Source organism: Chrysemys picta, chromosome 1, assembly GCF_011386835.1.
Source record: "Chrysemys picta bellii isolate R12L10 chromosome 1, ASM1138683v2, whole genome shotgun sequence".
Classification (NCBI taxonomy): Eukaryota; Metazoa; Chordata; order Testudines; family Emydidae; genus Chrysemys; species Chrysemys picta.
The window spans coordinates 239285363-239350387 of record NC_088791.1 but is presented as its reverse complement, the minus strand read 5'-3'; the positions used below and the strand labels follow the sequence as shown (position 1 = coordinate 239350387).

The 65025-nt window shown below is 44.1% G+C and overlaps 2 protein-coding genes across 7 annotated transcripts; both read right to left on the bottom strand.

Annotated features, from left to right (window-relative positions):
* Positions 1–11308: 11308 nt before the first annotated feature.
* On the bottom strand, positions 11309–46329 carry IL18R1 (interleukin 18 receptor 1). 6 transcript variants are annotated; one of them, XM_008166958.3, is made up of 11 exons: positions 46189–46329; positions 39993–40072; positions 38159–38399; positions 33723–33900; positions 31590–31743; positions 30586–30651; positions 26796–26946; positions 21254–21390; positions 18329–18490; positions 15594–15752; positions 11309–13587 (listed from the first exon to the last, which is right to left on the bottom strand). In XM_008166958.3, the coding sequence occupies exons 2-11, from the start codon at positions 40048–40050 to the stop codon at positions 13199–13201; spliced, it is 1695 nt and encodes a 564-aa protein (XP_008165180.1). In that variant the 5' UTR covers positions 40051–40072; positions 46189–46329; the 3' UTR covers positions 11309–13198. The 6 variants fall into 6 exon arrangements, with proteins under 6 accessions (XP_008165180.1, XP_065436980.1, XP_042710562.1 ...); XM_065580908.1 differs by having other exon boundaries at positions 38159–38396; XM_042854628.2 differs by lacking the exon at positions 46189–46329 and adding an exon at positions 45397–45535.
* Positions 46330–55956: 9627 nt separating this feature from the next.
* Positions 55957–59064, bottom strand: LOC135980780 (uncharacterized). Its single transcript, XM_065580907.1, has 2 exons — positions 57436–59064; positions 55957–56611 (listed from the first exon to the last, which is right to left on the bottom strand). The coding sequence occupies exons 1-2, from the start codon at positions 57971–57973 to the stop codon at positions 56109–56111; spliced, it is 1041 nt and encodes a 346-aa protein (XP_065436979.1). The 5' UTR covers positions 57974–59064; the 3' UTR covers positions 55957–56108.
* Between the last annotated feature and the right edge of the window lie 5961 nt (positions 59065–65025).

Below are 65025 nucleotides of genomic sequence, written 5' to 3'. Positions count from 1 at the left end.
TCCCACCAAGATCAGAGCCCCATTGTGCTAGGCACTGTACATACAAATAGTAAGAAGAGACAGTCCCTGCCCAATGTGCTTGCAATCTAAAAAGACATGACAGACGTAGGTTGGGGGAAAGGAAGGCAATAGTTATCCTCCTTTAACAAATGGAGAACTGAGGCATGGAAAATTCAAGTGACTTGCCCTAGCTCACAACAGAACTCTGAACAGGAACTGAAGCCAGGTATTGTTAGCCTGAAGCTAGCACCTTGACCACAAGGCCATTCTTCCTCTCTAGCACTTGGTTCTAGCTCTGGGCTCTTTCATTCCTTTATTTTATGGTCATTCACACTTGTCAGAAAAGTGTACATTGAAACGCTTCTCTGCGACGACTCCCCAAACCTTCCTCTTTACCAGCCGACACACAGGTCAGGTCAACAAACACCATCTAAGAGCATAGCCATGTCTCACTCCCCTCTTGGGGCATGAATTCCTGAGGAACTCACGGAGCACAACATGGACAAGAGCAGTCAAGCCATGGCTGATACCATCGCATGCAGTGGATATCTCCCCCTTCCCCCCCCCTCCACACACCATAATACTTACTACACACTTTTAGACAGTAAGTGTAATAATCTCCAAATAACATATCTGTTACATTCAAATGTATAGAAGGAACAGTCCAAAATTCAAACCCTGACCCCTTTGAATATCAGACATGAAGGTCACATTTGAGCTGCACCAGGCCCTAGAGGTTTGATTCTAGAACAGATCTAAGGCTGGAAACAGGGCCGGATTTACACCTTAGGTGCCCCTAGGCACAGCATCTTCAGTGCCCCCCATGCCTACAGCCGACCTTCATGTTTTCCATAAACAATGAAACTTTTAATCGATTTTTAACTTTTAGGCACCCCTAGAACACTGGCACCCTTAGGCACATGCCTACTATGCCTAATCAGAAATCCAGCCCCAGCTGGAAAGGGCCTGTTTTTTTATGGTACCAGTTCAGACACAGTGGAAGTCTTGGGAGGACAGGTCTCGTAAGGTTCTGGATCAAAGCTTATCACAAGATCAGCTGATCTAATGAGATTTCCATCATTTTACCTCAAAATCTTATCAGATTTCAATAATGTCAAATCCAAACCCGAGCCTTAGCTTCTATCCATGTTTTAAAAGTAAGCTGGATACTAAAACCACTGTCTCCTCCCATCTCTATTTTATAGGATCAGATTAGCTGTATCTCTAAAGCAAGTACACAGGAGGAAGGAAAAAGGCGAGTTCAAGGAGTCTTCCCCTCTCTCCCCTTCTGCCCACCACATCTTGCATACCTAGTGCAATGGCCAAAGGTAATTACAGTCCCTCTGCTCAGGAAAGCACAGTGATTGCTTCCTGTATGAATAACAGGGCAAAAGATGGGCCCGTGGCTCCACCACCTCTGCCCCACATTGGCTTATGAAGTTGACCAAGGCGAGGGGAAAAGAGTGCACACTTACCAAGCAGTGCCTAGAGCGCTGGGAGGGATTGTGCCTCCATAGGTTTGTGAGGCCCCACTGGGGTGATGTAGTTGCACATCACTCCCATCCTGGGTTCTGGTTAATGCCACACTCTCACAGAGTAGGTAAAGAATTTTCCAACCCTTAAGTCTGTTTCCTAGCATGAGTCAGAGCTGCTAGTGCTGCTCTAGTAGTAGGTACCAGAACTTGAGGAGGTTGAGAGGAAAAGTCACACCTAGCAGACTGTGAAGTCAGGGAGGTTACATGCATATAACAGAGCGGAATTTAGCCCAGTGAACTAAACGCCCTTTGCTACTTTGTATGATAGTAGAAGGGACTTTATTCAGTGCAGATTGTTCTAATTTGCTGCAGCAAAGTACAATCTGCCACGGAGTTAGGGAATTTCCCAGTCATCTTTGCTCCATGCGTCGTAAGCACTGACATAAAAGGCCATCAGTGCCACATAAGTACCTAGATATAGTAATGTACAGATAGAAAGTCTGTGGGTGGGGACACTCAGTTTTTAAAAGTCTTAAGCCCCAGCTACAGGGTGGCAAGTACTGTTTTGTGCCAGCCTCCCACAGCATGGTAGTCCCTCGATGCAGCTGAAGCACAGAGTTGTCTTGCAATGTATAGTAAAGTGAACCTTGTTATAACCATCTTTTGACATTTTGCCACAGACCTGCCAAAGTCTCCTCCACAAGAGTGACACAAAGTTTTAAGCATGTCAGTGGACTTGAGAATTACAGAATACGCTGAGCCATGAGTCTATTATATTCTGTGCTATGGTGGGAATCCTTTTTCATTAATTAATATGGCAGTAACATTTTGAATGGTGCTTATATTCTCTTCCCACTAGAGGCCAGACACCAGAGCAACCAGTGGAATTCCCTAGTTGAAGACTTCATCCATGCATCTAACCTATATTGAAGCTGATATGCAAACATAGGACCCTCATGGTCTATCTGCAGCCACTTTCAGTCAAGCTGAAGAAGCAGCTCCCCTGGCTGACCCACAGGCAGCTGTGCTAGGTTTGTCACAACTGGAATTTCTAGTTTTGAACTCTTGCAGCTCAGTATCTTGCAGCTGTTGTTTGTAGTCATCAGAATGCTAGTGACACACTGCTCCACTCCTATGCTTGCCATGGCTCTGAGGGGGTGCCATGTATAAAGATACTGAATTTTAGGGCTGGTCAATACATGCAGGTACATTTTTGTAAAAAATGTTGAAAATTTTTCATTTCAATTTCAAATTTTCCAAACATTGTGACCACTCTACAAGCTGGTTGAAAAACAGCCAACAGCAGAGGATTGTGCTGATTCAGCTACCACTTCTATGTCAATTACTTTCAAATCTCTCTCCCATCTCTGGACCTCCACCTGCTACCTGTTCTCACATCTCCAATTGTTTTATAGACGTCACCTCTCAGATGACTCAATGGCATCTGAAAGTCATTCTCTCCAAAAGTAAACATCCCATCCTTCTCTCTAATCTGTCTACACCACTTCCTTCTGTATCACCATTGCCAGTTTCATTACCCTTCCCATGACGCAGGCTAACAACTTCAGGTTCATCTCTGAATTTTCTCACTTCTTCTCCCCGACACCAACTCTCTAAATCCTTTAAATAACCCAGATCCACCAATTGATCACTTTGCCCACTGATAAATTCCTTGTCCACATTTTAGTCTAATCTTTCCTTGGTATCTTTCTCAGCTCCAGCTTCCCACCTATATCCCTTCCAGGCTGTTCAAAATGCTGCTCCCAAATGCTCTGACCCCATCATTCCTCTCCTGGATCCCATCCCTGGCTTCTCTGTTTTGGTGCATCAAATTCAATTTTCTTATTATCAGATTTCATCTTTCAACTTTCCTTCTTTTTCAATCTCTGCTATACTGTAATCTCTTTGGTGCAGGAAATGGATGTTACCCTACAGACACCAATGTTGCCATCACTAAAGCCAAGAGGAATTTTGACCCTACGTTTATAAAGTGTTACATGAATGTATGGTGCTATAATAAAGAATAAAACAGGCATTGTACATTGAAAGGTAACTACTTATATAGCTGTAGAAGAGACACAAACATTGGATCTAAATCATATATGTATTTCATAGCAAGCAACAGTCATTTACTTAATAAGTTCAGTATAACAGGGAAAGAAAGGGAAATAACTATACAACACCAAAACATATGCCATATCTTCTGGCATGCTGCTAACATTAAGTTATTATGAACATGATCAGGAATTACATCATGTATTCATATTTAAAACTTTTAAAAATAATTCAAAATTCAAAAAGTCCCAGGTGATTACAATAAGCTTTATTTTGAACAGATTCCATCCATAAGAAGTGCAGATCTTATTTTCACTTAATTTTGACAGACGACAAGCAGAATATTCCCTTTCACCAAAAGTAATTGTAACTTCAAAATGTAGCCCCTTGCACTACAGCCACACTTCAGCTTCCATTTCTGCTATCTGAGAGGTCTGGTGGTAGGAAAAACAAGAAGGGCTTTTACAAAGGTATCAAGGGGGAATGGAAAAGACTAGTGAGAAAGTACTGTCATTAATAAATGAGGGATGGAATTAAATAGGGTGACCAGACGTCCCGATTTTATTGGGACTGTCCCAATATTTGCTTGTTTGTCCCGCGTCCCAACAAATGTTAGATCGGGACACTGGACAAACAAGCAAAGGCTCCGGAGGTCGGAAGGGCTCGCGCTCCCCCCCCCCCCGCCCCGACTCCGCCCCCTCCTTCCCCCATTGGCTCCCCTCCCCAAATCCCTGCCTCTTCCCCAAGCACGCCATTCCTCCTCCCTCCACAAGCGCTGGAGGGAGGCCCCAGAGACGCAGGGGGAGTGCGGGGCCAGGGTGAGTTAGAGTCTGGCCTGGCCCTGAGCGCAGGGAGGACTCAGTCAGATGGTACCTGGAGGGAGAGTAGGGGGGTGGCCCGGGGGGCCAGGTGGTGGCTGTTCTTCCCACCTGGGCAGCGGGACTCAGGAGCAGCCGCTGCTGCAGCTCCTACTGCAGCGGCTGGAGGAAGCGGCCATGGTGCTGCCCAGAGCGGTCACAATGGTGCACTGTGAGATAGGTCCCGGAGGCCAATACCTTCAAATTGTGGCCACACTAACCCTAATTTGAAATGGCAATGTCGATTTTGGCGCTACTCCCCTCGTCGGGGAGGAGTATAGAAATTGATTTTAAGAGCCCTCTCTGTTGAAGTAAATGGCTTCGTTGTGTGGATGGGTGCAGGGTTAATTTGATTTAAAGCTGCTAAATTCGACCTAAACTCATAGTGTAGACCAGGCCTTTAATGCAGGATTTGAAGGGTTTGGGGACAGGGAGAGAGTAACACTTTGTGGGGATCCAGCAGCTCGCACGCTGTGCCCAGCCCCTGGCCAGTCGCATCTGGGCTGGCTGCACAGCTGATGCAATCCCACGGCGGCCCCGGGGCGGAGGCATTGACAGCCCAGCCCCGTTCGTTCCCCTGCGGGATGAGGCAGACTCTCACTCACCCTGGCCCCGCGCTCCCCCAGCGTCTCCGAGGCCTCCCTCCAGCGCTGGAGGAGGGACGGGGGGGGTGCTCTGCCGCGGTTTTTTTTTTTTTTTGCTCCCTTCCCCCTCCCGCCCCCCCCCCCGCGTCCCGATATTTGACCTGGGTGATCTGGTCACCCTAGAATTAAATAAATGATGTTTCCAATATGACTGAGGTATTGAATTCCATTTAGAAATCTGCCTTTAAACAGATGTAGTTTGGACATTTAGGAAGTCAGAAATGCCTTGTAAACACAGATACAAATAAAGCGGATGTAACAGAAAGTTTGCACATGTACAAAACAGCATGGGCAGGTGATACAACTCCAACGGTATCAAAGTGTTACTCTCTCCCTGTCCCCAAACCCTTCAAATCCTGCATTAAAGGCCTGGTCTACACTATGAGTTTGAACTAGGATGCACTGGCCGGGTAGACAGGAAAAGCCCTGGGAACTTTTGAATTTCATTTCCTGTTTGCCCAGCGTGGAAAGCACAGGTGACCACGCAGCGCTCATCAGCACAGGTAACCATGCAGTCCGAGAATCGAAAAAGAGCACCAGCATGGACTGTACGGGAGGTACTGGATCTGATCGCTAATATGGGGAGAGGATTCCGTGCTAGCAGAACTATGTTCCAAAAGACGAAATGCCAAAATATTTGAAAAAATCTCTAAGAGCATGATGGAGAGAGGCCACAACAGGGACTCACTACAGTGCCACGTGAAAGTTAAGGAGCTCAGACAAGCCTACCAGAAAACCAAAGAAGCAAACGGAAGGTCCGGGTCAGAGCCGCAGACATGCCGCTTCTACGCTGAGCTGCATGCAATTCTAGGGGGGGCCGCCACCACTACCCCACCTCTGACCATGGATTCAAAGGCGGGGGTAACCTCAGCCATGCCTGAAGATTCTGCGGACGGGGAAGATGATGATGAGGAGGAGGAGGACGAGCTTTCGGAGAGCACACAGCACTCCGTTCTCCCCAATAGCCAGGATCTTTTTCTCAGCCTGACTGAAGTACCCTCCCAACCCTCCTAAGGCATTACCCCAGACAATGAAGCCATGGAAGGGACCTCTGGTGAGTGTACCGTTGTAAATATAAAACATGGTTTAAAAGCAAGCTTTTTTAATGATTAATTTGCCAAGGACTTGGGATGCATTCGTGGCCAGTACAGCTACTGGAAAAGTCTGTTAACGTGTCTGGGGATGGAGCGGAAATCCTCCAGGGACGTCTCCATGAAGCTCTCCTGGAGGTACTCCAAAAGCCTTTGCAGAAGGTTTCTGGGCAGTGCAGCCTTATTCCGTCCTCCATGGTAGGACACATGACCATGCCATGCTAGTAGCAAGTAATCTGGTATCATTGCATGACAAAGCCTGGCAGTGTATGGTCCCAGTGTTTGCTGGCATTCAAGCAACATCCGTTCTTTATCTCGCTGTGTTCTCCTCAGGAGAGTGATATTGTTCATGGCAACCTGGATGAAATATGGGAATTTAATTAAGGGGACAGAGGTGGCCATTCCTACTGGGCTGTTTGCCTGTGGCTGAAAATAAATCCTTCCCTGCAGTTAGCCAAGTGGGGCAGAGGGGGATCATTGGCACTGAGCTTTTCGCGTCTGGCTAGCAGGGATCTTCCCTCATATCAGCCACACGGTGGGTGGAGGGGTAAAACGATCATCCCAGAGAATTGGATGGGGGATTGGATGGGGCGGGGGGGTTAGTTTGGTTTCTGCTGCTGCACATTAACAGGAAAACCGCAGTACTCAACGGGCTTTGCTTGGTATGTGGGAAAGGAGGGCGCTGCTTTTATGAAGGCTGCAGAAGCTGAAAGACAACGGCTTACCATGGCCGCATGCAAGCTGAATTCTGTTGCCCGGACCTGCGTCTGTGATCTCTAATACCAAAGCCGCAGGCACTCAATATTAAGAGGCAAATTCGACCTTGTACCGAAATCACATGTGCTATGTAATGTGAATAGTGGTGTTCACCGTGAAAGAGTATAAGCATTGTTCTGTAAAATGTATCTTTTTAAATACTTCTCTCCCTTTTTTCTCCTCCCTCCCGCAGCTGCAAATTTTTCAAGCCTCCCTCCTCTGTCCCAAAGGCTATCTCAGATAAGGCAGCGAAAAAAACAGACGTGAGATGAAATGTTCTCTGAAATCATGGAATCAACCCACAATGAAAGAGCTCATCTGAATGAGTGGAAGGACACAGTATCAAAGTTCAGGAAACAGGCCAGTGAACATGAGGGCAGGAGGGACCAATGTCAGGACATGAGGGACCAACGTGAGGAGAGGAGAGACGCTCGAGATGAGAGGTGGCAGCAGGAAGATCAGAGGAGGCAGGATGCAAGGCTGGGGCTGCTGTGTGAGCAAACCAAAGCTCCGGCATCTGGTGGAGCTTCAGGAATGGCAGCAGGATCACAGAGTGCCCCTGCAGCCCCTGTATAACTGCCCTCCCCCTTCACCATGTTCCATAGCCTCCTCACCCAGACATGTAAGAATGCGGGGGGGGGGGGAAGACTCCGTGCATCCTCCCACTCCACCCCAGTGGACAGCTCAAGCAAAAGCTGTCATTATTTTGAACTTTTTTAGTGGCCTTTTCCTTCCCTCCTATCCTCCTCCCAAACCCCACCCGGGCTACCTTGTCAGTTCTCTCCCTCTTTTTATAATTAATTAATAAAGAATACATGATTTTTAAATGATAGTGACTTTATTTCCTTTGAAAGCAAGCTGTGATTGAAGGGGGCGGGTGGGTTGCTTACAGAGAATGAGTCAATCAAGTGGACGGGTTTTCATCAAGGAGAAACAAACAGAACTTTCACACCGTAGCCTGGCCAGTCATGAAACTGGTTTTCAAAGCTTCTCTGATGCGCAGTGCTTCCTGGTGTGCTTTTCTAATCGCCCTGGTGTCTGGCTGCACAAAATCAGCGGTCAGGCGATTTGCCTCAGCCTCCGCCCCGCCATAAAGGTCTCCCCCTTACTCTCACAGAGATTGTGGAGCACACAGCAAGCAGCAATAACAATGGGAATATTGGTCTGGCTGAATTCTGAGCGAGTCAGTAACATGCACCAGTGACCCTTTAAACGTCCAAATGCACATTCTACCACCATTCTGCACGTGCTCAGCCTGTAGTTGAACAGCTCCTGACTACTGTCCAGGCTGCCTGTGTATGGCTTCATGAGCCATGGCATTAAGGGGTAGGCTGGGTCCCCAAGGATAACCATAGGCATTTCAACATCCCCAATGGTTATTTTCTGGTCTGGGAAGTAAATCCCTTGGTGCAGCCGTTTAAACAGATTAGTGTTCCTGAAGACGCGAGCGTCATGAACCCTTCCCGGCCATCCCACGTTGATGTTGGTGAAATGTCCCTTGTGATCCACCAGTGCTTGCAGCACCATTGAAAAGTACCCCTTGCGGTTTATGTACTGGCTGCCCTGGTGCTCCGGTGCCAAGATAGGGGTATGGGTTCTATCTATCATCCCACCAGAGTTAGAGAATCCCATTGCAGCAAAGCCATCCACTATGACCAGCACATTTCCCAGAGTCACTACCTTTGGTAGCAGCAGCTCAGTGATTGCTTTGGCTACTTGCATCACAGCAGCCCCCACACTAGATTTGCCCACTCCAAATTGATTCCCGACTGACTGGTAGCTATCTGGCATTGCAAGCTTCCAGAGGGCTATCGCCACTCGCTTCTCAACTGTGAGGGCTGCTCTCATCTTGTTATTCTGGTGCTTCAGGGCAGGGGAAAGCAAGTCACAAAGTTCCATGAAAGTGCCCTTACGCATGCGAAAGTTTTGCAGCCACTGGGAATCATCCCAGACCTGCACCACTATGCGGTCCCACCAGTCTGTGCTTGTTTCCCGGGCCCAGAATCGGCATTCCACAGCTATAACCTGCCCCATTAACAGCATGATCTCCAAAGCACCAGGGCCCGTGGTTTGAGAGAATTCTGTGTCTATGTCCATGTCCTCATCACTCTTGTGGCCACGCTGCCGTGGCCACCTCCTTCTCGCCTGGTTTTTCAGGTCCTGGTTCAGCATAAACTGCACGATAATGCGTGAGGTGTTTACAATGTTCATGACTGCTGTCTTGAGCTGAGCGGGCTCCATGCTTGCTGTGGTATGGTGTCTGCAGTGTTCACCCAGGAAAAAAGGCGCGAAACGGTTGTCTGCCATTGCTTTCATGGAGGGTGGAGTGAGGCTGTACCCAGAACCACTAGCGACAATGTTTTTTGCCCCATCAGGCATTGGGATCTCAACCTAGAATTCCAATGGGCGGGGGAGACTGTGGAAACTATGGGATAGCTATCCACAGTGCAATGCTCCAGAAGTCAATGCTAGCCTCGGTACATGGACGCACACCGCCGAATTAATGTGCTTAGTGTGGCCGCATGCACTCGACTTTATACAATCGGTTGCCAAAAATCAAATTCTGTAAATTCGGAGTAATCCCATAGTGTAGACATACCCAAAGATAGGGGACAGAAGAGGTATTAGCAATCCCCCACACCTTCCAGAGAATACAAGGATTCCATTGGGTTATGGTTGTTCCTGACACTGGCTTCCACAAAGGGAGTGGTCAATGAATGGGGAGATGATGAGGCCAGTAGAGATAGCTGGGTAGAGAGAAAAGCAGATGGAGCAATTTCTCCGAAGGTAATGCAATGACTGTGCTCCCTTTGTGCCCCGGGAAGAATTTTACAAACAGAAAAAATAATTCCTGGAATTCCTGCTGGGATGAGGAAACTATGTATCATCCCTTAAACAGTGCTGTGGCTATATGCTCTTAGACTCTCTATACAGTGCTGCATGCAGCCAACAATCCAGAGTCTCATTAACAGCAATGGGCATTAATGAGATAACACACTTCCTATAATGAATTACTCTTGAACAATTTCTCCCACGCTTTGGGCATAAGTAAGGTTTATTTCATCATCAGTGAGGCCTCTCTTACTTACTATTTTATATTGGACTTCTGCAGTATTCGTAATGGAAGTACAGTTGAGAATTCAACCCTTCACTTTTGTTTGATTTTTCCCCCCTTTGTTCCCTGGTGTACAAGATTGCATTCCAAGGGCTAAATTAACCCTTTTGTAATTCCATGGAGTCAATATAGCTACAGATGGAATGAATTTTGTACCGTTTGTTTTTGGGGGGCTTTTTAAAAAATATGACCCCCCTTTTTAGGTGCCCATACCAGAGATGTAATCTTGAATCATAGCACCAGCATGGATTTCTTAGGGCATATTTATTTTTCCTCAGCTTAGTCTCTGGAGATCGAGTGGGATATCTGACTAGAGCTGGCTGAAAAATGGAAATCCCTTCCTATGAAAATGTTTTTGAAAACATTTTCACCCCAATTTGGGACAAAATGTCAAAAAATGAGAGGACCAAAAGAGATTTTTTTGTCTCGCCAGCTACCTGCCTAGAAGCCTCTTGCCAATTTTGTTTTCTCCCTGCACGTTCCTCTGTAGCCATGAAACAAATCACACTGACTGAAAATTCCCAACCAGTTCCACATTTGACCTAAGGCTGGGCAAAAACATTCTAGTAGCAGCAGGATTTAGGAACATCAGGTTGAACAAAGTCAAGGAAATTCACCCTATGCCATGAAACCAGCTATTGCGAGTTACTATCAACTATGCACTTGATTCGGGCTCTTCATAATGTTCAGCATCAGTTTAAAGACTTACCTAAAAGTCCTCATGTGCTTAAAGAAGAAATAATCGTGTGCATATCTGAAAGCCATGTTCAAAAACACAATCTTAGAAACCCTGACCAAGTGCAACTACACAACTTTGTACTTTGGATCTTGTAAATACTGAATAAGCTTGGAAGATCTGCTACTCTAGAACCCAAAATAGAGGCCTAGATTCACCACTGGCTGGCACCTTATTGTGACGGGTTGGGTCACAGAGACCAACTTGGGACTGCCACCTGATGTGCTGAGCCCATCTCTGAGCCCATTTTCCCTGGGAGCTTGGGATTTCAGTACCCTGCCTTGTTGAGCCAGACACACTAGCCTGCTACAAACACAGACCCAGGTCTAAACCACATCCCCCAAAAGCTGCAGATTTAACTGAAAACAGCTTAGAAAGTGCTCCTGTTTCTAGCACCCAAATACCCAGTTCCCAATGGGATCGAAACACCAAATAAATCCGTTTTACTCTGTATAAAGCTTATACAGGGTAAACTCATAAATGGTTCACCCTCTATAACACAGAGAGAGAGAGAGAGAGAGAGAGAGAGAGAGAGATGCACAGTTGTTTGCTCCACCAGGTATTAATACTTGCTCTGGGTTAATTAATAAGCAAAAAGTGATTTTATTAAATATAAAAAATAGGATTTAAGTGGTTCCAAGTAATAACAGGCAGAACAAAGTAAATTACCAAGCAAAATAAAACAATAACATGCAAGTCTAATCCTAATACAGTAGGGAACTAAATGCAAGTAATTTTCACCCTCAGAGATGTTCCAATAAGCTTCTTTCGCAGACTAGACTCCTTCCTAGTCTGGGTCCAGGAATCACTCACATCACAGTAGTTACTGTCCTTTGTTCCAGTTTCTTTCAGGCATCTCTTTGGGGTGGAGAGGGTATCTTTTGAGCCCTCTGAAGACAAAATGGAGGGGTTTCCAGGGCCTTTTATATTCTCTCTCTTGTGCAACATCACAGCCACAAGATGGAGTCTCTAGCTGCCTGGGCAAGTCACATGTCTATGAATGATTCTGCTTTTTGCAGGCAGATGCCATTGTTTACATGTTAGTTTGAACGTTCTCAGGAAAGCTCAGATGTGGATTGGGGTCTCCCAAAGTCCATTGTTAGTTAAATACTCCCAATTACTTGAATAACCCCTTCACACTATGTTGACCAAATCTGCCTTATGTGCTTCCTACAGCAAACACTTTAAATACAAGCATAGAGCCAACGCTCATAACTTCAGATATAAAAATGATACATGCCTACAAATAGGATGAATATATTCAGTAGATCATAACCTTTGCAAGGATATGGTACATGGCATATCTAGCATAAAACATATTCCAGTTATGTCATATTTACACTCATAAGTATATTTCTATAAAGCACTATGGGGTGCAACATCACACTTATGTCACCATTTATATCTGTGAAAATCTGTATAAAATGCTACCAGTTTGACCTGGTGTAAATAACTACTCACAATGCCAAGGCACTGGCGAACCAAGGCTGGTATCTTAGATTTTGGCAATTATTTTTCCCTCTGTTTATCAAAGTACCAACCTCTATCACCTCAAGCCCCTCGCCTGGAAGCAGCTCAGATACAAGTCGTACCTACTGGCCTCTCTGGAGAAAGCATTGTTTCCCACTCCCCTCACCTAAACAGTTATTTAGAGTACTCTGAGCTGAATAACACTAATCCAGGGACTAAAATATTGCTTTGCCATGATGCCTAAAAAAACACAATCTGGCATTGGTCGTGGCAGTAACCACCTATAACTACTGAGACTACTATTAGGATTGATATATACAAATACACCATATTTCTACTATTACCGTGTCCTCCCCATCCCCTTCTTCCAACCCATCACTCCCCTCCTCCCATTTGTCACTTTATTTACTTGTGTTATATTGTCTAAATCCTAGATGTTGAGCTTCCTAGGGCAGAAACTGTCTTTGTGTTATATGTTTGTATAGTGCTTAGTACAATGTGGCTCTGATCCTGACTGGAGTCCTTACATGCTATCACAAAAGAAATCATAAATAACAATAGTAATCACATTTCTAAATAATAATACTTTGAAAATATAGACTATTCACAGGGCTCAAATTGCTTTACAAAAGTGTGCAAGCAGAATTAATGTTTTTCTATGAGAAATGAAGAAACTGTGACATAGAAAGGTTTTGATCTGCCCCCATGTCACACAATGAATCCAAGGCAGAGTCAGGTTAGATTCCTTGGGACAGTTCCTCAGTTTGTGTAAACTGTCAGAGCCTCAAGGATGAGGGGCAGGATTAACCTAGCCCTCTGAGCTATGACAATTTATACAAGCTGAGGATTTGTCTCATCTCTCAAGTCCCAGCCGGTGCTCTATTCACTGGACCATGTTGCCTCCCTAAAACATGTGCACTTAATATCTTCTATGTAAGTAACATCATGTGCTCATTTCGGCAGCATGTTTCTTTTCCAATTTTTGGTTCTAAGAATGTTTTAGACTCCCAACACACAGTTGTCGCTTGAGTTCCTTCTTCTGAGATAGGACTCAGAATTATTGTGACTTCTGATGTTTGACTTGGAAGCTTTCACTGGCATCAGGTACCGAAGGTTCTTCCAAAATCTGGAATTCGAGGGAAGAGACTTATCCTCTTTCCACTTCACAACTCTCCTGGATGGTAGAAGCTCCAGTGATTTTGGCAGGACATTATAATCACTGATAAGCATGTATTCAATTAATATTATTTTAATCTTCCTTTCAACCAGTGCCTTATGCAGTCCAGTCTCAAGTTCATACATGGCTCTGTCAGAAATGTAGTTCCGGCTCAGTATAATGATTAATCTTCTGCTTTTGTCAATAAATGACTGGACATCATCAACAACAGCTGTAAATTGAAAGATACAGTCACTATTAAAATCATTTGAAAGTACAGGCATTCACTCAAGACATCTTTTAGCAGTAGTAATAATATTGTATATATTTCAAAGTGACTAAATTACTGTATGTTTTGTTCCTTCCTAATCTATCATACTACTAAATAATGTGAAAAAAAGAAAAACAAATAATCTCAGATGTTTAATTCTGATCAATTTATGCAAAACAGCAATGGAATCCTAATTTGCCTGTAGTCAGCATACATTTCTTTCATGTTGGAAAGCAATTACAAACCAACATATCAGCTCTGGCTATTCCTTATTTAACAGAAAAGGTCATCCATAAAGGTCCATCCTGAGCATAAGAGTACCTCCAAATTAAGTCATCAGCCAGGCACAGCTAACCACTTCCTGTAACATTCACTAAATTTGTAACCCTCACTTTACTACCTTTTGTACCACCAGATACCTTCTTACCTTCTTATTCAGTAATATCAGTACCACAGATAACCAAGTCTGTGTAATACTTGCACCCTCTGCCACACGTAACAGTATAGATTACTATAGAATGACATTTAGCAAACCATTATTTCACAGGTTTTCAAAAACAGTGCTTTCTTAAAACAGGGATTGCAGAACAATTTTGTTATTAAAAACAGTGAATGAAATTCAATGGAGAAGCCCTATATCCTGCAAGCAATATGTAACAATATGCTCATGCAGGCCATAGCTTTATCTAAAGATTTTTTCCCCTATAGACCTCAGAACTACATGGAATCCCACTGTACTGTCTGAGAATTGCAGCCTTTGTAAAAGGGTCATCTATTTATAGACTTTGTATATTCAAAATTCCACGTTTTCGCATCTATTTTAAATATTTCTGCAGCACCCATCACATAGGTGTCAACTATAACTCTGAGTCAGTTTTAATAAAAGCTGCTTCATCGTCTACATTTTAAAGATTACAGAAATAGTTAATATAGTGTGCCATGGGGAAAATGTGTGTTTCATAGCACAGATACAGCAAAAGCAATTGTATTGTAAAGCCAAGCTTAATGAAGCTTGGCTTTACAATCATTAAGATCTCTCAGGTTTCTGAGAAGCTGTAAGCAGAAAGGTTTCTGAAAAGGAAGAAAGCCAAAAGCAGAACTCTCACACTCATTCTGTGGTAACACCAGAGCTAAATTGTTTTTCTCCTCTGAATTAATCTCAGAATTTAACTAGATAAAGGGCAATGTTCTACCCTGCACAGATTATTCTTGTTTGAGGGGGGAAGAGTGATATATTTTAGCTGATAGAATTTCATGGTCTTTGTTCCATCAGGGCTCAAAATCTGCTCCAGTTCCATACATTGCTGGAAAGAGAAAAGGTGTTGACCTTCTAAAGCTAGTGGGTCTTATAAAATCTGTACAAATCCTGGGAAATCTGATGACGGTCTTGTCAATGGTTGACCTGCCCCCAAGCTGCACTGTAGTAGCCAAGGTAGGGAGTTTATGGGTGCTAATGATGCCTGAAGAAGCATTAAGTCACAGTTTGTATTCCTAAGAGCAGAAAAGAACATGGCACAGAGAGTTGCTGCTATCATGCTGCACCCTCTCTCATTCTTGTCTCTGAAAGCTATGGATGCCCAATCTTGCAGGAAGGGAAAGAGCATGTCATAGCGCTAGTACTCCCCCATCCTCCTCTATGCACCTAGTCGATGATCCAAAGACCATTCAAGTCAATAGTAATCTTTCCATTAATTTCAATAGCCTTTGGATCAAACTCTTCTTTTGGTTACCTCCACACACTGAAATGAAGGACAGAATAAGTCTAAACTTTCTAAACAGCCTCTGATTTTGTATGCATGTCATTTGATGTGTATTTCTGTCATTTGTATCTCAAAAGAGAATCCCCTTTGAAAATGTGACACTTAAGCAAAAATGCCACATTTACAGAGATCTTTCTAATTACAGATCCTGGCATCTTTGTGAGAATTTTGTACCAGTTTAATACCAAGGACATTCCATTTGCTTACCTCCTCCAGGAGACACATCCCGCTCAAATATACACAATTTGTAACCAAAATGGTCTTCTAATGTCCTGGGCAATATCTCCAGAGCAAATTTTCTTTCTTCTACGTTGGTAGATATGGAGTCTTTCAGATAAGACACAAAAGCATCATATTCTTTTCCATCTGGAAAAAAATGACCAATTTTTGTCCTGTTGGTGACTGAACAGATCTGACTCATTACACACATGATAGCTGACCCTTCACCCTGACCCTTATAATACTGCACCACTGGCAACCATTTTGAGATAAGAGATTTCTCTTATCCATCCGTCCAGTCACCTTTCACACAAAATACCCAGGATCAATTTCAATCTGACACAAATAGATCTACCCACTTTGTTTTCCCAAAAGGTTGCAAAAACTGTATCCCCTTTTTGTTGAAAATTATTGAAATATGAAATTTCTTGACCAGCACTAATCATACCTAGTTAAACTGAACTTATTGATAGAAACTTGCATCATTAAAATGTGGTTTTACCCTGAAAAGTGAGTCTGTAAAAACAGCATTGTGGGATTCCAGGTTTCTTTCAGTTCTTCTCCTACATAAAGACTGTGAACCACTTTGAGATTTGCTGATGAAAAAGCACTATATTATTTGCTGATGAAAAAGAGCTAGGTATTATTATTATTCCACTATTGGGTAGTGTTGCAGTGTGGAGATTGTCAAAAGGAAAAAAAAAAATCAGGATATATTTTATTTTATGTATTTAGATTTATAATAGCATAACAAAAAAAGGCACCTTCTCAGGCCATAAGTGGTGTTGGCAGTAAGTCACACACACACACACACACACACACACACACACACACACACACACACACACACACACACACATACCCCAAAACATAAAGACAAATTCAGCAGCAACTGCTACCATATATAGCAACTAATTAAACCTTATAACTGAACAATGAAAAATAGCACCCTGTCCTCTTCAAATATAGTTTCCTCAAGCAGCACCTCCCAAAATCCACTGTAAAAAGGATAGCTTAACAAAGGATAGCTCAACAAATTGACGCTACCTTAGACCAACGGCCATGAAGCAAGTCCCAAAGTTCAGGGGCGCTCACAAAAAAGTGGGCCACCTCATTTCTACTGAGATAATTCCATCTTGAACACTTCTAACTGATCTCAGCTGTGGTACTATGATATGGGGAAAGAAGGGCTCTCTCAAGTAGGCAGGTCCTAGGCTATTTAGGACTTTATAGGACAAAAACTTTATGGTACATGCAGAAACCAATAATCCACCTTTATCGGTTATGAAGCACCAGTGTAACATGTTTTTGGTGAGATTCTCCACCTTAACAAGCAGGCTTTAAGATCAAGACTCAATTAAAGCACACTGCAGTAATCTACCAGTTAGGTAACACAAGCATGAAATCACACTAGTGTGGTCTGTATCCAAGAGTAAAAGCTTCAACCTCCTATCCAGAGGTAAAAGAAAAAGACTGTCCTAGTCCTGATGAAATCTGGTCATCCAGGGAAAAGTGGGAATCTAACCAGACTCCCAAGTTGTGGAGACAAGAAACAAGTCAAGGACACACATCTGCAATCACAGGAATGGACATAATCTTCTTCCTAGCCTCCACTGTTTCTCCACAACCTACTAACATCAATTTTGCTTTATCTGGATTAAAGGTCAGTCACCTCACTCTCTACCATGTTCTGATCTCTACCAGACACTGGGAAAAGCTTCCCACTGTGCCATCTGAGTCAAAAGACACATTAACACAAAACTGGATGTCAACACCACAACCCAAGTTTTGTACTAACTCTCCTAATGTCCTCCTATACATGTTTAACAAGAGGTAACATAAAGTGAAAACCTGTGTAAAACTCCACATGAGAGAGGCCCTAAGGGATCTCTGGGATCTCTTCAAGAGATGGGAATGAGGTCACTCAAGTGTAGCCCCAACCATGCACTCGGAGGTCCTCAAGTGAGTCAATAATGCCTTGTGATCAATAATAGAATTAGGAAAAAAAAATATTGGCACATACAATGTATCTTCATGCATTATTAAGAGATTACCAACCTATGCAACTAGTGCAGTCTAGGTACTGTATATACAGACTGACAAGGGTTAAGGAAATCTGAGGCATCTAGATACTATGAGGGTTGTCTCACCAAAACCTTCTCAGAAACTAAACCACAAAGGGAAGATCAGACCCAAAACAAGTTGGCCAATTGTCAACATCAAGTGATGTCTTCTTTGTGACAGCCTGCTCTCCTTAAGGTTGACATTGACAACCCTCATTAACACTGGACCAGCATCTCTCCAGTGATCTCCAGAAAGCACATGAATCTAGAGCACAAGTCAGGTGAGCACAGAAGGAATTTTACAGCTCCGGGGCACTCGTCTTCTCAATCGCCTCTTCTTTCTCTCCTCCACCAACCAACCCCTGACTTTCAGAATGAAAAAATCAGGACACATTATAGGATGATGCATGCTAACAGCATGTAATGCTATCTGTCACCTTTACTATTTTCTCCCAATCCCAGACACTTCTCTCCGAGCCAAATCTTGCCTTGTTTAGCCCTCTCCACCTGTTCCTACGCCTTATCCTCCTCTCCTGGATTGTCTTTTGTTTCCATTTCATTATTTTATAGGACCTACCTGAAGCCAGAATACACTATTTTATTAATAGTTCTATATCACTAAATGAACTTGTTTCAATGGCAGCATTTGCCAAATCCTACCTCCTATTGTGTCATCTTTTCCAGTGATGTCCCTGTAAAATAAAACTAAGTCAACTCTGAATATCACAGAGAGAACCACCAGGAGCACAGGAACAAGTGTAAAGAATACAGCCATGATTATTCCAGTAGTAAATACATGTGGGTGGAGATCTGGAGGGTTCCCTGTAAAACAAAAGCCCAAAAAATTACAACTTTGTGACAAGTGGCTCATGACATGATTTTTCTTAGTAAAAGTCATTATCATCTGACAGCTAGAACTAGAAAACTCTACTATTGTCCAGCTCAGGAAAAAACATTGAGGAATCATCAGAGCAAATGGGAACAGCTTGAAACTGAAAGGAAAGCCTTCATTTCTGAAGATGGGGGTTATGTCTACACAAAAGCGTTACCAACAAAAAGCGCCAGTGTGGACAGCGCTTTGTCAGCAGGAGATGCTCTCCCACTGAGAAAGCTACCGCCCCTGGTTGGGAGCTCTCTCCTGCCGACAAAGAGCAGCTACACTGTGTGCCTTACAACGGCGCGGATGTGCACAGTGTAAACTGTGTAGACGTAGCCTAAGAAAGGAGGGAGTTTTCCCCACTTTGAATATCTATAGTGACTGAAGGAAAAAAACTGAAAATCCTTTAAAATGGAAAGGGTTTGAACTGAAGAGCATCCAGAACTGGAAGGACAGTCTGGAGGCGGGAGGCTGTTCATGAACATTGGATCCCCAGCGGGGTAGACTGTGGAGCTGTTTTAAGGCAATAGGTAACTCTTATTAGAAAGGGGATCTTACCTAATATGAAAATGTGAAGCCTGAGGTTGCAGCTTTGTTTGTTTTTTCTTTATGTTTATTTTCTGTGTGACGTTTTATGTTTGCTTTCCCTTCTGATTTCAACTTTGAATCTGTTGTTTTTCTATGAAATAAACTTTGCATTTTTATCCTAAGCAGGTCTCTGTTGTACAAACTACGTGGAATGTATATGCCAAAGTGACCTGATAACTGGGAGGCTGTTTCACATCTTTATGAGTGACAAACCAGAGGGGAACGGTCCAAGTGTCTGCTAATTAAGAATGCAGGGAGGATGTATATGGGGACACCCAGGACTGGAAGGGTTGTTGGTGTCACCCTGCAGAGAGAAACTAGGCTGGTAAGAGCTAGAGTGAGTCCTTATGCTTGTGGGCAGGCTACTGATGTCAGGACATTGAATCCTTGCTACACAGCACAAAGGCCCCCACAGATGCAAGGAAGACAGTGACAGAACCCCTAGCTGCTCTGGGAGAACCCCAAAATGTCTCACTTTCTATTTTTCATCATAGCAGATATTCCAATCTAGAATATTGTGTGTGACTCAGTTTCCCCATTCAGCTTTGTAATGCTGCTTGACTGACTAGAGCTAAACCACTGGAGGCTGTAAAGGGGTTATTACAGAACGTAGGAGGAAAGGTAAGACGATGACAGAGATAAGTGAGCCTCACATACACAGATTCAAAGGAGTTAGAAGAGAACAATGGCTGGCCCATCAGTTGGTGGAAGAATTGACCTAGTTAGCTCTATCCAGGCCAGGTCTTTTGGTAGCCAGGATATGTCAGTGAAAAGGCTGACAGTCTGACTGAGATATCTTTATGCAGTGTTGTTGTAGTCGTATCAGTCCCAGGATATTAGAGAGACTACGTGGGTGAGGTAGTAACATCTTTTATTGGACCAGCTTCTGCTGGTGAAAGAGACAAGCTTGAAGAAGAACTCTGTATAAGCTCGAAATCTCGTCTCTCTCACCAACAGAAGCTGGTCCAATAAAAGATATTAACACGCCCACCTTCTCAGTATGAGAGAGACACTGGGTATGTCTGTCTTGTAGTCACAGGATGTGACTGCAGTTCGAGTAGACATACTCAAGTTAGCTGTAATCTAGATAGCTTGGGTACCAGTGCAGTGAAGCTGTGACGGCATGCATTTCTGCACAGGCTGTCTAAACCCATCTGGGATCCTGGGTAATTTCTTGTAGAACTAGATGGTACTGAAGCTCATGCTGCAGCAGCTTCACTAGCTATCTTAAAGCTAGCTCAGATACGTCTACTCGAGTTGCAATAACACTCTTCGATTGTAGTGTAGACATACCCACAGAGACAGAGGGAGAAGATCGCAAGCAGTGTAGGCTACTTCTCTGAACGCGGAGGTGGGGAATAAGTCAGGCCTGCCTGAGCTATGGATAGAGAGGTTATGCTTAGGTAAGGGAATATGCCTGTAGGACTCTTATTTTAAATCTATTTCTGTAACTACTAAGTTGGGGCCCACTCAGAGAGACCCTGAGAAGGGACAGTGGTGTAGTTACCCAGTAACCATGACAATGTGTGTGCCATGTAGTGTTGAAACCAGTTTTCCTCAGCCAGAAGGAGATACATAGGAGGAAATGGTAGAGATGGGATCTTTGGGGGTACTAATAGGAATGCAGAGAAATAACCCTTCCCCAGGCTTTAACTTAAGTGCTGATTCTTAAAGGATATCATTAGGCTTGGCATAATTTGGGGGGGGGGGAATAATTTCAACGGATGATATCAATGTTTATTTTTAAGCATTTTTTTTATTTTTATGGATTTAAATTTTCTCAATTGTGGGAAATTATTGGGAGGGGTTCAGACAAGTTTTAATGACTTTGAGATTCAAAAAGTCAAAACTTTGTAACCATTAAAATACAAATTGTCAACATGACATGTCAAAATATACATATTAAAGTTTGATTTAAGGATATTTACTAAGTTCTCAAGCAGCATTTTTCTTACTTTGCCTGTCTGTACATTGATTATTATTGATGGAAATATATTTTAATCAATTTGTGTGTACAGTGAAATCGACATTTACCAATAAAAATCTAATCCTTCCAAGCCTACATATAGTATTTGTAAGTCATTAAACTGCAGAAGTAAGAGTATTATATCATACTGTACCTTTCTTCAGTTTAAATATTTTTAATTGTGGCTTATTTGTAGTTTTCAAGAGACAGGTATAATTACAATTCAGGTCCTCCTCTTTAACTGTTTTAATCCACAATAGTTTTGAGGCATACTTCTTGTTTCCTGAATCACTACAACAGAGGTGCAGAGTTAATGAACAGTCTTTCCTCATTACTACATCCAAAGGATTCATTTCAATAAAGTAATTTGAAAGCACAAATATATGTAATGTGGTCTTAAAGGGCCTACTTAGTATTCACACCCAGTATGGATTTTATAAGTCTAAAAATAGGCTAACAAAACTTTTAAATAACCCTTTCAAGATAGTCTTCTTCTTCACCTTCACAGTTAAGGTACAAAACCTGATGTTTAACAGATCATTACAATAAGAAACTACGTTTTTATGATTCTTTATGACTGCAGATCAGAATAAACTAGCTGTTCTGTACTAAAAAACAAACCAACAGTTAATGAATAAGCCAACTCATACATTAGACATATATAACTACATTGCTTCCTTTTTCCTTCTCATTGTCAAACTTAAATTAATCTTTTCAGTGAGGACAATATACTCTATCAGTGAGATGTGGAGGAGACTCAGCATGGTCCTGTTCTCCGCAGGCCCCTATGCATGAGCAAATCCAAGATTTATTAGAAATTAAAACCCATAGTAGTTTATTAATAGCACCTTGGCCTTGGGCCAATGCAGAAAAAAAAGTAGTACAACAAAACTTAAAACTAAATCCAAAATTATAATATATTACAATACTCATAAATGCAGATTAAAAAAAGGACATACATCATTAATGACTATATGATCACCATGCCACTCACTTTTGCCTTATTTTAGTGGCTAACTATGCAAATAGAGCAACCGCTTGAATCACAGACACACTATCAGTTCCTAACAAATATTCTATTTTTTTGAGAGGTCATAGAACAAGGCATCCAGGACAAAAATACAGAAAGCTTTTTGACCTCAAGTGGCAATTCAAATTACCGTGTAATAAATGATGGGCTAGATCTTCCACCTGCCCTAAACTGCATGGACAAAGGCGGTTACATTTCTCAATGCCAGCATACCAGCCTTCTAAATAAGCTGTCTGCATGAATAGGTAATGGAGACCTGTGAAGGCAGTGTGTTATTACACAGACTGTCTAGATATCTGGCATACCCATAAGTCTTTTTTTAACAAGGGGAAATCACAGTGACATCTGAAATAGAGACAACTGCCATATCCAATTGCTTATTAATATCCTCTATTCCCGATTTGATCAGGGATTTCACCTTTTTAAACTTAAATCTAATCATTTCCATTCTGTGAAACCTAGAGAATGCAAAGAATTTTGAAAATGCTCTAACCAAGGAAATTTATGTGTGAGAGTCCTGATGAGCTGTTCCTCTAAGCATAATCTTGGCAAACGCTGTGGGTGATCCTATTCAAATCCAAAAAATAATACTACAATTTAGGACTTTGGACAGCCTAGAGTTCATACTTGTCTCAACTCTAAGGAGGATGATTGCAGTATTATTTGGCAGACCAAAAATATTCCTAAGAAATTTGTATGGAATCACTTCCAGTCCCGGGGGCTCATTCTACTCCCACATTTCTGTGCCATAGAAAATTTGAGCTTATACTTTAGCCTCAAACACTTTAAGGACTAGTGCACTTAAATTGACCCCCGGAGTCCGGATAAAAACGTTAACACTGAATCTGAGACCTTCTCTTTTGTTACCTGAATATGCTTATCCCACAAGCCATTTTGTGAGAACCAGATACCCAGATAGCCGAAAGAGTTAACTTGTTCAATATAATGCCATCAAACTTCCATTTACACAACCTCCGTCTCTGACTAAAGACAATTACTTTAGCTTTGGCATAATATATTAAGAGACCTTCCCATTGCAAGTATAAACCAAACATTTAAAAAACACTTCAGTCACAAAGGTGTCCGTGACAGTAAAGCCATATTTGCATATAAAAAGATAGTCACAGTGTGATTCATGATTTTATGGGGGAAAATACTGAGCCCCTTTTAATGCTAGAACAAAATCATCAATATAAAAATTACAAAGAAAAGGGGCTAAAAGACAGCCCTGTTGAACCCCCTTCGTAACTGGAAAAGAATTAATTAATTATCCACAGGCCTATCCCAATCTTAGTCACTGTGTCTGCGAAGAGCTCTTAAAAGAAAAAGTAACCAAGGATCTATTCCAGCAATCTCCAATTTGCCATAAAGACAATCCCCATCAATACAATATAAAGGTCAATTTTAGACCAACAAAAGCTGCATACGATTTCCTCCCCTGAAGGAGGCACATATTTGTGAATCAAATAAGAAAAAACAATCATCTGTAGTGAAGCGGCTCTTTTGGAAATCAGCTTGTTCCTCAGCAAACAAATTACTTTTTCCTGCCAAGTTCTCTAGTCTCATGAAAAGATATCTAGTGTAAGTCCAATAAATTAACTAGGTGGCAATTCCCAGAGTCCTTTCTATCCTCCTTTTTTATAAAGTGGAATAATAATGTTGATAGCCCAACCTGAGGAGAAAATCCTTGTATTATTTATATTAGAGAAAAGTTTAGCCAAAACAGGTGCCCACTAGTCAACGTTTTCCTTAAATTCTTCTACAGGGATAAAATCCTTGCCTGGTGCTTTATTACAGCATTATGGATCAATTAAAAAGTTAACTTCCTCACTAGATACTGCAGACCAATCTAGAAAGGAACAGGGAATGGAGGCTATCAGAGCTGATCGAAGCAAAAAGTTATTAGATGGTGTGATGCTGGCAGGCCAAGTGCCAGCTCTTGCCAAGGTAGCAGGCATTAGCGAAGAGCTGACAAACTCATAGCTGGAGACCAGACCAGTTCACTTATGTATTAGTGTTGCTCAAAATAGGTATTAGTCTTATAAGAATGTTTTTAGTGTTTAGAGTCTATAGAATGTTTGTAAGTTGCTGCATGTATTAATGTAATGTCTGAATTTCATGCTATAAGGAAATATGTAAGTTTTGCTGTATCACTTGGAAAATGTTTGCTCTAAACTTGTGAACTCAGATGGGAAGGAGTGTTTCTTCCTGTCCATCCAGAACTACTAAAATCAGATAAGTCATCAAGGAATGTCACAATACAAAGGATTGGTTAATGGCCTGATGGCACCTTGGAAATGCTTTGTGCAAGGAAGCTCATCCTATGGACGTGGAGGCTGAATGAAGGAAATAAAACAAAGACACAGGAAAATATTTCATCTCTTCGCTGTTTGAACTCTCACACGGCCAGAGACACTAAACTGAAGCCAGAGATCCCCAGAGGCTACCCCTAGGTCTGCCTGGAAGACATTTTGAATTGACAGATCTCTAGAACTCTGTCACTCTTAGAATTTAAATTGCAACTCATTTGTGTGTGTATGTTGGCTTGCTTTTACCTGTAAATAACTATTTCTTTTTCCTAGTTAATAAACTTTTAGTTAGTTTATTACAGAATTGGCTACAGGTGTTGTCTTTGGTGTAAGCTCTAGGGTACCAATTGATCTGGGGTAAGTGACTGGTCTCTTGGGATTGGAAGCAACCTGAATATTTTGTGATCTTTGGTGTAAGTGACCATTTATCAGTAAGTCTAGTTTGCCTGGATGACAAGCTAGACTGGAGAGTCTAAGGCAGGAGTGAGCAAACTTTTTGGCACGAGGGCCACATTGGGGTTACAAAACTGTATGGAGGGCCGGGTAGGGAAGGCTGTGCCTCCCCAAACAGCCTGGATCCCCCTCCCACTTCCCGCCCCCTGACTGCCCCCCTCAGAACCCTCAACCTATCCAACACCCCCGCTCTTTGTCCCCTAACCACCCCCTCCCTGCTGCTCACAAACAGGGAAGAATTGGTCTGGGAAGTAGAAGTGTGTGGCAACCTGGACAGCAGTGACCATGAGATGGTTGAGTTCAGGATCCTGACAAAAGGATGAAAGGAGAGCAGCAGAATACAGACCCCGGGCTTCAGAAAAAGCAGACTGACTCCCTCAGGGAACTGATGGGCGGAATCCCCTGGAAGGCTAATATGAGGAGGAAAGTTGTCCAAGAGAGCAGGCTGTATTTTAAAGAAGCCTTATTGAGGGCACAGGAACAAACCATCCCAGTGTGCAGAAAGAATTGCAAATATGGCAGGAGACCAGAAAAATCTGGCTTAACAGAAAAATCTTCGGTGAGGTTAAACACACAAAGGAAGCTTACAAGAAGTGGAAACTTGGACAGATGACTAGAGAGGAGTATAAAAATATTGTTCGAGTGTGCAGGGGTGTAATCAGGAAGGCCAAAGCACAATTGGAGTTGCAGCTAGCAAGGGATGTTAAGGGTAATAAGAAGGATTTCTACAGGTATGTTAGCAACAAGAAGGTGGTCAGGGAAAGTGTGGGACCCTTACTGAATGGGGGAAGCAACCTAGTGACAGATGATGTGGAAAAAGTACTCAATGCTTTTTTTGCCTTGGTCTTCACAGATAAGGCGAGCTCCCAGACTGATGCACTGGGCAGCACAATATGGGGAGGAGGTGAGCAGCCCTCAATGGTGAAAGAACAGGTTAAGGACTATTTAGAAAAACTGTGCACAAGATGTGCACAAGTCCATGGGGCTGGATGCAGTGCATCCGAGGGTGTTGAGGGAATTGGCTGATGTGATCGCAGAGCCATTGGCCATTATCTTTGAAAACTCATGGCGAGCGGGGGAGGTCCCGGACGATTGGAAAAAGGGAAGAAGGAGAATCCGGGGAACTACAGCCTCAACTCAGTTCCCGGAAAAATCACGGAGTAGGTCCTCAAGGAATCCATTTTGAAGCACTTGGAGGAGAGGAAGGTGATCAGGAACATTCAACATGGATTCACCAAGGGCAAGTCATGCCTGACCAATCTGACTGCCTTCTATGATAAGATAACTGGCTCGGTGGATATGGGGAAAGCCGTGGACGTGATATATCTTGACTTTAGCAAAGGTTTTGATACAGTCCCCACAGTATTCTTGCCAGCAAGTTAAAAAAGTATGGATTGGATGAATGGACTATAAGGTGGAAAGCTGGCTAGATCGTTGGGCTCAGCGGGTAGTGATCAACGGCTCGATGTCTAATTGGCAGCTGGTATCAAGTGCAGTGCCCCAGGGGTCAGTCCTGGGGCCCGTTTTGTTCAACATCTTCATCGATTGCACCCTCAGCAAGTTCATGAAGGACACTAAGCTGCGGGGGGAGAGGTAGATACGCTGGAGGATAGGGACAGAATCCAGAGTGACCTAGACAAAGTGGAGGATTGGGCTATGCCTAGGGCATTGCACATGTAATTACAGTGAAAACATGGTAGACATTCGTAAAAAAAATGTTAAGCTACATTAAAAGTCATGATCACAGACATCCTTCATGGAAACCTATGGCCAGCTGATACGTAGATTGTAAGAGACAGGACTGAAGGAAACTCAGATGTTATACTTAACTAGCAGTCCACAAAATGCAGTATGTTATATTGCACAAACACTGAAGAAAAATATTTTGCAGTAAACATACTTACAAATTATATTCCTTTTCACATATTGATTGTTCCTTCTTAGTGTTCTCTGAACATGAATTTAAACTATTGTCTATCCAGTGCAGGAGGTATGTTGGCTTGGCAGCATTTGAGTAACCCAAGAAAACTGTGCAGTTGAGTATCACCTCTTTACCTAGGCAAAACAATATAAAAATCAACATCCGTTCATATGAATAGTGTATGCTTTCACAATGCAATGGGGAGTCTGATTGCCAGAGATGCAATCTAGATGTCATAGGACAACCTTCAGTGTGGCTCCCAGCATATCGAAAAATAGAGCCAACCTTTCTGTGTGTTACAGTATCCACACAAGTGCACTGAAAATTGACTGAACTGTCCTCTTTAAAACATTTTGAGCCATTTAACAGTTGGGATATTAGCAATGAATTTGGATGGCTTCAGTTGATGCTAATTTTCAATTGATAGACATTCAGATGTCCTATAGTTGAGGGGTGATGAGCCATTTCCTTCTTAACACCTTATATGCCCCTGTTCTGTAACTAACAATATATATTCAAGCCAGGTGTGTGATGGGTAGGTGGCCCACCAGATTACAAAAGCCTTCTCTCACATTGCCACACAATTATTCCATACTAGAAGAAATATTCCCCCATTTTTATATCCCTACATCACAAGTTATTTTCTGTGCAATGATGAAGCGTTGTAGCTGTGTCAGCTCCAGGTGCTGACATTTTGCAACTACATTTGCCCATGTGTAGTGAAAGTAATCAGCTTAGAGACTCTCAATACTGTAAGGTTAATTTAATAGCACAGGCATTTCATTTTCAGAGAAACATTCTTGGTTTTATTATTGCTATGCACTGTATGCAGGGCTGGCTCCAGGCACCAGCTTACCAAGCAGGTGCTTGGGGCGGTCACTTTGGAGAGGGGCGGCAAGTCCAGCTGTTTGGTGGCAATTCAGCAGACGGTCCCTCACTCCTGCTCGGAGCGAAAGACCCCCCGCTGAATTGCCGCCGCAGATCGCGATCGTGGCCGCAGATCGCGATCGTGGCTTTTTATTTTTTTTGGAGCAGGCCTTGACTGTATGCAATGTAAACCTAGAGGTCAAATAGCTGCCTGATTTTAGAACTCCGAGGGCATTGTTTGGTGGCTCAGGCCCAGATCCATAGAGGCTTGGGGTTTAGGTGCCTAAGTTCCAGTTTTGGCAACACTGTGATCCTCAAAACTCCTGCCGAACCTTGTAGGTGCCTAAACTCACTTGGCGCCTATGTCAGGGTAAAAGTTCCCATGGTGCCTAAGTTTCTGCCTTTGAGCATACTGCATCTCTCTAGGCATCCGGACACCTATCTCCCACCTAAGCCCCAGAGCAATTCACAAACTTGAGAAAGACAGATCCATCCACCCAAGTCGTGTGTGGGGCCGGACCCAGTAGGCTTGCTCAGTGGCCACCTACAAAACTGGGCCCCATTCAAAATCTGGACAGAGGAGGCTGTGGTTCTTGTAACTTTTAGCCCAGTGATTAGCACACTCACCTAGGACATGGGAGACCAGAATTCAATTCCCCCTTCTGCCAGAAGGGGAGAATGGATTTGAAAACGGTTCTCCCATCACATAGAAGTGTGCTCTAACCACCAAGCTGTGAGACAGGCTGATGTGGGGCTCTCTCAGTCTCTCCTGTTGCACTATGGATAAACAATGAAGGAACAACCGGAGCAGGGGGACTGGAACCTGGGTCTCCCACACGGGTGCCTTAACCACCAGGCTACAGAGTTCTGCTCACTTTCTTTCTCGTTCTCGCCCAGTGGCAGTTCCATTGTGGGTAAATACTTAAACAGACAATGGGCCAGAGAGAGAAAGAGATCATCATTTAAACACAGTTGAAGAGCTTCAATAGGAGAGACAGAGAACCCAGACAAGAATATCCCAATGGTTAGAGCACTTGCCTGAGAGGTGGGAGATCTCCTGTTCAAATCTTTTCTTCCCCTCTGGCAGAGATGGGGGATTTGAACCTGGGGCTCACACATCCCAGGCAAGTGCTCTAACCACTGAGCTAAAAGGTATAAGGTGGGCACCACCACTCCTTCAGCCATCTGGTGTGAAGGCAGGTACCTACTTCAGTAAATGCCTTAGGTACCTAAGCTGTCTGACTCCAGGTGGTGAGTTCCCATTCATGGATCATTAAGCAGAGACAGGTGCCTCCCTGCCCTAGAACACACCCTCTCATCAGCATCTCCTATTGGATAGTTTAGGTGGGTACCCACCTAGTGTGCTGGCTTTTGTGAATCACATTGTAAGCTGCCTATATCTCCCCAGTCATTGCATAGGGAGCCTAGGAACCTAACTCAGGCTTTGTGGATTGCAGTGGTGTTCCTGTAATTTTCTAGGCACTTAAAAGTTAGGCATTGTGATGCTCAGCGTTGCACACTTTAGTCCTTTTCTGGATCCAGGCCTCAGACTCCAGGAGCAGGAAGTATGTGTTGCTGACCTCCTCCAAGCTTCGCAGCCAATAAGAATGAACCAAGTTCTGTATCAATGTACATGAGGCTAAATTGAGTCCGGACTAAACTGCAATCAAAGGACCAGTTGTGCTAAAAGTTAATTGTGTCCCTGAGCCAGTTCTTATACCAAGACAACTCAGAATATCCCCCCCCCCCCAAAAAAAACCACACACACACACATCTGTAGATGATCAAGGACACCATATAGAACAGGACAGGGTATGCTGTTCTCAAAGAATTCAGTGAGATCATTTTCTAACCCACTGAGATTCAGGTATTACTAGAAACCCAATTTTCTAAGGAATTTGTCACATGAAGCCTGATCTGCAGCTATTTTTTAATTTAAAACATCATTCCAAGAATGCAATCGTGTCAATACTCATCCACACTTCCAAGGTACTCTGTCCTCATAAGCCACAAAGTAGCTTCATTTAAAATCTCTCTGCACATTTTATGAGGTTGCTGTCAGTCTGTAAGGTTTGTGCAGCACATTTTAAATAAATGGCTATAGGAAGTTGACCTAGATTGAGCACCATTGTCACAGCACACGGTTCAAATGGAATTGTTCTTAGAATCCTCATTATAGGATCCATATTAAAATCTGTCTAACTCAGCTACACACATTAAATACTGAATCACAGTTTGCAGGGACTGAAAAGTATATCCACTGCTCACCTACAGTGTAGCTTTAACATGTTTTTAAATAAACTAACCTGGTTTACGCCACACAAAATATGTGTCCACACACAAGTTAGTTAATGCACAGCTCCTACCCACTGGGGCATACAAGATTTTGGCTTTACTAGTGCTCTTGGCACAAATGTGTACAACAGTAGTTCTTTTGCAGTTCAGAAAGATCTGCCTGTCTGTGTTGACAGGTTTGCCAACCTTCCTACTTCCCATGTCTCTGTACAGCAAGACACCCTAAAACACACTGAACCACATGTTAAAGGGATTGCTCTGTCTTACTATCCACTTGACAACCTATCCTTCTTGTGTCAGCCATCCCATGGGGCTTTGAGATCTACAGAACCAGGAAACACAACTAGAACTTCCTTTTGCTGGCCATAGTGAGCATCTCTTGAACAAGGTAGCTGAACTCAGTGAATGTTTATGCACGTTACTACCAATGATGGCTCATCTGAAATAGGGGAGCCACATATCAACACTTGGCCCAATAAGGAGATATAGATCTGAGCAAAGAAAACTTGCAGACAGTTCTGAGTTTCACTAAACTCAACCAGAACATACACCATATAGAGATCAGAACAAAACAATATACATTCACAAAGATTACTCATATAATTAGATACCTATTTGTGTTTCAACATAAATTTCTCCAGGTTCAATTATCTCCAATTTAACAACTTCAGCTGCATCTAAGGGGGAAAAATGCAATATTTTAAAATGCTATTTTTCTAACATCCCACCTCTGTAAAATGATACCTTGGCTTTATTTCAAAAACCCTTGCTTAAGCATATCATATAGATTTCAGCCTATTACCAATATATTTATGAACACTGATGAATCAGCAGTATAATTTCATCTGACTAACAACAGCATGACAATAACAGGAGGCTGATGCTCTGGCATTACCAAGTAGTTTAAAACAGCAAAATGGTATGTCCTGTTGAATTTTTTTCATGAACTCAAAGTGTTCAGTTTATGAGGTCCTCAAAGATTCATCTCCAAGACCGCTTCTGAAATAGTTGCATTAATTACTGTGGCTAAATTTAATAGAACTGAAGAGGTGGAAGTGGGGGAAGAAATCAGAACATTCACATAAGACTAAATAAAACCAATAGATTTTTTTTTTTTTTGCTTGTCTCTTTTTGCTTTTTAAATTAAGAAGCTTACTTATAAAATAAGTCAAAGTGCAAAGTCGAAGAGTTTTGCTTTCCCTGGGGGAAGAGAGGTATAGTGCTATGTACAGTACAAGAACTACAATAGACTGGAACATTTTTCAAGTTCACTCTTTTCTGAGATGATGCATATTTCAGAGGATTTTACTTCATTTCAAAGAGCTTCTCTCTATTCCATAGACCATCTTCATTTTTTTTTTCTGTTGAATTCTAAAATATTCAGCATGCTTATACTGGTAAATGGTGCCTGTTCAACAATTAGACTGAACAACATTGTCCGATTTTAACTGATCACAATATGCAATTAACTACATGACCTAATGATATCTACAGTTAGAGATAATGACCTACATCCTTTCCTCTTCACAAAGCCTGAGAAAATGGACTTTGCACAGGAAGCCTCCATTAAACATGTAATTATATGGTCTTCAGACTCCTAAGAAAACAATCTTACCATCTTTCACCATCAGCTCTATTGTACTTGTGGCGTTGAATGCCTTTCCAGCATGACTAATTGAAACATCACATGTGTAATTCCCAGAGTCTTCAATTGTTAAACTAGGAAAATGCAGTTCCTCCTCCTTTGTAGAGTTATAGATGTTACAGTTCTGTTTCAATAAAGAAAATTTAAATAATTTTCATGCTACGGATACATTCTGAAGCTTCAAGTAAAAAATTAAATATTTTAAAATTAAACCTTTTGGGGGAAAATGCTGAGAGAGGCTAAGGTCCAATTTACAAACATGGGCACCCAAATACAGCATTGGGACATCCAAATGACAATATAGCACACAAAATAAGAAATCAGAGTAATCTAAAATAATCATGTAGATTAAGTACCCAACTGAGTACCCAATCACATGATTTGGGCACCAGACAGAGTCCCATGTTGAAAACTGGGGTCAAGATTTTAAAAAATTATTATCTCATTTTCAAATCCCCCTTCTCTCCTTCCCCCCATGGTTGCTCAGTACTTCTGAAAATCAGGCCATTTACTCAAGGTGTCTAAAAATAAAGTTAGGAATGGAATTTTAAGTATCCATTTTTCAAAAATTTGGCTAGGCTCTGCAAGCTTAGCCAACCTATTACTCAAAGAAGTTGTTCTCTGGTGTGCCATGTGTGTATCTCAGCCTTGCCTCAGTTGAAATTTGTTCAAAGATTAATGATTTACGTACACATGGAAATAGAACTCGTCAAAAAATGGGGGGGGGAGGTGAGGGGAATTAACATTTCAAAATTGTTTCTAGGGTTCAAAACAACCCCTTTGGTTTTTTTTTTTTTTTTTCAAAAAATTTAACCATTTCAATAATGATTTTGATAAAAAAAAAAGATTTAAATTGTGGTGAAGAATTTCACAAAAAATTCTGTTTGGTAGAACACTGTTCCCAAATTAGACCAGTGCTTTACAAATGAATGGTATAAAGCAGGTAGATAAGGCACTGCTATTCACCCTTTCTCATTATACAACAAGAAAGGGACATTCAATGAATGCTGAAGGCCGTACATAAAACGGATAAAAGAAAATACTTTTTCACACAATGTACACTTAGCCCTTTGGACTCATTGTCACAAGTTACCACTAAGGCCAAGAGCTTAGCTGGGTTCAAAGAAGGATGGGACATTTATATGTGTAATAAATATTTCCAGAGTTATAAAGTAAAAATTAAAAAGCAAATAAGAGTTTGGAAAGAGATATAAACCCTCATGCTTCAGGGCACACACCAACCTCTAGCCATTGCTGGCCAGGAGGAAACTTTCCCTGGAGCAGATTTATTAATAACTGACTACTCCAGGATTTCTTGCACTTTCCTTTGAAACAAATGATATTGACCACTGGCAAGAGACAGGACAGACCGACCACTGAACTGATCTAATATGGCAGCTCCTATGTTCCAAAATGAGCATGAGACATCTCTAATCCCAACAGTTGGGAGCGGACAAACAGCATCCATATAAATCCATGGAGGAATGGAGAGGGCTACCCAACATGATGAAGAGATAGGAAAACTAAAGGAATGTGTCCAAGGCTTTAGCTCAGTTATGGAACACAGTTCACTACAACTGCAACTGTGTTGTAACCAGGTCCCCTGATATGGTGTATTTGTAGTACAAAAGAGGTTCACTTTAAACAATGGAATTTATTTTACATCTCTTAATGCTATAAATGATCTGAAACACCAAAACTTCCAAGCTGCCAACTACTGTATAAGCAAATCCCAATACTCAGTAAGTCCCTTTGCACTCCTTTTAGTGTCAGGATCCCATATGCACTAAAGAGAGTTGAGGCTGGGTAATTTATCAGGTAGGTTCAAGCATCAAATCTTTTACCATTCCCAAGCCCTGAGATCACAAGCAATTCCTGATTGCTAGTATACTTTATCTTGCAAATCTGTGCAAGTAGACAAATGGGTTTTCTTTGTGTGTCTGTATTAAGAACTGTGTCACTTACCAGAATTACTAAAGATTTTTACAAGACTGTAGAGATATTTTTAGATGTCTGTAAGTTTGTAATCTACCTTTCCTAAGGTCTAACATTTCTTTTTTTTTTTACACTACTAAGTTGGGTGGTGATGTTTTTGGTACTTACCTTGTACCACGTTATGGTGACATTTTTATTGTGGGGCACAGCATTACATTTCAATGTATAACTTCTTCCAGCAGCTTTAACTTGCCTGGATAAATGATTTGTGTTAAAACAACTGTCTTTACTTCTTTTGAGCACATTCAGGGACCACTTTTGTGATGTGACATTGTACGTTCCATTGCTATGGAATAAAATAAACAGTTTTGGGTGTTCTTTAAAGTCATGTAGGTAGGGTAATTATACAACAACAACAAAATATATACCTAAAATATAATCATTAGAAAAAAAAGCATACCTATATTATCCCATTTTCTTTTACTTCCTTTTCTTTACTTCCCCACATAAACTAGGTGTTATATTTAGTAAAGCCCCAGCTTAAGTAATAGACAAGCATATCAAAACAGAATCATGAAACCATTCAGTTTCATAATTATTTATAATAATATAACAATATATGGTGGCAAGTATACATACAAATTAGCATAATGATGCCCAAGTAGTTTAAAATGACCAGTTAGTGGGTTTAGAGACTTATTCATCTAATTCACTAAGGTTTGATGTAGAGATAATTTAAAAAGTGATTTGTGAATATTTATGAACAAATAAGCTTGGCAAGCTCACTCTGTTGTTGTTCATGTGGTCACATTATTCATTGTTTGCTGCCATACAGACAACCGCCAAAGTATTTGTGAAAATGTTCACAAATCCTGAGGGTTTCATGGAGAAGCACAAATTACTACTGAGCAAAGGCACTTTGTTTCATAGTTACATATTACCCAAAAGGCAGAGTTAATTACTTTGATACGATATGTAAATACTTTCATTGTTGAATATTCCCATGTACGTAAGTGTGAGCCAATGGGAACTGGAGGAGTCTTGCGGGAATTAAAGTATTGGAGAAAAATGAATGTTACTGAAAGCCAATAATCAACATTTCAAAAAAAGTACAGCTCTCAATTACACATTAAGGCATCTAAACAAGTAGCTTGATTTGCAAGAGTACTCACAGACTTTTGTTTTATGTTAACATACTTGCTAACAAAAAAAAAATCACAAATAAAAATATTTGCAATAAAAAGAGTCATGAAAACCATCAAAGCAAATTCAGTTTTTACTCAATTAAATGTTCCCCAATACGTTAACGTTTTCCCAATTCTAGTGTACCAAATAGGTTTTGTAGTTTTATCAGCCTTCTATATGACCCTCAACAACTCTGTTAATGTTAAACATCCTTTATTTTATATATAATTTGTCTGTTGAATCCTAAAATAAATAATAAGCTACTTTTGTTTTATCTTGTCTGGACTGAGTTGGAGATAGTTCTGTTAGAGGAAATACCCACTGGTACTGTTTTCAAATATACGATATATATAACAGTCATTTCAGAAGAAGGTAGTGGATTAAACATTGACCTCATGTTCTGATTAATAAATGTATGTGGGGTCAGAGTAAACCAATCCAAAAAAACTGGCTTGGCACAGTCTAAAAATTAGTAGTGTATCACAAGAGGGAAAACTAAGAAAGCAGGAACAGTTAACCTATATATTTATATGTTCAACGTGACCTTTGTCTGAGCACCACCTGAGAATTAATAATAGATGTATCCTTACAACACCCCTGTGAGGTAGGCAAGTATTATCATCTAGAATTTGCAGATGGGGAATAGAGATGGACAAACAACTGACTTACCCAAAATCACATGGGAAGCCTATGGTAGAATGAGGAACTGAACCCACATTTCTTTTAATCCTAGTTAGTTGTAGAAAACACTGACTATGTTGGGCCAAATTCAGACCTGGTGTAAACAGGTGTAACTCTACAGAAGATGAGCCTTACACTAGGTATGAATTTGGCTTGGAGCATCTCCAATCCAGTCTGCCACATAAGATTTTAGTCAACATGCATTAAGAGACATCCTTGTCTCTTACACTCTATGAGGTTTTATCTTTCTGTCTTGGCTTTCACTTTAGTTCTTTGGTTGTACTTTGTGGGGAATATGGTATTACAAAAAATCACTATTTGGCTAAAACTCAAAACATGTAGCCTGGCTCAGCAAAGCCCATTGGAGAGTGAAAATTCATAAAGTAGCAATTAAGATTTTACAAAAAAAAAATACTGAATACATATTAGATTACAAATCACCCCTCGGCCATTTCACTATCAAGGTCAGATTTTGATGTAGTATTACCACATTACAACTTTACAGTTGAGTGCTGAGTGTTCTGTTCCCAAAGCATGTGAGCATGTGTTCAGCTTCAAGCATGGGTATAGTCCCATTCAGGGCCGGTTCTGGCTTTTTTGCCGCCCCAGGCAAAAAAGCCTCCCGCTGTCCTCCGCCCCCCCGGCGGGGAGCGCGGCAGGGCAGGGCGCCGAGCCCGGCCACAGCCCCGCTCTCCCCGACCAGCCAGAGCGCCGGGGGAGGGCGGCGAGCCCGCCGCGGCTCCTCTCTCCCTGGCGGCCGGAGCGCCAGGGGGAGGGCGGCGAGCCTGGCCGGGGCCCCGCTCTCGCCAGAGCGCCGGGAGGAGGGCGGCGAGCCCGGCCGCGGCCCCGCTCTCCCCGGATGAGCGCCGCCCCCCTCCAGGTGCCACCCCAAGCGCATGCTTGGAGGGCTGGTGCCTGGAGCTGGCCCTGGTCACATTGAATTCAACAGGGCCATACATGCATAAAGCTAAATACATGCACAAGTCTTTGCAGGATCAGAGCCTTAAAGAGTCATTTGCTTGTCACTGACTTCCACCTCTAATTTTTTTTTCAGTTACTTACAATTTACCTAGTTACAAGGTCACTACTATGGAAGAGCTTATTTGACCTGATTTCCAGTAACCACAGGAATTTAAGATATGTGCTGCACAAAACCATACAAACAACACAGATGTGTGGCAAAGATTGTCAGCCAACTCCACGTGTCAAATGTAGCAGGAACCTTCATGACAAGAAATGGGGCTAACTGTGGTCAACTCTGTGCTAAACTGTTAAATTGACTCAATAAACAAATCTGCACTCATTTCATTTATTTGGGGGGGGAGGGGCTTGGTTTGTTTGATTTTGTTTTTATTGTTTGTTTGGTTTTCCCATCAGAACACTGTGATTTGTTGTGAAAATGTTTCACTGGTGCATTGCTGCTTTACCTAAGGAACCTCTATTTTTCTTCCAAGTCAAAAGAGCTGAGTAAAGAACATAACATGAACAAACAATTCAATCAATTTCACCTATTTCTTTTAGTACACTGTCCAATAAAGCCAGTTGCAAATTTTGAACCAAAAATGACTTTTTTCTATAATGAACTTTCAATACTTTTAATCAACATTTTAATTGATAACCATTTTGATATCAAAAATTCTGAAAATCATTCCTATAATTTTTAAGTTAATATTTAAATAAATTAAATTTTAAAATAAAATAAAATCATATTCTAAACTAATTACAATTTTTGGACATTTCAAAAAATAATGGAGGCTATTGATAAATTAAGTCTAATAAAAAGTTGTAGTCCATGAAATTCTAGCTCTTTTTATTACTGGAGAACTGAGTTTTGTATTTTTCAGCGCTATATAACTGCAGTCACACCTACCCTGTATTTTATAAACAGGAAAGGACCTTTAAAATTTTCCGGTAATAAAAGCACAAACCGTTGCTTACATAATACACTATGAGAAAGGAATTATTCTTTTAGCCTTTGTCTTGAAACGTACTGCAGTTTCAGTATAAGTCAGTTATAATAGAAACATCTTCACCTTTTCAAAACTTGATTTAACCATTGTTAAACCACACTTTCTTCCTGCCCTCCTGAACAATATCACAACTCAGAGTGCACTAGTCTTACAGCTCCATTTGAGTCACTGCTTTGTAAAAGCTATTCTGAGGTGAAAGAGCATACTCAGCTAGAAATCAAATATAACCATTCCATTTGTGCTTTTAATACTTCCAATGATGTAAAGTTCTGTATAAAAGCCAGAGCCTAATTATGCCATTCTTACTCATCTTGTGTATTACTTTAACATACAATTAGTCCCATTGATTTCAACGGGAACACTCACACACAGTCAGTTACTTACTCAACACAAGTAAACCTCTCCATATGATTTGAAAGAAATATGTTATTAATCAGTTTTTAAGCATAGATAATATGTCATGTCTAGGAGGAACAAAAAAAACCACCAGTCTTCTTTAACAAAAGGTTTGCTTAAATGTTTAGAGATTCTGTCTACCTACAATTAATTGTAAACTTTATGAGCTCAATTCTTCACTGCCTTGCACTCTGTGTAGTTATTTAGAGTTGTGCACATGAATGTAACATGATACTACTTGGGTAAATTTAGCTTTTTGTACCCCTTTGCATAAGTCCTAATAACAACACAAGGTTCTGATAGTAGAGGATCAGGTCCTATTTTTATACAGTTGCAAAGACTCTACATAATCCACTGGGCATGTGTACCCACCTGAGTATGTATGTGTAATTCCCCAGGTCACTGAGTTCAGCTGGCCAAAACTCCAGAAATCTCCCATTTAAAACAAGTCTGTGTGTTTCTTGGATCAAATTAATCTTTCCTTCATTTTCTTTGAACCAGGTCACTGTGTATGTTTTACTGCGAAGATTATCTCGTATTGATCCAGGGAAGCAAAGGAAAAAATATTCCCCTTCAAGTACATCAATGGAGCGACGCAAGGGGCACAGCTCTTCTTCGCAGAAAAAAGAATGGTTAGGAAGCAAAACACTGTTTTCAGATAATGAGACTGGACTGATTCTAATGGCACTTGCTGTCTATCCAGTTTCTTTCTAAACAGATTTTCTTTCAGCAGACCTAATAGCTGCTGAAGAGTGTGGCCATATCAGGAAATCAATATTTATCCCAACCTGAGGACCCAGTTTTCAAGCCCTTATTCTGCCCTTACTCAGGCAAAACTTCTCATGCCTAGAGGAAAGTGGCAGTTTTTCCCATGGACTTCAGGAAACATCTGTAAGGGCCTCCGTGATAGAGCATGGTCCTGCTCCTGTCTTCTACTCTTTCTCCACAGGTCATTCAGAGACTTTCTATTGTTAACCACCACCCTATAATTTTTTACATTGCTCTCCCCCCTTTACTGACTACATCATTCACAGCATCAATTTCTCCTCGGGTAGAGAGAAGAAATCTCTCCATCCATAGACCCTTTTTGGTTCTGGTCCCACTAACTTGCCCCTCCACAGCATTTTCCTTCTTCCACCCTCTGTGTTAACGGGTTAATTACCTTTTTAGTCCTCCTCAGCCCATTCTAATCCACTAATTAGGCACAGTCAGGTCCAGCCTGGGGGTGATGGATTTAATTGGTGTTCAAGTGATCAGAGTGCTGACTCAGCTGTTGGTTCCCAGTTCTCTGTCACAGCCCAATTCTGCAATCCTTATTCAGGTGGGATAGTACCTTACTTACTTGATTTCAGTGGGGCTAATTACAGAGCAAGGCCAGGATCCAAAGCCCATTCAGTCAATTGGAATTGTTCTGCTGACAGTAACTACTTTGGATCAGGACGTAAGGTACTACTTTTAGTGAGGAAGGGTGGCAGAATCTTTCTTCCTCTCCTTTCACAATTTTTCTATTTAAAGATGGGTCTATCTAAATGGCAAAGTCTGGAACTGGATCTGAACTTTATCAGACATTGGAAGTGTTTGGTCTAGGGTTTGGTTCAGACCCATTACTGACTTAATTAGAATAACTATCCATTGTTCTACTTAATTCCTGGTATGTACTGTAGATTCCAGTACTGCAACAAGCGAAAGAGCAGAATGTCATTGCATTATGCATTACTCACTAGAACTGAGCAAATAACCGATTTTTTTCAGTTCAGTGGCCAAACCAATCAACCCAAAATGAAAATTCTTCAGTTTTTCTTGCTGAAATGAAAATCCAACAAAACTTCACTTTGAGTTGAACAAAATGTTTTCTTTGACTGAAACAAACACTTTTTTTTTCATTTCATTTTGTTTTCAAGTATTTGTTACCCTTTGTTTCTTTAACTAAATTTCTAAATGAAATGTCTTTTCAAAACAAAAAGTTGCAATGTTTCATTTTGACATTTTTTAAATGAAACATTTAGACATTTTCAATTAAAAAAAAAATTGTGTTGCCCCAAACTATCTGCCAACTTTGACCCAAAGTCACAAATAGTGTCAGTCAACCCAAAACTGCATTTTTCAGCAAATAAACTATTCATTCAAAAAAAATTCACCCAGCTACAGTATACCAAATATTCACTAAATTATGCCATGTCTTACTGTCAAACTGATTTATGCTTACCAGTTGTAGCTTTGCTGAGGAACATTAAAAATGGAATAATCAGACTTTCAAAAGCCATTTTCTTGACTTACTTGTAGCTTCTTCTCTGGAAAAAAGGGAAGTGTTCTTCGTTTAACTGACAGAGTTTTGGAAGAAAAACAAATATACATGATCCATCACATATACAACAAATTTGTCTAAAACTAAGTTCATGAGTAATATAACAAATGTGTAGTGAAGATGGGATTTCCACCAGAATTTTTTTTATCATCAAAGCGTATTTACATGTATAAGGTCATAATCCAGGAGTTTTACTGGCAAGGTTCATATCAGTTGGAGAGAATGGTTGTTTTTCCTTCCACTATTTATATTTCATGTTAGATGTTCTACATCATTTCTTTTTGACTCATATTTGATTAAGTACTGTACATTATAAAATGCTGCTCATTCTAGCTATAGACGCAATCAAACTAAAGACCTGATCTTGCAAACCTTAATTATTGGGCGCTAGGGCTTTCCATCATGACTACGGTGTTTGCAGGATTGGACCATTAAAGTCAATGGAAATTTTGCGAATGACTTCAATTAACTAACATAAGATCAAGCCCACAGTCTGAACGCATCTGTAGTTATAGCTAAAAATACAAAAATCTGTTGGCAAACCAGGAAGCATGCCAGCTGTCTTCAGTTTTCTTCATATTAGATTTTAACATGCCACTTAGATAGAAGTATACATTATTTTAACTGCCTTATGCACTACTTGAGGGCAGAGCAGGCATGAGTCACTGCTTTTCATCATGTATTGATATTTACACCAGTAAAAGCAAGCGTAAAACATTAGTAAATAAGACTGAAGTGGAGACTCTTCAGTGGGACAACACAGGGTAGTCAGCACAGCACCTAATAACAGGATCGGTTCTAATACTGTACTGTTGTGCTTTACTAATGTAAACATTATGTGTACTCCGAATAATAAACTAAGACCAACTAATACATACCTCTACAGCCAGGTGAGGCAACTTTACCCAGTCCCTCTCCCTAAGCCACATGTACACATATGCCTGAATTTGTGACATATGTGCCACACATCCAATGAATATGGTATAATTTAGGACTCTGTGGACAGCTCTGAGAGAAGCAGATTTCTGATTTCAGGTTTGTTTGGGGGTATTTTAACTAAACCTTTTGCAATTTTAGCATAAGCTTGTTGTAAAGCTTGCCATTGAGATTTACAACTATACACAATTTTGAATTAAAACTGCAAGCTCTTGCATCATTAAAATAGCACTTTTTAAAAATAAAATAATAATACAAATAGATGTAATTGTTCTCCCCCTCTTTCACTTGCTCTCTCTGATCCATTGAAGATTCACTGTCTCCTCCCTGTCCCTTCCCTTCCCTCCCCCCCGCCTGCCTCAGACACATACCTACAAAGAAGAAATAAGTTAATTTTCCAACCTTTGAGAGCCAGTATTACCTACTGCCTAGACTGGATTCTTCTTCAGGAGGACAGCATGAGCTTATTTTCTTTTAAAATATTCCAGTTACTAATGCAAAGAAGGCAAAACCTATTTCCATAGGACAATACCTAGCCCAAATTCATCTCCACAGCAGCTGGGCTATTGTGACTTCTTCAGCTCCTGAGCTACTGGTCATAGAATCATAGAATATCAGGGTTGGACGGGACCTCAGGAGGTCATCTAGTCCAACCCCCTGCTCAAAGCAGGACCAATCCCCAGACAGATTTTTGCCCCAGATCCATAAATGGCCCCCTCAAGGATTGAACTCACAACCCTGGGTTTAGCAGGCCAAACAATTGAGCTATCCCTCCCTCCAAAAAATGGAGATATACCTGTCTCATAGAACTGGAAGGGACCCTGAAAGGTCATTGAGTCCAGCCCCCTGCCTTCACTAGCAGGACCAAGTACTGAGCTAAAAAACAAAAGTCACATGAATAATAAGGTTCCATACTCTATCCTGAATAGAATATAAAGACTCAGGGATTATGCATAAAAACTAATGCAAGGTTTGTTTGTTATTTAATTCTTTGAGTTTATATCGGGTTGCATATCTTCTAGCCGAACTTTTTTTTTCTAGAGGCAGGCATCCTAACCAGGTGAGATACAAAAATCATAGACCGCCTTTGAAAAAGGTAGTGAAAATGTGGACAGCTACCTCAGGTTTGAAACTGAAATCTGATAATTTATGGTTCTTAAATACTATTCTTTTTTTGGCAGATCACACCAGCATGATGAGTGGAACTTCTGATATAGACTCAGGAGCACCATTTAATATCTACTCTATTTAAACCTCACTTTCTCATCCATTCCTTTAGTAGCACAGTTTTGTTGATGCTGTTGTTGTTTTTTTCCTTCTTAGCAGCATATTTTAAGAGTTTCCACTCTTGATTCAAACTATTCTTTGAAACAGGCAGAAGAGTGTTCAGGGAGGTTAAGGTACAGAGTGGTATGCAAAATACTTCATAATATCTGGACTTGTGACTAATAGTTGCTACTCATAGGCAAGACACACACTCTTAATTTCAGCTTGCTAGATCTGATTTTTTTCTCTTGGGTTTCTCCCACTCATGCTAGCAAATTGGGAGATTTAATCTCCTGAGCCACATTATCTGCCACCATCTTCGTGTCACGATCAGGAAAAATGTGGGAGGGAATTATTTCCGCTGAAATTTGTATTATAAAAAGAGATTCTTTCAAAAAAGAGGAAGAAGTTGTGATGTTCAGAAAGGAATGAAAAACTATTTTTAAAAATGGTACTAGAACAAACCAAGGGAATGTTTCCTGTCAATAAAACATAAGGTCCGATACACCTCTACCCTGATATAACATTTTCGCATACAAAGTGGTAAAGCTCTGACACACTGCTCTGAGCAGCATGTTAAGGGTGCCGGGGCCGAGGGGTTGGATAAAGGGCAGAGGGTCTCGGGGGTGGTCAGGGGCTCCCTCCCTCAGGGCCTGGGAGGCAGGAGCTGTGGGGGGGCACTTTTGGGGGCCCCGCAGTCCCAGAGTGGCCCTGGGGATTAGCGGGGGGCCAGGAGCAGCCCGCTCCACTTCCCTCGCCCTGGCCCCAGCCGTGTTGCTCGGGGGAGGGGGCTTGGGGGATGGGATCCCCCCCACACACACACACTCACCGGCAGCAGCAGAGCAGCCCGTCCCCAGCCTGCTCCACTCTGCCACTTCCCCAACCTCCCCGCACTCACCGGCGGCAGGAAGCGGAGATGGCAGAGTGGAGCGAGCTGTGGCTGCATCGCTCCGCTTCCTGCCGCCGGTGAGTGCGGGGGGCGTCCTTTCCCCAACCTCCCCGCACTCCCCGGCGGCGGGAAGCGGAGCGCCCCGGCTGGGAGGTGGCGGAGTGGAGCGGGCTGGGGCCGGGCTGCTCCGCTTCCCGCCGCTGCCGGTGAGTGCCTGTCAGGGAGTGGAGGGCATGGACAGGGGACAGGGAGCAGGGGAGTTGGGTAGGGGGTGGGGTCCTGGAGGTGATTAGGGACGGGGGTCTCTGAAGGGGGCGGTCAGGGAATAAGGAACGGAGGGCCAAAGCAAGTTTGATATAATGCAGTCTCACCTATAACACGGTGAGATTATTTGTCTCCTGAGGACCGCGTTATATCGAGGTAGAGGTGTATTTGAAGAATACAGGAAAACTCACCAGGCTAAGTGACATGTTAGTAACAGGGAATGACAGGTTTCCAGATGAAACTAGGAAAAAACAATTCTCATTACTTTATATTAGGCCTCAATCCAGCAAAGCATTTAAAAATATGCTTAAAATTATGCATACTCGTGAGCATTTTGCTGAAATGAGACTTTAAAGACTGAAGAGGGAAGAATGCTCAGCGGTTCTATGTGAACTGCTGACTTGCAGGGAGTTTAAATCTCTTTATCAACACCGATTCACTGCCCAATGGATAATATGCAGTCAAGAATGTTAGCATTTCTGAATTGGTGAATAAGGGACCTGCAATCCAAATTTCTTAGTAAGCGATCATTCCTGTTGCAGTTACAATGGTTTTAAGGAGAATATAACATACCGGAGTCCTGGGGTACGTTATATTCCTTGTCGCATGGCATTAGCTGGCCTGATTAAACTAGCCCAGGGGTGGGCAAACTACGGCCCCGGGGTCGCATCCGGCCCGCCAGGTGTTTTAATTCGGCCCTCAAGCTCCTGCTGGGGAGTGGGGTCCAGGACTTGCCCCACTCCATGTGGCTCCCAGAAGCAACAGCATGTCGTCCCCCCCTCCAGCTTCTACATGTAGTTGCAGCCGGAGGGCTTCACATGCTGCCCCCGCCCCAAGCTCCTATGGACGGGGCAGCGCACAGAGCCGCCTGGCTGTGCCTCTGTTGAAGCCGGAGGGGCGCCATGCTGCTGCTTCTGGGAGCTGCTTGAGGTAAGCGCTGCCAAGAGCCTGGACGCCCACCCTCTGAACCCCTCGGTCCCAGCCCGGAGCATCCTCCTGCACCCCCAACCCCTCATTCCCAGCCCCACCTCAGAGCCCGCACCCCCAGCCGCAGCCCACACCACAACCCCCAATTTTGTGAGTATTCATGGTCCGCCATACGATTTCCATACCCAGATGTGGCCCTCGGGCCAAAAAGTTTGCCCACCCCTGAACTAGCCCTTCTGTAAGCCAGTTTGATTCGGTGACATTTCTTTGGTGCCAAGGATCAGCAAAGACGGTCACAATGAGGTCTCAGAGCTATCAGCTGTTCAATAGTGTATCATAGTATATATGTAGGTAAACGATCATGTAAGTGGCAGACAAACATTTAAAAGGAGAAAACATGAATAATCTGTGCCTGCGAAATTACTGAATGAGCAGTCAGGAAACTGACGGTGAGATGGGGGGGGGGGATTCCCCTGGCTCACATACAGTGAAAACCTTGCTTACTGTGAGTAACATATTGTCTCAATTGGAGGCTCGCACATCGCTGATTCTACAAGCGAATACATCTCCGCGTGTCTGGCTCGCACAGGGGACCTCGGCACAGGGACCCTCTGCCCCGCAGCGAGCGACCCTCCTTCTGCGCATCCTTCGCTTGGCGGGGACAGGAGAGTTCCGCCTTCCCGGCGAGGGCGCGGGGGCTGAAGGACGGGCTAGCTCTGGCTACCGACTCGCTGAAGAAGTTGAGGTGGTTTTGGCCAGCCCGGCCTGGGAACAGCCCGGGGGGATTCCCTAGTAGCGACAGATTAGGGTGACCAGATGTCCCGATTTTATAGGGACAGTCCTGATTTTTGGGTCTTTTTCTTATATAGGCTCCTATTACCCCCCACCACCTGTCCTGATTTTTTACACTTGCTGTCTGGTCACCCTACGACAGATCCTCATTGTAGGTTCAGAGGGGCCCAGTCAGCACCAAAGAGCTTCACCCCCCGCTCCCCCCCCCCCCCAAGGGACTCGCTCTCTTACCGGCTCCTGTTGCGGCAGCGGGCAGCGGCGAAGGAGGAGAAACCCGGCCTGACAGGGAGACGCGCTTCGCTCTGCTCCGCTGGCTCCGCTTCACCCGCGCAGAGGGCGAGAGGAGAAGCGCCCGGGGCAGGGAGGGGAAGCGCCGAGCGCCCCGGGAACAGCAGAGGCGCCCCGGGCAGGGAGCGCGCCCCGGGGCAGAGCAACAGGCGCCTGCAGAGGAGCAGCCTCCGGGGCTGCCAGCCAGGAAGGAGCCGCCCGCAAAGCGCCCCCGTCCTGGCAAGGCTCGGGCTCCGCCTGCCCAGGGCATTGCGCCCCGCGCGGCGCCGGGCTGCTGCTGAGGCGGGAACTGCAATCCGCGGGCAGCCGGGACCAGCCGCGCTTTGCTGCGCGGAGCCCTGGCCCCTGCGGCTGCTCTCAGTGGAAAGGGGCCCCGGCCCCACTTGCTGTACAGACTCTCCCCGATTAACATTATAGGCTGCGTGGGAGAGCGCTGTCATTACCCCACGTCCAGCTGGGGAAACTGCGGCCCAGTCTCGGCTCCCAGTACAGGCCAGTCAGGCGCCCCCGACAAGCTGGCTGCCCCCTGACTTGACTGGCCGTGGCAGTGCAGGCTTAGGTCTCAAGCACAGCAGCTGTTCTAACCGAGGCCGGGGCCAGTGCCACTCCTGGGTCTCTGACTTCAGGCTCCTGGAGCTGGAGGGCTGGAAGGGACGTTGAGGTTTCATCCAGGCTTAGGGTTGCCAACTCTCCAATGTCTCAAAACCAAGCACCCCCACCCAAAGGCTCACTCACCATAAAGAGAAGAGGGAGGCTGACGGGGACAGTGTCTCTCCTGCTCCGGCCAGCAGCAGCTCGAGGCAAAGAGTTCTCAGGGAGCTTCCTGCAGCTGTGGGAGGTTCCTGGAGGTATGTCTGACCAGGCCCTGTGGAGCAGCCTGTACAGGAGAAGTGTCCTCCCCAGCCCCGCTGGGAGGGGACTAGTGGCTGAGGTGCCTCCAGCTCTGCCCCTCCCTGGCTCTGGGGCCAGCACTTGGGGGCTAAAGGAGTCTTGGGCTGGTGGGAGCGGGGGCCCGACAGATATGCAGTGACTGGACTTTTGGTGTCCAGTCAATACTTCTGACCAGAGCCTGTATGGGTCCCCTTAAAACCGGACTTACCTGTCAAAAATTGGACACCAGGCAACCCTATCAAGGCCAGACCCCAGTGCTGAGGCAGGACCAAGTAAATGCACACCATCCCTGATATGTGTTTTGCTAACATTCTTAAAACCCTCCACTGACAGGTTTCACAACCTCCCATGGAAGCCTATTCCAATGCTTAACTATCCTTAGTGTTAGAAGGTTTTTCCTAAACCCTTGTTGCAAATTAAGTCCATTACTTCAGTGAACATGGAGAACTACTGATCATCATCCTCTTTATAACACCCCTTAATATATGTGAAGACTGTTATCAGGGCCCTCCTCAGGCTTCTTTTCTCAAGACTATACATGCCCAGATTTTTTAATCTTTCCTCATAGGTCATATTTTCTAAACCTTTTATCATTTTTGCTGTCCTCCTCTGAGACACTCCAATTTGTTCCTCTTTCTTGAAGCATGGCATCCAGAACTGGACACGGTACTCCAGCTGAGCCCTCACCAGTGCCAAGCAGAACAGGAAAATTACATATCTTGTCTTACATTCAACAATCCTGTTTACATCCCAGAATATTAGCCTTTTTTGCAGCTGCATCACATGGTTGACTCATATTCCATTTGTGATCCATTGTAAGACCCAAATCATTTTCAGCAATAAATAAATAAATAAATTATAATTATTTTAATCAGACTACTGCCTAGCTAGTTATTCTCCATTTTGTAGATGTGCATTTGATTTTTCCTTCCTCCGTGAAGCACTTTTCACTTGTCTTTGTTGAATTTCATCTTGTTGATTTCAGACCAGTTCTCCAATTTGTGAAAGTCATTTTGAATTCTAATCCTTTCCTCCAAAGTGCTTGCATCTCCTTCCAGCTTAGTGTCATCTGCAACTATTATAAGCATACTCTCCACTCCATTATCCAAGTCATGAATAAAAATATTGAATAGTACTGGACCGAGGACAGATCCTTGTGGGCTCTCAAGAAATATACACGGTCCTCCCAGTTTGACAACGAACCGTTGATAACTACTCTTTGAGTATGGTGTTTCAACAAGATGTGCATCCACTTTATAATAATTTCACATAGACCACATTTCCCTAGTTTGGTTATGAGCATGTCGTGGGATTGTGTTAAGAGCATGTCGTGGGATGATCATAATGGTCCCTTCTGACCTTAAAGTCTATGAGTCTATGAGTAAGAGGCTTACTAAAATCAGGCTATATCATGTCTATTGCTTACCCCCATCCACTAGGCCAATAACCCTATCAAAGTTATACTAAAGGTTTGTCTACACTTAAAACACTACAGCGGCACAGTAGATAATACCTACACGGACAGGAGTGGTTCTTCCATCGGCATGGGTAATTCACCTCCTCAACAGGCAGTAGCTAGGTTAATGAAAGAATTATTCCATCAACCTAGCTCTGCCTACACAGGACTTAGGTCAGTTTAACTATGTCGCTCTGGGGTGTGGATTTTTCACATCCCTGATCAACATAGTTAAACCAGCTTAATTTTCTAGTGTAGGCCAGGCCTAAAGTATTGTCAGGACCTAAAAACAGAAAATCTTAAACATTTAGACAGGTCTGTCACCATTGATCTAGCATGGATGCTAGCAATAGTGGAAACTGTAATATAGACAGCCATGTCATCTAGACCTGTTCTGAGCAGGAGTAGATGACACAACGGTAAAATGGCCTATGGTCGGTCTACACCTTCCTGAGCAGCTTAGGTCATGGTCAATGTAATCAGATTGACACAGTGATAGAGTAGATACTGTGTTACTTATGTCAACTGTTACTGGCCTCCAGGAGCTGTCCCACAATGCCCCACACTGACAGCTCTGGACACTGTTGTGAATTCCGCTAGGGGCCCAGGGGTCAGGTAGACAGAAAGCCATCTCTCCCCTTTAAATTTTTGAAATTCCTTTTCCTGGTTGCTCAGCTTGGTGAGTACACCTAGCAACTCTCCATTGTTGAGTGCAACTGCCCAGCCAACCATGCCAGCTACATACTGCAGGTGTGCTCCTTCCTGGAGTACACAGGACATATTGGCTCTCCTGGGCCTGTGGGGAGAAGAGGCTGTGCAGGCACAGCTCCAATCCAACAGTAGAAACGTGGACATCTACAAGCAGATTGCTCAGGGGATGCAGGAGAAGGGGTATGGCAGGAACCAGCAGCAGTGCCGCATGAAAGCCCAGGAGCTGGGGCAAGCATATCAGAAGGCCAGGAAGGCCAACAATCGATCGGAGACCCCACCACCACACCCAACAGCACCATGAGTACTTCCAAGGAGCCGGAATCACAGGCCCCTGCCTTGAGTAGGGAAGAAGAGGAGGAGGCGTATGGGAGACAGGCGACCAGGGAAATCCAGCTGCCATCCAGCCAGTCCCACAGTGGAATATGGGTGAGCCTCATGCAGGGGGAGGAACCTCTGGTAAGTATGCAGTTTGCTTTGAAATTACATAGCTGGAACCCCCAGAGTAGCAGGATACATCTGTTAATTTACTCTTCTTTTACTTGTGAAAAGGTAGTGAAAAAAATTAAGAGAAGTAGGGTTGCTATCTGCTTTTCATTCCGCTCTAGAGTTAGGCAGAGGGCGGGCCACACAGAGCAGTTTGTTTATGTGGACCAGGATGTCCTATGAATCCTCCATAGGATTCTAGATGAAACTTTCATGGAGGTACTCTGGAGTTCTCTGCTGGAGCTTTCTGGGAGGCCTGCCTTATTTCTTCTGCCGTGCTATGACACGTTCCCACACCATTCAGCAATTACTTCAACAGGCACCATTGCAATTCACAGGATAGCAGCATATGGGTCCAGGCAGAATCGGGACGCCAGCACCAGCTGTGCTTTCTCTGCCTCTGTTATCCTAGGGAGTGAGATATCAGCTAAAATCACCACCTTCTGTGTAAAATGGTGCCAGTATTCAGTGCTATTTCCCTATACAACCATAATTATGTCAACAAGCTATTCCACCCTCATTTCCCTAACACTCTGCCGCCCTCCCTGCCCTGTTCTATCAATCCCAAGCAGAAGTGAAAATGTGGTGCTTGCAACTTTTGGGGAACAAGGGGAGTGAGTTCAGTATCTTAAGTTTCAGTTTCCATCACGAATACACTGACAATTAGGGTGACCAGACAGCAAATGTGAAAAATCGGGACAGGTGGTTGGGGGCAATAGGAGCCTATATAAGAAAAAGACCCAAAAATCGGGACTATCCCTATAAAATTGGGACATCTGGTCACCCTACTGACAATGGTGCCTGTATGTTTTTCTGCAGCTGCTGACATTGTAGCGGTCAGTGTCTCCCCCTCCACTCCCTCAGAATGACTAAGCCAGATACAGAGGAAAAAGAAGAGGACTTGGGATGACATGTTCCTGGAGATCCTACAAGCTAGTCCTGCATCACAGAACAAGACCAGGGCCTGGAGAATCACCCTTGCAGACAGCCTGGAGAAGGATATAGTCGGGAGGAGAAAGGAGCAGGAAAAGGAGAAGGAGGTATAGCATGACATGTTTGCGCTTTTCAGACAGAGAACAGAGATGCTGCAGACTTTGGTGGATCTGCAGGTTCAGCAATCCTGTGCTCGCCTCCCTCTGCAGCCTATAGAGATTGTAATATTAGGACCTCCCTATACCCCCCCTCTACATTCCATGTAACCTCAGCAGTCAGAGCATCATGCTTACCACTCCACCCAGGGGGACTTTAAAGACAATCACAGCTTCACATATCGTGACCTGTGAAAGCCATTGTTGATGTATGTGTACCTGAAATGGAGTTTTTCTTTCCCCTTCATAAGTTCTGTTCCCTTCATTTATCAATGTTTTTTTTAAATTGCTTGGTTCATGTTACAGAATAAAATTCTATCTTTGGAACAAAATTAATCTTTATTATTATTATTAAATAAATCTGGTGCTGAGCTGGTCTGACACCCACCAATTTCTTATTACTTCATTTTGTCACAGAACCCATTACATCATTCACAGACAATATTAATAGGTGCATTGACAATGTTATATTCCTACATACAGAGCAGTCACTGCAAGATTCATACCAGGCTGCAAAAGAGCAAGATCAGGTGCAGCACACTATAACAACACACACTACTCTGGCTCACTATTAAAATGGTCTTTCAAAGCCTGCCTGAGCCAGATAGCTCCGCACTGAGCTCTTCTAACAGCCCATGTATCTGGCTGTTCAAATTCAGCCGACAGCTGCTCCACCTCTGTCCTCCACCCCAGCGGAAACTTTTCCCCCTTTGCTTCACATATTCAGGACACAGCAAGCAGCTATAATCATTGGGATATTTTTCTCACTGAGGCCCAATCTTATAAGAAAACAATGCCAACGACCCTTCAAATGACCAAAGGCACATTCAGCTGTCATCCTGCACCTGCTGAGCCTGTATAATTGAAAAAAGAAGAACAGGAGTACTTGTGGCACCTTAGAGACTAACAAATTTATTAGAGCATAAGCTTTCGTGGACTACAGCCCACTTCTTCGGATGCAAGTGGGCTGTAGTCCACGAAAGCTTATGCTCTAATAAATTTGTTAGTCTCTAAGGTGCCACAAGTACTCCTGTTCTTCTTTTTGCGGATACAGACTAACACGGCTGTTACTCTGAAACCTGTATAATTGAAGTGTTCCTTGGTGCTGTTGACGTGGCCGATATATGGCTTCATGAAGCATGGTAGCAAGGGGCTTCAGGATCACTACTGGCATTTCAACATTCCCCAATGGTAATCTGACCGTTGCGGAAAAAAAAGCCCCTGCTTGCAGCTTTCTGAACAGTCCTGTGTTCTTAAAGATGCACACATCATATACCTTCCCTGACCAGCCCACATTGATGTCAGTAAAGTGTCCCTGGTGATCCACCAGTGCCTGCATTACCATAGAAATGTAGCCTTTTCTGTTGATGTACTCTGTGTTGAGGTGGTCTGGTGCTAAAATAGGGATATGCGTGCCATCTATCACCCCTCGACAGTTAAGGAACCCCATTGCTGCATAAATCATCCACCATGTCCTTCACATTGCCCAGAGTCACAGTTCCGCATAACAGGAGGTGATTAATGGGCCTGTACACTTGCATGACAATGTCCCTTGCAGTAGATTTCCTGACTTCAAATTGATTCCTGACTGATTGGTAGCAATCTGACATTGCGAGTTTCTATTGTGCAATCGCCACTCGCTTCTCAATTGTTAATGCGGCCCTCATTTTGGTGTCCCATTGCCAAAGCGCTGGGGCAAGTTTGGCAGGAATGTGGTCTTGCGCAGCCAAAAGTTCTGCAGCCTCTGCTCATTATCCCAAATCTGCACAACCCATTAGTCAGTGCTTGTTTCTTGGGCCCAAAACTGGCACTCCATCTCCAGCTGCTTCATGAATGCCACTAACAACCTTGAATTGTTTCTTTCTATGTGCCACAGCAACCTAGCCTCCAAGAAATCGTCATGTTCCCCATGGCTCCTCTTGTAACTCTGCAAATACTGGAGGATCATGCACCCTGTGCTTGCAATGCTCCTGACAATAGTGCAGAGCTGTGCAAGCTCCATGATTCTGTCAGAAATGGCAAGCAGTGGGGAGGGACATGCAGGTTTGTGCAGTTTTTGAAAATAAGGTGTAATATACTGGGGGAGGCAGATGAAATTATGGGATGGAGAACACTGCATTATGGGAAATTGATAGCATGCTTTCAGTTACCCCAGTGCAACTTGTTTCAGCCCCCCATCAGGCTTTTCAAAAACTTTCCAAAACACCCTGCGCTGGATGGTGGCAAGTTTCACAGTGGAATACCTACCCACAGTGCACTGCTCTCTGCATTGATATAAGAACTCCTGGTGAGGATATGCACTGCTGATACAAGGTGCAAAGTGTTGAAATGTACAAGTGATGTAATAACTGCAGCGGCTGTATGCCAACGTACCTGAGGTCGACATAATTTTGTAGTGTAGACATGGCCTCAGAGTAAGTGACTTACTCAGGGCTTGTTTACACAGGAAAGTTATACTAGTATAAGGGTATGTCTACATTACGAAATTAGTTCGAATTTATAGAAGCCGGTTTTATTGAAATCGGTTGTATACAGCCGATTGTGTGTGTCCCCAGATAAAATGCTCTAGGTGCTCTAGTCGGCGGACCGCGTCCACAGTACGAGGCTAGCGTCGACTTCCGGAGCATTGCACTATGGGTAGCTATCCCACAGCTATCCCACAGTTCCCGCAGTCTCTGCCGCCCCTTGGAATTCTGGGTTGACATCCCAATGCCCGGATGATGCAAAACAGTGTCGCGGGCGGTTCTGGGTACATGTCGTCAGGCCCCTCCCCCCCCCGTCACAGCAACGGCAGACAATAGATTCGCGCCTTTTTACCTGGGTTACCTGTGCAGACAACATACCACGGCAAGCATGGAGCCCGCTCAGCTCAGCTGAGCTCACCGTCACCATATGTCCTCTGGGTGCCGGCAGACGTGGGACTGCATTGCTACACAGCAGCAGCTGCTAACTGCCTTTTGGCGGTAGACGGTGCAGTAGACTGGTAGCCTTCATCGGCGATCTGGGTGCTGGCAGCCGTGGGGCTTGCCTTTTGGCAGTAGATGGTGTATTACGACTGTTAACCATCCTATTACAAGTTGGGTCATCGCACATTAGCAGAGTCTTCCCCGAGCAGCCGATCGTGCAATAGGCCTGAAGACCATCGTCATACACTAACTGCCAAGCGCCCAGTATTTGCTGCCAAGCACCCAGAAAGATGCCGAGGGCTATCAGTCACGCTGCACCGTCGTCTTAAGATGTAAAAAATAGATTTGCTCTGTATTCATTTGCTTCCCCCTCCCTCCGTCAAATCAACGGCCTGCTAAACCCAGGGTTTTCAGTTTAATCTTTGGGGGGACCATTCTCTGTGTGACAGTTTTTTGTGTTTCTCCCTGATGCACAGCCACCGTTCTTGATTTTAATTCCCTGTACCTGTACACCATGTCGTCACTCGGCCCGCCCTCCCTCCTTCCCCTAGTCCGTCAGATACTACTTTCGCGCCTTTTCTTTGAATTCTGGGTTGAGATCCCAATGCCCGGATGATGCAAAACAGTGTCGCGGGCGGTTCTGGGTACATGTCGTCAGGCCCCTCCCCCCTCGTCACAGCAACGGCAGACAATAGATTCGCGCCTTTTTACCTGGGTTACCTGTGCAGACAACATACCACGGCAAGCATGGAGCCCGCTCAGCTCAGCTGAGCTCACCGTCACCATATGTCCTCTGGGTGCCGGCAGACGTGGGACTGCATTGCTACACAGCAGCAGCTGCTAACTGCCTTTTGGCGGTAGACGGTGTAGCATGAGTGATAGCCGTGGGGCTGGCAGCCGAAGGGCTGCATTGCACCAGCCCCTTGCCAGGAGATGGTATATTATGACTGGTATCCGTCATCGTCATACTGGAGTGGCTGTCAATCATGGCCACCTGGGCAGACATGCTACTGTTTCGATGATGATGGCTACCAGTCGTATTATACTATTTTCTGCCAATTGCCCAGTATTGTCTGCTAAGCACCCAGAAGAGGCCGAGGGCGATGCTGGGTGCTGGCGGACGTGGGGCTGGCAGACGTGGGGCTGCATTGCTACACAGCAGCAGCCCCTTGCAGATGATGGTATATTATGATTGGTATCCGTCATCATCATACTGGAGAGGCTATCACTCATGCTGCACCGTCGGCTGCCAGCTTAAGATGTAAAAAATAGATTTGTTCTGTATTCATTTGCTTCCCCTTCCTCCGTGAAATCAACGGCCTGCTAAGCCCAGGGTTTTCAGTTTAATCTTTGGGGGGACCATTCTGTGTGACAGTTGTTTGTGTTTCTCCCTGATGCACAGCCACCTTTCTTGATTTTAATTCCCTGTTCCTGTACCTGTACGCCATGTCGTCACTTGGCCCTCCCTCCCTCCCGCCCTCCCTCCTTCTCCTGGTCCATCAGATACTACTTTCGCGCCTTTTTTCTGACCAAGCGCCATAGCTAGCACTGGGATCATGGAGCCCGCTCAGATCACCGCGGCAATTATGAGCACTATGAACACCACGCGCATTGTCCTGGAGTATATGCAGAGCCAGGACATGCCAAGGCGAAACCCGGACCAGCCGAGGAGGCGATTGCAGCGCGGCGAAGAGAGTGATGAGGAAATTGACATGGACATAGACCTCTCACAAGGCACAGGCCCCAGCAATGTGGAAATCATGGTGTCACTGGGGCAGGTTCATGCCGTGGAACGCCGATTCTGGGCCCGGGAAACAAGCACAGACTGGTGGGACCGCATCGTGCTGCAGGTATGGGACGATTCCCAGTGGCTGCGAAACTTTTGCATGCGTAAGGGCACTTTCATGGAACTTTGTGACTTTCTTTCCCCTGCCCTAAAACGCCAGGATACCAAGATGAGAGCAGCCCTCACAGTTGAGAAGCGAGTGGCGATAGCCCTGTGGAAGCTTGCAACGCCAGACAGCTACCGGTCAGTCAGGAATCAATTTGGAGTGGGCAAATCTACGGTGGGGGCTGCTGTGATCCAATTTGCCAGGGCAATGAAAGACCTGGTGATATCAAGGGTAGTGACTCTGGGCAACGTGCAGTCAATAGTGGATGGTTTTGCTGAAATGGGATTCCCAAACTGTGGCGGGGCCATAGACGGAACCCATATCCCTATCTTGTCACTGGAGCACCAAGCCACCGACTACGTAAACCGCAAGGGGTACTTTTCAATGCTGCTGCAAGCACTGGTGGATCACAAGGGACGTTTCACCAACATCAACGTGGGATGGCCGGGAAAGGTACATGATGCTCGCGTCTTCAGGAACTCTGGTCTGTTTTGAAAGCTGGAGGAAGGGACTTTCTTCCCGGACCAGAAAGTAACCGTTGGGGATGTTGAAATGCCTATCGTGATCCTTGGGGACCCAGCCTACCCCTTAATGCCATGGCTCATGAAGCCGTATACAGGCAGCCTGGACAGGAGTCAGGACCTGTTCAACTACAGGCTGAGCAAGTGCCGAATGGTGGTGGAATGTGCATTTGGACGTTTAAAAGCGCGCTGGCGCAGCTTACTGACTCGCTCAGACCTCAGCGAAAAGAATATCCCCATTGTTATTGCTGCTTGCTGTGCGCTCCACAATATCTGTGAGAGTAAGGGGGAGACATTTATGGCGGGGTGGGAGGTTGAGGCAACTCGCCTGGCCGCTGATTACGCGCAGCCAGACACCAGGGCGGTTAGAGGAGCACAGCAGGGCGCGGTGCGCATCAGAGAAGATTTGAAAACGAGTTTTGTGACTGGCCAGGCTACTGTGTGAATCTTCTGTTTGTTTCTCCTTGATGAACCCTCCAAACCCACCCCCCCCGACCCGGTTCACTCTACTTCCCTGTAAACCAACCACCCCACCCCACCCTCCCCTCCCCAATTCGAGCACCGCTTGCAGAGGCAATAAAGTCATTGTTTTTTCACATTCATGCATTCTTTATTAGTTCCTCACAGAAGTAGGGGGATAATTGCCAAGGTAGCCTGGGATGGGTGGGGGAGGAGGGATGGAAAAGGACACACTGCATTTTAAAACTTTAACTCTTATTGAAGGCCAGCCTTCTGATGCTTGGGCGATCATCTGGGGTGGAGTGACTGGGTGGATGGAGGCCCCCCCACCGTGTTCTTGGGCGTCTTGGTGAGGAGGCTATGGAACTTGGGGAGGAGGGCTGTTGGTTACACAGGGGCTGTAGCGGCGGTCTCTGCTCCTGCTGCCTTTCCTGCAGCTCAACCATACGCTCGAGCATATCAGTTTGATGCTCCAGCAGACGGAGCATTGACTCTTGCCGTCTGTCTGCAAGCTGACGCCACCTATCGTCTTCAGCCCGCCACTTGCTCTTTTCATCCCGCCATTCAGCCCGCCACCTCTCCTCTCGTTCATATTGTGCTTTTCTCATGTCCGACATTGACTGCCTCCACGCATTCTGCTGTGCTCTATCAGCGTGGGAGGACATCTGCAGCTCCGTGAACATATCGTCCCTCGTCCTACGTTTTCTCTTTCTAATGTTCACTAGCCTCTGCGAAGGAGAAACATTTGCAGCTGGTGGAGGAGAAGGGAGAGATGGTTAAAAAAGACACATTTTAGAGAACGATGGGTACACTCTTTCATTACAAGGTCGCATATTTCGGCTTGCAGGCAGCCATGGTAGGCCACAGTGTTTTGGCTTTTTTAACCTTCTTAACATGCGGGAAAGGTTGCAAACAGCAGCGCATTTCCCATATCAAGGATGAATTGGGTTGGCCACTTAAAATGGGTTTTCAATGTAAAAGGAGGGGCTGCGGTTTCCGGGTTAACATGCGGCACAAACCCAAGTAAACCCCCCACACACACACACACACCCGATTCTCTGGGATGATCACTTCACCCCTCCCCCCACCGCGTGGTTAACAGCGGGGAACATTTCTGTTCAGAAGAGCAGGAACGGGCACCTCTGAATGTCCCCTTAATAAAATCACCCCATTTCAACCAGGTGACCGTGAATGATATCACTCTCCTGAGGATAACAAAGAGAGATAAGGAATGGATATTGTCTGCATGCCAGCAAACACCGGGACCATACGCTGCCATGCTTTGTTATGCAATGATTCCAGACTACGTGCTACTGGCCTGGCGTGGTAAAGTGTCCTACCATGGCGGACGGGATAAGGCAGCCCTCCCCAGAAACCTTTTGCAAATGCTTTGGGAGTACATAAAGGAGAGCTTTCTGGAGATGTCCCTGGAGGATTTCCGCTCCATCCCCATACACGTTAACAGACTTTTCCAGTAGATGTACTGGCCGCGATTGCCAGGGCAAATTAATCATTAAACACGCTTGCTTTTAAACCATGTGTAATGTTTACAAATATTTACAAAGGTACACTCACCAGAGGTCTCCTGTGTGCCCTGAGGGTCTTGGGTGAGTTCGGGGGTTACTGGTTCCAGGTCCAGGGTCACAAACATATCCTGGCTGTTGGGGAAACCGGTTTCTCCGCTTCCTTGCTGCTGTGAGCTACCTACAGTACCTCCATCCTCATCTTCCTCGTTCCCCGAACCGTCTTCCCTGTGTGTTTCTCCAGTGAGAGAGTCATAGCACACGGTTGGGGTAGTGGTGGCTGCACCCCCTAGGATCGCATGCAGCTCCGCGTAGTAGCGGCAACTTTGCGGCTCTGCCCCGGACCTTCCGTTTGCTTCTCTGGCTTTGTGGTAAGCTTGCCGTAGCTCCTTAATTTTCACGCGGCACTGCTGTGTGTCCCTGTTATGGCCTCGGTCCTTCATGGCCTTGGAGATCTTTTCTAATACTTTTCCATTTCTTTTACTGCTACGGAGTTCAGCTATCACTGCTTCATCTCCCCATATGGCGAGCAGATCCCGTACCTCCCGTTCGGTCCATGCTGGAGCTCTTTTGCGATCCTGGGACTCCATCACGGTTACCTGTGCTGATGAGCTCTGCGTGGTCACCTGTGCTCTCCACGCTGAGCAAACAGGAAATGAAATTCAAACATTCGCGGGTCTTTTCCTGTCTACCTGGTCAGTGCATCTGAGTTGAGAGTGCTGTCCAGAGCGGTCACAATGAAGCACTGTGGGATAGCTCCCGGAGGCCAATAACGTCGAATTCCGTCCACACTACCCCAATTCCGACCCGCAAAGGCCGGTTTTATCGCTAATCCCCTCGTCGGAGGTGGTGTAAAGAAACCGGTTTAAAGGACCCTTTAAGTCGAAAGAAAGGGCATCATCGTGTGGAGGTGTCCAGGCTTAATTCGATGTAACGCTGCTAAAGTCGACCTAAACCCGTAGTTTAGACCAGGCTTAAGATATGAAATTAAACCAATATAGTTATACCAGCATAACACCCAGTATGGACACATTCCAGTATAAAATGGCCAGTTTTAGCTTACATCATTTGGGAAGTGGTTTAAGCTAAATAAAAAAAAAAAGCCACCTGTATTTCAGAATAAGAATTTCCCCACAGAGGGTTAGACTAGTATAACCATTCCAGTATAACTATACTGGTTTAACTGGTAAAACGTTACCATGTAGGCACAGAGACAGATGTATAAAGGTATTTAGGCACCTGAAGATACAGATAGGTGACCAAGTCAACTGCTTAAGCACTACTGACATTTTCAGAGCCACACCAAAGTCCCCATACCACCTATTTTCCCACCTATCAGTACCTATTGACATTTCAAAAGACAACCAGTACCCCATGGCAAATGGCCAAGGCCATAGGATCTGGGGCTCATTCTTAGGTGCAGTCCCAGCCTGAACCATCAGAACATGTGCACAGATGCACCTGCCACCTTTCAGTCCCCTTGCTGAAAGAGAATCCCCTGAGTGCCTATTTGGTCTTTTCAACCTAGTGGCTGCATGCCTATCTCACTGTAGGCATAGAGGGATCAAACCTGGCACCTGTCACCTGCCATGGCCTGCATCAGGAGAACCACATGGGGGCCACTAATAGGTGAGTGGCAGCAATATGTCCATTCAAAAGACACAAGGTGGGAAGGAACTTCAGGGTGAATGTGAGAGTTATTGGCATGAGCCAGAGAAACAGATGTGTGTGACGAGACATTTTTGAGTTTGACACTGGGTGGGTGGGAGGAGTAGGGCAGGAAGAGGCAGAGCAAGGGTGGGCCTAGGGCCGGCTCTAGCTTTTTTGCTGCCCCAAGCAGCAAAAAAAAAGCGCCGTCCCCCCAGGCCCCCCCCGAGCGCCGCGCCGCCCCCCCCAGCCGAGCACCGCCGGAACCCCCCCCAGAGCGCTGCCCCCCACGCCGCCCCCCCAGAGCGCTGCCCCCCACGCTGCCCCCCCACGCCGCGCGCCACGCGCCAGAGCCCACCCCTCCCCTGCGCCGAGTGCCGCCGGAACCCCCCCCCGAGTGCCGAGCCCGAGCCCCATGCTGCGCCCCCCCCGCCGAGCGCCGCCCCGCCGGAGCCCGCCCCCACCGAGCGCCGCCGGAACCCCCTTCCAGCGCCGCGCCCCGCGCTGCCCCCTCGCCGAGCCCCACGCAACCGGAGCCCGCCCCCCCAGCGCCGCGCCGCCGGAGCACCCCCCCCCCCGCGGAATGCCGCGCCGCACTCCCCCCGCCGCCCCTTACCAGGTGCCGCCCCAAGCATGTGCTTGGGTGCCTGGAGCCGGCCCTCGGTGGGCCTTGGGTGGAGTGGGGTAGGGCCTAGGGCGGAGCAGGGGTAAAGCAACCCCAGGGAAAGCTGAAATTCAGCACCTGTGGACAATATCCCACACAATCATGGTTCATGGTGCCATTGTCAACTCTCAGACTGAAGCCAAAAGCCATTATCATCATACCCACTAAACCACTCAGCCAGTAATAGTGAGAGAGCCTTTGGTATCAAGATTCAGTGGAGGTGTCTCCATCTGTCTTGTGGCACACTGCAGTATAAGCCCAGGTGGGTCAATGGATATTCCTGGCATGCTGCATCTTGCATAATATAGTAGTGCAACACGGAATACCTGCAATGTATAGGAATTGGGAAGTACCCCTTTAATTAGTTGGGAAGCTATGTAGTGGGCCTCCCCATCTTCTATTGCAAAAGCTACTGAGTGCTTATGGTATGGAGCAACAATGTATATATATATATGTTAAAAACATTTATTTGGAACACAACTGTGTCTATGTGGTTTCCTCATAGTCTTAATGTTGTGTAGAGAGGGAAGACACATCCTCTATCTATAATGTGGGGAGAAGGGGGGTGCATTAGGGGATGTTCTCTGCAAACCACTGCTCATTTTTGTGTTTTAGATTTTTGGGTTGATGGCAGTAATCACAGCATGTCTGGAGCACTGTGCCAGGCTGCAGGGCCTGCTTGGAAAGATGGGCTGGGACGGGGTCAGCCAACCCCGCTCTGACCTTGCATTTACGATACCATATAGAAGCAGGGCTGCCAGAGATAAATTGGTTCAATTGACCCTGAGTAGGCTGCTGGGCGGGGGGGGGGAGGAGGGGGGGGTCAGGGTTACAGAGCCAGGGGTTAGATTTACAAAGGTGATTGTGTTCCGGGGGAGGAAATAGACACACAAGAGTGCTAGGATGTGGGTAAGGACTGGTAAAAGAGAAGGGATCAGGTGCTTTGGCATGGCCTGAGAAACAGAGGTACCTGGGGGCTGAGGCTAGGTATAGGTTCTTGGTGGGTTACCGGGCTGTGGCACATTGTAGGGAAGGATTGGTTTAGGGCATGTCCCTACAGCAAGTTAGCACATGGCATCCTGGGGTGTAAATCTACAGCGCTCCAAGATGCCACACACTAACTGTCCACGTGGACCTTTCTGCTGAGCACTAAAAACTCCCTAGTGTGCTTTGTATACTGCTGTTTCAAATCAAAGTAGCTCAAAGTGCACTAGGGAATTTTTAGTGTGCAGTATCTGGGTCCACAGGGACAGTTACTGCGCAGCCTGCTGGAGAGCTGTAGATTTACAACCCAGCTTGCAGTGCTCTAACTCTACCTATAAACAAATCCTTAGTCTGCGGGAGACGTTGAGCAGTGGTGACAGGCTGGTTCACTGATGGACTGTGTTGGGGGGAGAATGGGCCAAAGCAGGAGCATGTGCTTGATGCTGAATCTATGCATGGATGGGTGCCCCATCAGGAAAAACACACGACAATAGGTACAAGATGGTTAGTAGCGTGACTGGGTTTGTGATATCATCCAGAACCTCAGTCTGGCTCTCCTACTTATCATGCATAGCAGTAATGGCCTGTCACACCCCACACAGCTGACCACAGATCTGACCCTTGGCTGCATTAATAGTCCTGATTTTGATCTCACAGTGAGTTCTCATTTACACTGGTGTCAGAGCAGAATCAAGTCCAACGTTCTGAGTCAACAGAGAACACAGCTGCCTTATAACAGAAAAGCAACCTGACTATAGGAAATACCCAGGCTTCAGGACTGCAACATGATCTGATCATCATGAAAATCAAACAGACTGAAAAATGTGCCACATTGAGACAGCCATGGTCACCTGATTAAACATCTAGTGAGCGTTATTTGCTTTAAATGAGTTTTCACACAATCTTTTTTTTTTTCTATTCAAGATTCTTTTCTATCTAAGCAGAAGGGCTAACTTTTAAAACTGGAACGTGAGAACGTAGTTGCAAAACAACTTCCGTCTTAAATAGCAACACAACCTAGAGTCATGACCACAGGAAAAAACAGTACTTTGCCTTTAGCCTGCGGTATTCTGTTAGTCTATCCTCCCATTTCTGCATGCAGTCATTTCTCAAGTAGGCATTAACTCACTTTAAAGGCCTGTTGCAATATTGCCAGCCCCAGGTGTTCTAAAACCAGGCCCCCAACTCATGACTGTGGCTTAATAATCATGAGATTTTAAACAAATAATAAATTATGGGTTCTTTTTATTTGCCTTCTGCTTTCTGACCCTTTAAGGTTCATCTTTTTTTGAGCTTTTCTCCATAACCAGCTGGGCTAGAAACTTACTTTTTTTAAATTAATAAATAAAAGCTGAGATTATCACGAGAAAATGATTCCCCAAGGCCTCGGCTTTAAGAAAGCCAGCAAATATTATGCGGGTTGGTAACATTTTGTTTGAATGGGCCTATAACAAGAGTTTAACTTTTTCAACATATGAATGGATCGGGGACATACAATTCCCTTTGTATATTAACTCTGCTATAAAAAGTCTCTGGCCAGCTGACTTCATTATCTTCAAAATGAAAATTTTTCAAAGGCTGAGAAATAGAGACGCTATTACCACACAAATGATATTTACCCCTGTTACACTTACCTTCAGCATAGAAAACAATTCCTTTGGTGGTCAATTACTGCACAACAGAGTCCACAATAATGTGAATTAAAGTAAGCTGTAATTTTATGGTACCAAATTTATAGTTTTTAGATAATGACAAATATGTGGTATATAGAAAAATACACATCAGAAAACGTGCCTGATTTACCATTGCATTACTGCAGTTTTACTGACATAATTCAAGTGAAATCAGTGGCCAAATCCATTGAGATGCTCTGGCTGCTTTGTGCCACGCAACAATGCAAAGCATTGCAATCATACCAGTGAATCTGGCTCAGTGGAGTTACAACTGTATAAAGCTGGAGTATTGCAGTGGTAAATAAGGCCTTGGGTGTTTAACATGTTCGTACAAAGGGTTTATACACATTAAATACATGTAAGGGATACACAGTGTAAGTTGTAGTACGCAGGTTACGAAAACAACTTGGTTCATGTTAGCAGGTATCTCAGGTGAAACTCTGGCTCCATTGAAATCAATGTGAATTTTACCATTGACTTCAACAGGGCCAGTATGTCACTCCTCATTTCTCCATCTCTACCTTAGGTTGTTGCTTCAGCTGGAGCACGCCATTGTGAGATGTACCATATCCAAAGATGAGAAGGCACAACTAATTGTATCACATCCGTATAACTTCCATGCCTTGGAGGCAAACAACTTTTCTTTTGCGAGGGGTATTTTATTCTTTACTGAGCTAGTGGACCTAGTACCTCAAAAGCCCTGTCTGCTCTCTCCGATCCTCAGTACATGTAAATCAGTGTAGCTCCATTGACTTCAATACGCCATTCCAGTTTACACAAGCTGAGAAACTGGCCCGCTGTATTTACTTCTATTAAATGTTTTTTAAGCTGACTGCAATCTAACACTGACCTCTATTTAATCATTCCACTCACCCACTAGATGGTGCTCTGACTCCTCTTCATTACAAACTGAAAAACTGATCAATTCTCAGAGATGAATGTTTCCATTTTATTCCAGCACATCTTTCTGAATACTCTAATGAAACACATACTTTGGGATACACACATGACAGATATCTGAGGCAGGATTCTCTATTTGGAAATAGATATTAAAGTAAAGGGGAGGGTAAATTTGCCAGGGATCCAATCGAACAGACACAAACTCAGAGGAAATCTGATCTACAACCAGGCTGAATTTGTACATTTTCAGCTAAGGCAAATTAATGTCAAACATATTGTCAAATATAGTTGGTCAGGGGGAAAATATTCCACCAAAAATTTTCACCAAAATAGCTGAAAATTTAGACTTTTTGTCAAAACAAAACAAAACCTGAAAACCCATGGTGAATTTTCGACTAGCTCTACTTAAAAAAGCAAGTAAACTATTATTTAGAGATAGAAACAAGTGTGCTGTCTTTCCAACATTCTGACCATTCAAGAAAACCCATTCACACAAGAAAACCCTTCTTATCAATGCAGGGGGGGGGGAAAGGACTTTCAGGCTCTTCTGTGAAGAACCTTATAACAAACATGCTTTTTCAATCGCTTGTAAGAATTTCTCTCTTATTTTCTGTATAGTTTGCTCTTTCCCATGTTCACATGCAAGGACACACATAAGAGGCCCCTATCTTCTTGCAAGAGCTGATAGAAGTCATTGCTTGATTTTCAATTAAGCAAACCCACAGATTCTTCTCTGAATTTTACAAGATCTTGCTGGACCAGAATCTGGAATTATTCTTGCAAACTCTCATGAACCTAAGAGAAAAAGATACCTGAAACAATCAAGCATACAAAATATCCCATTTTACTTCAGAATCCAATATCAAGCACAGCCACAATATTTAACTATTTGCAATGAATTTTGTTGATGATTTTGAAAATGTAGCAATTTTCATTAAAATCATCTTTCTGTAAATTTAGCTTTAAAATTTTAATTTTAAAAATATGTTTACAGTACAATGAAAGTACACTGGAGTGATATTTTCATTTCTTTTTTTACATTACAGAGATAATAAATTCACTACCTGTATAAAGAATGTATTTTTATTCACATTTCAAATTTTTTATTCCAAGCATTCAAAAATACATAAGCAGCAGCATCTAAAGCATTTCTTAATTATTACTAGTACGTTGTTATAATTTTATTTATAATGGCATCTCATTGTGTTATAGGAGCCTCCCAAAACCAGAAGAGTCCCAGTCCTTGAGCTGAAGAGCTTACAAACTAAGCCTCTGATCCTGCTATCAGATACAAGTCACTGTAGCCCCACAAAGATAGTAGAACCCAGAATTAAAACCAGTATTAGATACGATATAGTGAGATGAGACAAGAAGGAGAGTTTAGGGGACGAAGATTAGAGGGACCACCAGTTAGACAACATGATTACTTCACAAAATGATGGAGTAAGGAAGAGGATTTTAGTTTGTTGCCATTCTTTTAAATTTTATGTAGAGTAAGAAGGATCTAGATCAGGAGACTCAAACACGCGGCCCTCGGGGTGATTTTCTGCGGCCTCTCGCAGCCCCCTGCCCTCCCCCAGTGTTTACCAGAGCGGCTCCGGCTGGACATGCACCGGGAGCAGGGCAGGCTCCGTACCTGCCTGCCCTGCCCTGCTCCGGGAAGAGGCTGGAACATGGGGAAAGGGGGGCGGAGGGGCTGTGTGTGGCTGTTGCTTCAGGCAGCACCCCCAGCAGCTCCAATTGGCTGGGAACGGGGAACCGCGGCCAATGGAAG

Coding starts and splice junctions, on each gene's coding strand:
- LOC135980780 (XM_065580907.1), bottom strand. CDS start 57,973: ATGGAGTCCCAGGATCGCAAAAGAGCTCCAGCATGGACCGAACGGGAG. Junction 56,612..57,435: donor GGGCACACAGGAGACCTCTG/GTGAGTGTACCT, acceptor CTCCTCCACCAG/CTGCAAATGTTTCTCCTTCG.
- IL18R1 (XM_008166958.3), bottom strand. CDS start 40,050: ATGGCTTTTGAAAGTCTGATTATTCCATTTTTAATGTTCCTCAGCAAA. Junction 26,947..30,585: donor TTATGTTGAAACACAAATAG/GTATCTAATTAT, acceptor TGTTTTGCCTAG/GTAAAGAGGTGATACTCAAC. Junction 15,753..18,328: donor AAAAGATGACACAATAGGAG/GTAGGATTTGGC, acceptor ATTTTTTTCCAG/ATGGAAAAGAATATGATGCT.